This window comes from Trachypithecus francoisi, unplaced genomic scaffold (genome assembly GCF_009764315.1).
Source record: "Trachypithecus francoisi isolate TF-2019V2 unplaced genomic scaffold, Tfra_2.0 Lachesis_group17, whole genome shotgun sequence".
Lineage (NCBI taxonomy): Eukaryota > Metazoa > Chordata > Mammalia > Primates > Cercopithecidae > Trachypithecus > Trachypithecus francoisi.
In genome coordinates, this window is record NW_022681462.1 from 35,432,589 (window position 1) to 35,493,536 (window position 60,948).

A 60,948-nucleotide genomic window follows, 5' to 3' on the forward strand; every position below is an offset into this window, starting at 1 on the left:
ACTGGCAAACCGGATTCAGCAGCACATCAAAAAGCTTATCCACCATGATCAAGTGGGCTTCATCCCTGGGATGCAAGGCTGGTTCAACATTCGCAAATCAATAACGTAATCCAGCATATAAACAGAACCAAAGACAAGAACCACATAATTATCTCAATAGATGCAGAAAAGGCTTTTGACAAAATTCAACAGCCCTTTATGCTAAAAACGCTCAATAAATTTGGTATTAATGGAACGTACCTCAAAATAATAAGAGCTATTTATGACAAACCCACAGCTAATATCATACTGAATGGGCAAAAACTGGAAAAATTCCCTTTGAAAACTGGCACAAGACAGGGATGCCCTCTCTCACCACTCCTATTCAACATAGTGTTGGAAGTTCTGGCTAGGGCAATCAGGCAAGAGAAAGAAATCAAGGGTATCCAGTTAGGAAAAGAAGAAGTCAAATTGTCCCTGTTTGCAGATGACATGATTGTATATTTAGAAAACCCCATCGTCTCAGCCCAAAATCTCCTTAAGCTGATAAGCAACTTCAGCAAAGTCTCAGGATACAAAATTAATGTGCAAAAATCACAAGCATTCTTATACACCAGTAACAGACAAGCAGAGAGCCAAATCAGGAATGAACTTCCATTCACAATTGCTTCAAAGAGAATAAAATACCTAGGAATCCAGCTTACAAGGGATGTAAAGGACCTCTTCAAGGAGAACTACAAACCACTGCTCAGTGAAATCAAAGAGGACACAAACAAATGGAAGAACATACCATGCTCATGGATAGGAAGAATCAATATCGTGAAAATGGCCATACTGCCCAAGGTGATTTATAGATTCAATGCCATCCCCATCAAGCTACCAATGACTTTCTTCACAGAATTGGAAAAAACTGCTTTAAAGTTCATATGGAACCAAAAAAGAGCCCGCATTGCCAAGACAATCCTAAGTCAAAAGGACAAAGCTGGAGGCGTCACGCTACCTGACTTCAAACTATACTACAAGGCTACAGTAACCAAAACAGCATGGTACTGGTACCACAACAGAGATATAGACCAATGGAACAGAACAGAGTCCTCAGAAATAATACCACACATCTACAGCCATCTGATCTTTGACAAACCTGAGAGAAACAAGAAATGGGGAAAGGATTCCCTATTTAATAAATGGTGCTGGGAAAATTGGCTAGCCATAAGTAGAAAGCTGAAACTGGATCCTTTCCTTACCCCTTATACGAAAATTAATTCAAGATGGATTAGAGACTTAAATGTTAGACCTAATACCATAAAAACCCTAGAAGAAAATCTAGGTAGTACCATTCAGGACATAGGCATGGGCAAGGACTTCATGTCTAAAACACCAAAAGCAACGGCAGCAAAAGCAAAAATTGACACACGGGATCTAATTAAACTAAAGAGCTTTTGCACAGCTAAAGAAACTACCATCAGAGTGAACAGGCAACCTACAGAATGGGAGAAAATTTTTGCAACCTACTCATCTGACAAAGGGCTAATATCCAGAATCTACAAAGAACTCAAACAAATATACAAGAAAAAAAAACAACCCCATCAAAAAGTGGGGAAAGGATATGAACAGACATTTCTCAAAAGAAGACATCCATACAGCCAACAGACACATGAAAAAATGCTCATCATCACTCGCCATCAGAGAAATGCAAATCAAAACTACAATGAGATACCATCTCACACCAGTTAGAATGGCAATCATTAAGAAGTCAGGAAACAACAGGTGTTGGAGAGGATGTGGAGAAATAGGAACACTTTTACACTGTTGGTGGGATTGTAAACTAGTTCAACCATTATGGAAAACAGTATGGCGATTCCTCAAGGATCTAGAACTAGATGTACCATATGACCCAGCCATCCCACTACTGGGTATATACCCAAAGGATTATAAATTACTCTACTACAAAGACACATGCACACGTATGTTTATTGCGGCACTATTCACAATAGCAAAGACTTGGAATCAACCCAAATGTCCATCTGTGACAGACTGGATTAAGAAAATGTGGCACATATACACCATGGAATGCTATGCAGCCATAAAAAAGGATGAGTTTGCATCCTTTGTAGGGACATGGATGCAGCTGGAAACCATCATTCTTAGCAAACTATCACAAGAAGAGAAAACCAAACACCGCATGTTCTCACTCATAGGTGGGAACTGAACAATGAGATCACTTGGACTCGGGAAGGGGAACATCACACACTGGGGCCTATCATGGGGAGGGGGGAGGAGGGAGGGATTGCATTGGGGAGTTATACATGATATAAAAGTCATGCACATGTACCCTAGAACTTAAAGTATAATAAAAAAAAAAAAAAAAAAAAAACACCAAGAGCAACATCAAATGCAGGATCTAGGTTAGTATCCAGTAGACAGATGATCTCTTTCCATCAGAGTGTCCAGCGCAGCTTTTTCCCGAAGGGAAAAACAAAAACCACTCCTCACCAGATCCCTTCCTTCACCCACGCCCCAGGATGGTTCTCATTTGGCTCTTTGTCTTATCAAGGGGTCTTAATCCAATGTCCACCTTCATGTGTCTTAAAACAATAAATGTCATGTGTGTACTATTTTCCCAAGAAAGTTGAAAGTCTTAGACTGTTTGTTTTTTCCCCACCATAATCGGAGGCAGCTTGGAAAAATAGAAGTCAATTAGGCTTGAATTCTCATGTTAGTTCTGACATTGAACACTTATGTAACTCTGAGCAAGTAACTTCTCTAGGTCTCAAGTTCTTCACCTGTAAAGGGGGGTATTGTTCCCTGAATTTCAGGGTTACTAGTTAATGTGTGTGTGTGTGTGTGTGTGTGTATCTTGCCAAACTAGTGTCAAAACCTATATACATACAATAATAAATCAAGAGGAATATTATTAACAATTATAAACACTATGCTTTTGAAGGTTGGGGCAATATTCTCCAAATAATAATGATTTCCTTCTTCTGAAAATTTGTTTATAAAAACAGCCCTTCTAACAAATACACACAAACAATTGGTTACTGTTACCTTAATGTAGTGGGACTAAAGTCATATCCTTTTATTAAGTAAACTCCTCTCTAAGAGTGGCATTGCCAAGTACAACCACTCTCCAGGACAGTTTGATGAAATAGTTTGCTGTAATTAGTTTTCCCAGGGGAAAAATGAATTTAAAAATCTCATCAGGTGTTAGGGCTCTGCAGCTTCTTCAGCTGATTAAAATTCCATTATTTATTTTGTACATCTGGATGGTAAATGGAAGCATCCCTAGCATTGGTTTCTCCAAGCTGTCTCCAAACAGGTTTAATAAGAGGATTAGGAGTTTAAATGGGTTTCCAACTGTTAAAAGTAGTTTTCTCATTTTTCATGTTGACATTCTCAAAACCAATTTGTCTTCTTGATGTTCTGGCTTGCCGCTCCCTCTGGAATGGAAGCCTGTCTCCAATAGGAGGAAGAAGAGACTGTACTCTGTGACCTTCTGTGAAGGGACTCAGTGATCTCCAGTACACTGACCCACTGGATACTTAGTAAGTAGCTACTATATGCTCAGAAATGGAATCGGCACTAAAGAGAATCCAAAGACGTGTATTGTCATTTTGTTAGAGAAAGCAGAGTTCAATGTGAAACACTGAGCTTCATTATAAGAAACAAAGTAAGAGAAATTTAAATGTTTTATGTTATACTGTAAGAGATAGAACAACGTTGCAGCAATTCAGAGAAGAAAAAGAAATGTTAAGATATAGAAAAATAGTTCTCAACACCAGTTACCCATTTGAATCGTTCAGGAAGCTCTTAAAACTCCCAATACCCAGGCCATACACCAAACCAATTAAATCAGAAGCTCTGGCAGTGGGATTTGGCTATATATATGTATTTTAAATCTACCAAGGTGATTCCAATGCGCAGGCAAAATTGAAAACCACTAATATAGGCAGAATAGTCTTCCCACTTCATACTTCCACCAACATTCTGTTCATAACCATTTAAGTAATTGCTAAAAATGCGGCTTTCCTTAAAGCTCTTATCTTCTGAGAACTCATAAGAATCATCCTCAATGCCTTTTTCATGGCAATACAGGCTTTTTCCAGCATTTACTTCCAGTCTGTTCCAGTCTCTGCCCATTTTCAAGTTCCAAAGCTGCCTCCACATTGTTAGGTATTTGTTATAATGATGCCCATGGCCGGGCGCGGTGGCTCAAGCCTGTAATCCCAGCACGTTGGGAGGCCGAGACGGGTGGATCACGAGGTCAGGAGATCGAGACCATCCTGGTCTACACGGTGAAACCCCGTCTCTTCTAAAAAATACAAAAAACCAGCCAGGCGAGATGGCGGGCGCCTGTAGTCCCAGCTACTCGGGAGGCTGAGGCAGGAGAATGGCGTAAACCCGGGAGGCGGAGCTTGCAGTGAGCCGAGATCGCGCCACTGCACTCCAGCCTGGGAGACAGAGCCAGACTCCATCTCAAAAAAAACAACAACAACAACAAAATTATGCCCACTTCTCTGGTACCAATTTCTGTTTTAGTCTGCTTGTGCTGTAGTGAAAGTGATAGAATATCACAGACTGGGTAACTTACAAAGAACAGAGATTTATTTCTTGCTGCTCTAGAGGGAGACTGGGAAGTCCAAGGTCAAGGCACGGCAGGTTTTGTGAGGGTCCTATCTCTGCTTCCAAGATGGTGCCCTGAACGCTACATCCTCCTGAAAGGAGCAATGACTCATCCTCACATAGCAGAAGGCAGAAAGACAAAAAAGGAACAAAATCCCTCTATCAAGCCCTTTATTACAGCATTAATCCATTCATGAAACCTAAGCCCTCATGACATAAATGCCTGCCAAAAGTCCCTACCTCTCAACACTGTTGCACTGGGGATTAGATTTCAACATAAATTTTTAGAGGGGACAAAAACATTCACACCGTGAAAGCACATCCCCATCTCCCCATTTTCCATGAGTTCCCTTAACCCTGTGGGCACCTATATAAAAAGTCCTTCCTTTAAACTTTTCAATAAGCCTGGGCCATTGTTTCCCATTAGCATGCTGACTGCTGCAACTGCTAATCTCCATTTCATTTTGGGCCATATAGATTCTACTTTGTCGCTGTATTTCTTGTTCTACTTTCCAGATAATAAAATTCTTCTCTTTATAATACAATTGATTCTTGACATGATACAGTAACCTTTTCATTTAGGATATTAGTTCTACTCTGCTTAGAAAAATTAGTTATGAAAAATGCAGACATCTATAACTAACTTTTCAGCATCTTTAGTGTAGTCTCTTGATCTTCTTTCTAAATACCTAAAGGATCAACTACATAATAAAAACTATTTTTTTTTAAATTAAGCATTTGAAGCTTTTTTCCCCCACCTGAAAATTCTGTTGAATTTCTTAACGCAAGGACTCCCGGTAGAAAGGGGAATAATCATTTGCTTTCTTTTGCCGGGAGGCTGGGAGCCTCCAGGAAGAGTGGAGCTGCAAGAGCTCCCAAGGCCATGATTTTCCCCTGCCCTTACCAAACTTCAGCCGCTCTAGACTGTTTTGACTCCTCAAATGGGCTAATCTTTGTTTCAATTTTGGAATGAACTAGTTCTTCTGCATGAAATCCTCTTCACCCCAACCTCTAATCCCCTCAACTCAGTAACTCCTACTTAATTATTCTTCAGTTCTCAACTAAAAAAATAGAAGGTGAATGGATGAAGGAGCATTAATAATAGCTTCCTTCAATGATAGTCTCTTTTCCCAGCTACAGTATTGTATTTGTTTCAGGATAAAATGCTTGTGTTCGTGTGTCTCACTTTATGCTGAAAATGCTTAAGGTTTATTAATTAAACTTAAATCATGACTTTGAATAATAATTGAAATATATAATTACTTAGTTATAATATCTTTAATTTCTTTGGGTCTGTTATCTCTTTTGGGAACTGAGATCATATCTGGCTTTTTCTTCTCTCTCATAAGGTTGCGATTAAGGTCAAGTGCCATGAAATATGCGTCAGCACTCTGTGAATATAATGGGCTTCAATAATCACTTTTTATTATCTAGACAGTATAGTCTGAGACGTCTCCAAAACCCAGCCTGACATTCCTAGGAGCTCAAAACATGAGCTTCTAAATTAAGTACTTTCAGATTGTAAAAGTGCTTTCCTCCTCATGTATTCATTTATTAATTTACTAAGCAACTACTATAGAATAGTCTCTGTGAGAAATGCTGAAACTATTAAGTTCAGGTATGCTTGTGCTTGACAGCCCACAGTCTGGGAGAGACAGACATAAGCACTGGTAAGTGCTCTAAAGTTCTCCACTAGACAGAGGCATAGAGGGAGGTACGTCGGTGTACTACATGAGGAGAGATGTGAGTAGAGTTTTTAATAATGGAAATATTTATGAAAATGTGGGCAGGATTAAGAACATCTGCAGGGGACGTTGAGGACCAACATGACCATGCTAAGTTTAAAGGGTCAAGGAGACAAAACAATATAACTGGAGACCATCTGAGAGCTAGAGAAAAGAAGCTTCATCTACAACTACGGCCTTTGTCAATTGGTCTTTCTTCCAAGAAGGAAGGATTTAAGATTCACCCTAATCCAGTATGACCTCATCACAATGAATTACATCTACAAAAACGGTTTCCCTATTAGGCCCATGAAGAAAGGCCAATTGACAAAGGCTGTAGTTGTAGAGTGGGCTTCTGGTCCAGGAGCTGCTGGCTGGCCAGAGTTCTTAGTGGAAAAAGGTGAAGAAAACCTGGTATCTCTGGGAGAGTGAGTCTGAGGTGGTCTGAGTGTTCAATTCGAGAGGAACTCAAATAGAAAAGATGTCATGAAGTCATTTTCAAAAGACAGAAAGGGATGGTGTTCCTAGGGGCCAAAGGGGGTCCAGGTATGGATGCCAGTCTAAAGAGGGCTAGTAAAGATTGATTTTTCCCTAAATAGGTTAAATCTAGCCAGAAAAATTATCATCTGTCTGTAAGAAAGTAAGAAATAGGAGAAGCCTCTGCCAGGAACTCCAGTTTTCAGAGGAACTCCGTAGTATCTATTTTCCTGGGCTTAGGAATAAATGTTCTGACTTCAAAATGTTGAACTATAGGCTAATATGCAGCAACCAGAAAAAAAAGAAGAGTCAGAGAGCACAGCGGGAAAACTGTACATCCCAGAGCTCCGATGAGGACAACATCACCAGAGCAGGGTGAAGAGATCTCACCAAGCACAGAGAGAGGTACAGATAGGTCTCCTTGAATTTTTTTCTCCCTTGTAACTAGCCAAACAACCCTATTTGCTACAATAGGAATCAAACAATATTACATTCATTGACTACATTTCTCTAGCAATGCTTAGATGGAAAGTATGAGGTTGCATATAGACCAGAGTACATTTATTAGACTTACACAATAAATTCATTTCCCAATATTTCATGTCTCCATAGCAAGCATGATGTATAAGAATGTCCAAACTGTATTCCTTGGAGCCTAGACCTTGCCCTGGAGGGGTGGGAGGAAGGGGGATAGAGGGCAATATTCAGGTAGGGTCAAAGTGAGGAATGGGTTTATATGCGAGATTTTCTGTTAACAAATGGTTCTGCAGTGACACCTATTTAGAAATGCTAATCACAAAAGATGGTTCTAACACCACCTCTGCCTCTGGCAATTCTGTAACCACAGATGACTCATTTTACTTTTTTGTGAAACTCATATTTCATTTAGAAAAGGGGCAACAATTAAATAATTATGAGAACATCTCATGAAGGTAACAGTATTACCTGAATACCAAGCAGTATCGCTAACATGAGCAGCAGCAGCAGTAGCATGGTCATCATCACCATCACCATTGGCTCACACTGGCCTGCAAGGCTTATCTTTCTTTGGCAGCCCTTCCTAACCTCACTACTTTTATTTTTCCATTACTCCTTTTTCCAGACCTTCAGTTCCAGTTCACATAACTGTAGTCTATTCACACACCCACTTTCACATTTATTTGCTGGTTTACTTACTGTCTGTCACCAGACTGTAGTATCCAGAACTATGTCTGGTTTTCTCCTCTGCTGCATATTCAGTTTAGCTACACCAAAACACAGGAGATGCTAAACAAGAATTTGCTGAATAAATTGATGAATGTATTATGGTCTTGGAGTAGATGCTTTATTGCCAATTTCTAGGTTAGTGATCTTGAAACTCAAACCACAAAAAACTTACTTGAATTTCTGATGCTCTGAATGACACCGTGACATTTTGAAAGACCATCAGTTACCAAAATCAACCACCATAACTGGCTATCAAAAATAAAAATGGTCGACTGAATGGTTTTCCAGTGTTCAAACTCTCCTCTATCCAGTGCATTCTCCTGCCTGCCACTAAAGATAATCCCCTCAATGAAAAGGTTGCCCTTGCCATTCTTAAAATCCTGTGTGCCAGGTACTCATTTATTTATTTATTCATCCATTTATTCCTCAAATATTTATCAGGAAAACACATGAAAAACCCATAAGAAGAAAGAAGGAATGAGGGAGAAGAGGCCACAAAGACAAGCCCCGAAGTACAGTTTCTTAGAGTATTAGAGCTGTATAGACGCAGACTTTCAGACTAACCAGCTTAGACAGGGTGTCACTAAGGTAAGACTTTAAGAAAAAAGCCATGAAATTCAATAAGTACATCCAGACAAGGCCATACGAGGTTACCTCTCCTGACAGTTAGATCAGCCAACTGAGCTATAGTCTGACTGCACAATGAACAGGAGCCCAGAAGGTATTTTTCATGAAGGACCATTACTTTTGGAATTTTCAAACTGTTGATGTAAAGGAATTCAGACTTCTCGCAGTCAGTTGAGACACTAGCCATTATGTTTTACAATGAATGAATAATTAAATACTGGTCCTGGTTTTTAAAAAAAATGCAAACAGAGGATGAAGGGCTAATCAGAAGTGATCAGAGGTCAGGTCTAAAAATGGAAATCAAAAGGACATGAAATAAAAAGTTGTGTAAGGAAAGGGATAAAGTAAAATGTGAAGCCAGCAGTTCTTACTTTTAGATCATTCACTTACTAAAGGAATAACGTTGGATACATGGCTAAACCTGAAACTTGGGTTTCTCCTCTACACGGTGGAGGTGATCCCATGTCCCTAGAATACATCCTCCTGGTTGCTGGAGGAAAGGATGAGATAATGTATGTATAAAAGTCGTTTGTAAACAATAATTTTACCTTTGAGGCATACCTTTTATAACAGGTTTATTGAAATATCATGTACATATTTTACAAATGACCTTTCTAATGTGCACAATGTAATAGTTTTTAGTACAATCAAACAGTTGTGCAGCCATTACCACAATCTATTTTAGAAGATTTCAACACTTAAAAAAGAAATTCCATAACCATTAGCAGACATTCTCCAACTCTTCCTCCAACACATACACACACCACCCCATCTCCAGACCTAGGCAGCATTAATCCGCTTCCTGTTACCAGAGATTAGCCTGATCTGAATATTTTATATAAATGTAGTCATACAATATATGGTCTTTTGTGACTAGCTTCTAGCATAGTTTTCAAAGTTCATTCATGTTTTAACGTGTATCCATACTTCATTCCTTTGGATTATCTAATAGTATTCTCTTGTATGGATATACTATATTTTCTTTAGCCATTCATCAGTGATAGACATTTGCTTTGTTTCCATGCACTCTTGGCTATCATGAATAATGCAGCTATGTTTTTGTGTGGACTTATGTTTTAATTTCCCTTGAGTTTATACTTAGGAGTGAAATTGCTGGGTCATATGCTAAATCTATGTTTAACATTTTGAAGAACTGCCAATCTCTTTTCCAAGCAACTTCTCTAATATAGTTTGGATATTTGTCCCTGCTGAAAACTCATACTGAATTTTAATTCCCAGTGCTGCAGGTGGGTCCCAGTGGGAGGAAACACTTCCCTGGTGGGAGGTGTTTGGGTCACGGGGTGGATCCTTCTTGGCTTGGTGAGGCCTTTGCGATAGTGAGTTCTCTGGAGATCTGGTCATTTAAAAGTGTGTGGCACCTCCCCTCCCATTCTCTCTTGCTTCTGCTCTGGCCATGTGATGTGCCTTCTCCTCCTTCGCCCTCCACCATGATTGTAAGCTTCCTGAGGCTCCCTAGAAGCCAAGCAGATGCCAGCACTGTGCTTTCTGTAAAGCCTGCAAAACTGTGAGCCAATTAAACCTCTTCTGTTAATAAATTACAAAGTCTCAGGGATTTCTTTATAGCAATGTAAAAAGGGACTTATACATACACCATTTTACATTCACACCAGCAATGTAAGAGGGATTCCATTCTTTAACATCCTTACCAACAATTTTTACTACCTTTATTTTTTGTTATGACCATCTTAGTGTGTATGCAGTGTTATGTTATGATGGTTTTTATTCACATTTCAGAACTACTAACTGCCCTTAACATCTTTTCATGTGTCTATTGACCATTTGTAAACCTTCTTTGGAGAAATATCTACTCAAATGTCCTACCCATTTTTTAATTGAGTTATTCATCTTTTAAAAATTCTTCACATAATTTGAGTACTAGACCATATATGATTTGAAAATTTTTTCCCATTTTGTGGATTTTCTTTTAACTTTATTGATGGTGCCCTTTGAAGCATAAAAGTTTCTGATTTTGAGGAAGTCTATCTACTTTTTTTTGTTTGGTCAGTTGTAATTTTGGTGTCATATAAGAAGCCTTTGCCAAACCTGAACATGAAGATATTTTCTTCTAAGATTTTTATAATTTTAGCTCTTACATTTAGGTCTTTGATTCATTTTAAGTTTTGAGTATAGAGTGAAGAAGGGGTCCAACTTCATTCTTTTCCATGTGAATAGTTGGCTGTCCGAGCCTCATTTGTTGAAAAAAAAATTCTCTCTCCAATTAATTGTTTTGGCAACTTTGTCAAAAATTGATACATTGTAATAGCCAAGATTTGGAAAGAACCTAAATATTTATGGATGGGTGAATGGACTTTTTAAAATGTGGCGTATCAATATAATGGAATATTATTCAGCCTTAGAAAAGAAAACCCCACAATATGCAATGACATGGATGAAACTTGAAGACATTATGCTAAATAAAATATGCCAGTTACACAAGGACTAATACTGTATGATTCTACTTATAAGAGACACCTAGAAGACTCAAATTCATAGAAGTAGAGAGTAGAATAGTGGTTTTCAGGGATGTTATTAATAACAAGGAGTTGTGGGTCAATAGTTTGAGTTATATAAGATTAATAAATTCTAGAGATCTCCTGGGCATCATGCCTATAGTTAACAATACTGTATTGTACACATAAAAATCTGTTTAAACTGTAGATTTCATATTAAATGTTGTTACTACAATTTATAAAATTTCATCAGTCACATTTGTAGGAGTTTACTTCTGGATTCTCAGTTTTGCTCTACTGATCTCCCTGTCCATTTTTATGTCAATCCCACACTGTCTTTATTACTATAGCTTTGTTGTAAGTTTCGAAATTGGAAAATGTTAGTCTTTCAACTTCGTATTTGTTTTTCAACATTGCTTTGGGTGCTCTAGGTCCTTTATTCCATATAAATTTTATAATCAGCTCATTAATTTCTGCAAAAAATGATAGCTAGGACTTTGATAGGGATTGCATTGAATCTGTAGATCAATTTAGGAAGGATTGCTATCTTAACAATATTAAGTGTTTTGATCCATGAACATAAGAAGTTGTACCCTTTATGTAGGCTTATTTAATTTTATGTAATGGTGGTTTGTAGTTTTTAGAGTACAAGTCTTACACTTGTTTTATTAAATTTGTTCTTAAGTATTTAATTCTAATGTATGCTATTATAAATTGAATTATTTTTAAAATTTTAAGAGTATTCATTGCAAGTGTGTACAAACACAGTTGATCTTTGTATATTTATCTTGTATGCTACCACATTGTTGAACTTGTTAGATTACTTAGTGGGTTAAGATTACTAGTAGTTTAGATTGCTTAGGATTTTCTGTGTACAAGATTGTGTCATCCTCAAATAGAGATAATTTTCCTTCTTCCATTTCTAGTCTATATGTTTTTCTTTTCTTTTTCTTGCCTAAATGCTCTGTCTAGAAACTCCAGTATAAAGTTAAATAGGAGTGATAAGAAATGGCATTATTATCTTCTTCTTATTTTAAGACAAATGAGTCTAGTCTTTCACAAGAATGGTGTAAGCTATAGGGTTCTTTTTGTAGATGCCTTTTAGCAGGTTGAGGACATTCCCTTCTATTCCTAGCTTTTTGAGTGTCTTATTATAAAAAAGTACTGAACTTTCTCAAAGCTTTTTCTATGGCTTTTGAGATGACTATGTTGGTTTTGCCTTTTATTCTATGAGTAAGGTTTATTACATTAATTTATTTCTAAACGTTAAATACCTTGCATTCTTGGGATAAACTCCACTTGGTCGTGGTGTATAATCCTGTTTATATATTGCTAGATTCTGTTTGCTAGTAATTTGTTGAGCATTTTATTACTATATTTTTAAGAGATATTGGTCTGTAGTTTTATTTTCTTGCAATTTCTTTGTCTGGTTTTTGTATCACAGTACAACGTCTCATAGAATGGGTTGAGAAATTTTGTGACCTCTTCTATTTTTGGGAAGACTATGTGAATAATTGGCATTAATTATTATTCAAGTGTTTGTTAGAATTTGCCAATAAAGCCATTTTGGCCTAGGTCTGTCTTTGTGGAAGATGATTTTTAGGTGAATATTTTTGTCCATCTGTCATTTATTTTGATGTATGCATATTACAGAATAGTTATTCATGCTTGTTCCTAACTAGTTCTCTTAATTCCACTGATTGAAATGAGTCATATGATTCTACTGGCCCTAAATAAGAATTATGCTGCTTTTGATACGTTCTGAATTGATATTTAGAATTTATCTCTTCTAGGATTTTCTCTTTTATTCAGCTTATTGATTTCATGCTCTTTTCATTATTTTATCTTTAAAATAAATTTTAATGTCTTATAGTATGTTTCCCCTCATTACTCATCTAACAAATATTTATTGAGTGTAGACTATTAGCTAAGCACATACACCGAAAATTCAGCAGTAAACAGAACTGACAAAACCCCTTGCCCTCAATGAGTTTACAAAAATAAAATATATAGTATGCTGAAACTATGATAATGACTACAGAGAAAAATAGTGATTGATGTCTGAGGGAAGAGGCTTGAAATATTATATAGGATATAGCTCACTGAAAAGATAATATATGTGGTAAATACAAAAAGATGTGAGAAGGTAAACTACCTAGATATTTGGAGTCAAAGCATTCCAGGAAGCAATAACAGCAAGTGCAAAGGCGCTGAGGCTGGAATGTACAGAGTGCCTGCCGAGAGCGCCCAGGAAAACAGTGTTTCTACGTTAAATGAGCGGTGGAGGAATAGGAGATGAGGAAGTCTCATAACAAGGTTCAGATCATGTAGGTCACTGCAGGCCATCAGGATAATTTTGCTTTTATTTGCTAAAAGGTGGAAAGCCATTGAAAGATTTTGGTTAGGAAGGTGACATTGCATTTTGATAGGAATACATTGGAAGCTGTGCTGAGAACAGATTGAAAGAAGAAAGGATCAAAGTGTAAAGTTTATTACAAGGCTACTGCAATGATCCACATGAGGAACCTGCAGGGCTTGGACCAAAGGAGGTGGGAATAAGTGACTGGATCTTGAGTAAATTTAGAATGTAGTACCTCATTACTCCAAATGAAACTGAGAACTGTTTTAGAACTTCCTATATACCACTTCTAAAATGTGATTGAGATTTTAACTACTAATCTACGAATGTACCAAATTGGAATTAAGCCACTGAGTTTGTAGATTAACTTCCAGGATATCTGTTACAATATGGTTTCTCTTGCATGAGCATTTGTCTCCATCTTCTTTTATGCACCATGGTAAAAGTTTGCTATTTTACTTATGTAGGTCCTATACGCTTTTTTAAGATCATATTTTTGCAGAAGAGTGTATGTGTATATTTGTTAACTGGTTATGGCTTATCCAGAGAAAAACTATTGACTTTTGTGTATTTATTTAATTCAATTCTTTTATCAGTTCTAATGATTTTCCAAAGTTTTTCAGTTTAATCTTCATATACTGAGACATTTATTCACTCATTTCCAATATTTAGTCATCTTACTTCTCTACCTGGGTGGTGAGTTTTGATTGGTAAAAGTGATTTTGAATGAATCTTAACATGGGCAGTGGAGGGTGGATCTCAGTGTTGCATGTCAGTGGGACTCCAGGTGTTGAGCAGCAGCTTGCAAACACCAGGTACTCATGATGTGGGCTTGGGTGTGAGGGCATGTGTGGGGAAGCAGGGAGGGTTGGAATAGAAGTAAGTGATAATGAAGGGTGATGACACGGGAACTTAGAAAGATACTTAAAGCAAGCTTGGGTTCACTTGGGTTGACTTATAAAGGAACTTGGAATTTACCTAGACTGACAGCCGTACTTTGTCTATGAGGAAAATAAGGTCCAAAGAATAGGAGAGAATTTTCCAAGGCCACACGATAAATAACTCAGCCTGGGCTAGAATATAGCCCAGGTCTCTTCACACTCTCACTTCACTGAATGGGGACCAACCTCACAGGTGAGGAGCCGAGTTAGTAAAACGTCAAGAAGCAATAGAAGGTCATTGGCCCCACTTTAGTTGAGGAGGAAATAGAACACTTTATGTTCACCACATCTCCACAGGGTGTTGGATCAGAGAGAGGAAGAGAGTAAGGACAGTATACTAAGCCATCAAGTACTTACCTTTCTCCAAGTAAATCATTGGACTTTGGAGAAATCCACTTATTTCCTGTGCTTCAGCTATTATCACCTTAAAAATATAGGGCCATTTAGATTGTAGGCTATATCCAGCCCACAGATGTGCTTTGATTTTTCTGTGTTTGAAAGCAACTTTAATTATTTGATAGCATTTAAAAGTCACAAAATTTACATAAAATCTGGATTTCTGGCTTTTCTTAAAAACTGTGAAGATCTTGCAACACTGGCCCAACTTACTGCATGGTACCAATTGTGTGTGTAGAGAATTACCACCTACTATCTGCCATTATCCCCACTTACTCACTTATTTAGGTGGCCCACCTTGCCCCTGTGAGATTCTCTAACATGATCTCACAATCTTCCTAGCTCTGATGTTCTGTGAGTCTGTAAGGTTCTGATTCTTGGCATGGTCCTGGCAAACACATCTCAAGCAAAGTTAATCCACATGTCTGTCCCTTCAAATACCTTCTCCTCTAAGTTATCTGATTAGAGGAGACAACTTCTTGGCTGATTCTCCATCTATTGTCTTTGTACACCTCCTTTTATGAAAGCCTGGCTGCTGGGTCTTGGCAGTATAATTCCAGAGCCTATGCCTGTCATGTGGATGTTCTCTATTTCTCTCCTAAGCTAAGTGGCCTGGCTTCTGCCCAGCATGGCTTAGGATGTGACAGACCCAGGTTCCCTGGCTCCCTTCCAGAACAAATGCCTCTGTTCTCTCTTTATACATTCATTTCACAAACTGCAGGGTAATAAATGAATCCACAACAAATGGTGGCCATTGTATATCTAAAGAAAAGAGGCAGGTGTTGACATTGGCTGCTCTGCTAGTTAGTGGCTCTTACAGTGGCAGAGAAAAAATAAGCAAACAGAACCCAGTATAAATTGACAGCACCCCAGGAACAGCCTGTCCAGGGTTCAGCTGGGGGAAAGTGAGATGGCTTAGAAGTAGGAAGGCAGGAAGAAGTCATGCTGAAGCCAATATGAGAGTCCCAAGAGCATTGTCAATTATTACAAACAGTCTGAAAAGGTGTAAGAGTCTTAGAAGCAGCCAGGCCAAAGCAGGAGAGTAGAAAACATATCCATCAGAGCACTTTTCACAGTGAGAGGGAATATGGTTATTGAATACAGTCTACAATGATGTAACAAACCATGAGAAGCAAAGATCAATCATAAAGCTAAGACACAAGAAGTAGGCACAACGTAGGGCCACCTAAAAAACAGGTCGGGCTCTCAACTAAAGCCCCAGAATCACAGGTCCTCTATGGGAAAATGACAAACAGAGGTGCCAAATGGCCTAATCCTCCCCAAAATCTAAATCCAGCTGGAAGAATGGTTGGTTAGGCAGACTCAATGGGACTGGGCACATTGGCAGAGTTAGAGCCTGCTGTCATCAACCCAGAGCTCCTCACCTCCAAGTCTTTGATCATTAGGGACACAGTGTCCAAGACTAGACTTTGTGTGGGCACATCTTGCTGTGGCTGAACAAGGTGTTGCTACCCTCAGAGTCCAAATGGGTTTTCTTTGGTTTGGGAATTTAGTGGGCTTCTCTGTGAGTGATCTTCATGGGCAGCCAGGAGGAGCTGGGGAAAACTGGAATTCACAGCTGGTAGTTTACTAAGTTTCCAAGTCAAAGTTCTACAAGGGGAAACCTACCATCTAAGCTGTAAATCATAGAGACTGCAGCTGTGCTTCCCTAGTCCAGGTTCAGAGAGATGACTTATATGGTACATGTGAGTTCTCTGACTCCCTCTGCTCCTAATGGTTCTGTTGCTTGTGTGTGCCTGGCAAGCATGGAGCACCAGCAAACAGGAAGCAGGGGAATTAATCATGTTGAACTTGAAGAACACTGTTTTCAACCCTAATGTTTGTCTTAGGAACCCTGCCACCCTCTAAGAAACAAGCTTGAGCTGTTCCACTCTGCTTCATTTCCCAGGGGTAGAGCTACAAGGTAGATGAGCAAAATCAAGGTATAATTTCATAACCCCTCACTTGGAAAGCTATGGCCCCATCCTATGTGACAATAGAATGCCAGATAAGAAAAGATTCAAGGAAAGAAGAGAGCGGCCAGAAAGAGAATAAATCCAACAGAATTTATTGAGTGTCCTTTAGTTATCAGGCCCTGTTAGGAGATTAGGTTACAAAGGTGAATAAGACATGGATTTCCCCCGTCCTTGGGGAGCTCTCAAGGTGTCAGGACAGACAGACATGTGCACGTATAATAACAATTTAGTATGATGAGGGCTAAAGGGGAGGTAAGACTTAGCTCTTCCAAGGCAGTGAGGATGGAAGTGAAGTGGAGGCAAAGTGGGAGGTAGAAGCTTTCACAGAGAAAGCTCCATTTGAGATGATCCTTAAAATTGAAGTATAAGCTTCTCTGGGAATGAGGGGAAAAGAGGAGCATTAGGCATCCCAGGTTAGACGCAAATTCATGTCCAAAGGATCAGAAGTCTGAAAATAGCCCTATGCCAGAGTAAAAAATACATTATATCTTGTGTGCTGATTGTTGGCAGTTTGATAGCGTGGCTAAGCCTCAACTTTGCACAAATTCTGTGACTTCTTGTCTTAAATATATTATATTCCTAAACTGATTTGAAACACTTCCCTCCCCAAAACTATTCACATCACTGGACTCTCCTCATGAATGGCATCATAATCTTCCAATTGCCTGAACAGAACCTGGTTTACCCTTACATCTGCACTTATTTACCATCAAACCCTCAAGCTGTACGATTTTTATCTGCTTCTGGTCTATCAAGCCTTCCCCTCCTCCTCACAGTCTCTACTGTTATGAATTAAGCTCTGAGCTGCATCTTTACTTGTGTGAATCCCTCCAATAACTTTCTAACTCAACTACCTGTCCAGAGTCTGTGCCAAACTTAATTTTCCCTCTCTATAGAAGCCTGACTTATGTTCATGAGATGAAAATCTAGTGTGTCTTTCCCAGGCTTAAAACCTTCCTGATCTCACCCTAGTTTTCAGGAGAGATAGACTACAACTCTTCATCACAAAATACAATTCACCATCTGACCTTTCCTCTTTTTCAGCCATCCTCCCCAATTCCTTCTAATGGTAAAAAAAAAAAAAAAAAAAAAAAAATGCTGGAAATGTGATACTCTTTTTATTGTTGTGCCTCCATCTGAAATGCCTTCTATGTTTCATCATTCAGATAACTCCTAACCCTTCTTCAAAAAGCATCTCAGGTTTCTCCATCTCTAAAAAATCATTCCTGAAACTACAGCATGCATTGGATATCTTTAGTGCTTGGCCACATAATGCTGCAGTCGATGACTTCATTACTAGACTGTCTTCCCTGCAAAGATAGAAGTTGCAGGTCAAGTCCGATCACTTATCAAACTGGATGTCTTCTATACTTGACATGATGCCTGGGCACAGAAGAGCCTAATTGTTGAATGAATGAATGAATGAATAAAATGTTTAAATAAACAAATGGCTCAATCACTTCATCATCAGTCAATCTACTGCTGCCCAAGGTCTCTGGCTAAATTCTCTATTAGTGGAAACTTACCCTGGGACATTTATAAGGAACTTGGAGAGCCAGCTGAATCAAATACAATCAAATTACTAATCAATTAATTCACTTCTCTGTTCTCTAAAATTAGGAGCATGTGAATGAATATGTATGAACATGTGTAATTATAGACACTTATGCACATAAATTACTGGCAGGGCTCTTGGTGTTATGCTCACAGAAGCAAGATGTTTATTTTCACCTGTCTTCATTGTAGAGCTGCCTCTGGAGCATCCTACTCAAAAGCAAAGTGGCTAAACACTCCTCCAATGTTATGACTTATTCATTGCCTGTTCTTTGATATTCTACTCTAAAAAGCATCAGAATTCCCCAGTGACATTCCTGGGTGGGATAGACTTATGGGATAAGAGGAGATGAAATGTGATATTGCTGGCTTTGAAAGTTTTTTCATATCCCCAGGAAGTTTGGTGTTCCTCTCGTCGATCTTCTTTTCAAAGGATTAGTTGGTGATACTTACCAAGTTCTCCATTCCTTTGATTTTTAAAAAGAAGAAAGACTTTTTTTCCTTGTGTTATCATGTGGACAGGCTGAAATTAGTCAATTCTATTTCTAAAAATGCTCTCAAGACACTCACATCATGTGTTAAACCTCAATATGGATTGTTCATTGTGGTTCTGCGTTGACATTTGTTGTAGTCCCCTGACCACGAGCGAGATTTCGGGCAAATCTATCAGACTGATGGTAAGAGTCTCTGCAAACTCTGTGTCTTAAATGTTGGGGAAGGACGTGTGTAAAACCTTTGTGGGAAACCATAATGTGAAAAGAACAAGCTTTTGAAACCAAAAAAAAAAAAAATACTGGTTCAAATATCAGCCCCAATGTTTACTAGTTGTATAAACTTGAGCAAATTGATTAATTTTCTGAGCCTCTGCCTTCTAATATATAATAAGTAAAAAGTATTTCATAAACTGGTTAAAAGATTAAACACAATACCATAGGCAAAACATGCTATTGCTTTTAAACATCTAGCAAAATGCCTGATATTTAGTGAGCAACTAGTGACTGTCTCTTCTTCTATCTCAGGTGATGACTACACTAATAGGGAGTTGTTGTTCAATGGGTACAAAGTTCCAGTTATGCTAGATAAATAAATTACAGAAACATTATTCATTATGGTGTCTGTAGTTAATACAGTATTGTGATCATCAAAAATTGTTAGAAAATAGATTTCATATTGTATTTTTAACACACTCAGAAAAAGAAATTCTAGAAGGTGATGGATATGTTTATTGTCTTGATTGCAATTATGGTATCACAGGTATTTGCATATGTTTAAACTCAAAAAAAATTATACACATTAAATATGTGAAGTTGTTTTTATACCAATTATACCTCAATAAAGCTATTTTAAAAAAGATAACATATCTTTAGTGCGTATTTGATTAAGTCCTCAAATTCTCAATTCCTGGATTTAAGTGAACTGTTGAAAGAGAATAAGATCTATTTTATACAAAATGTAGTCTCATACAAATACCAAAACTTCCACATAAAAATCAAGTACTAATAAGCATCAGCCAATTAGTCTACAAGAGAACTTATGACATGCTGTTTCTTGGTTACGAGCTTTCTTCAGTTCACAACGATACAATTTCTTTCATTGTGTAAATGGTAGGCAATCCCATAGTAGACTCATCTCATGTTTGCAAAGGTGAAGGTGACTTACAACTGACTACTGACCTCCTATGTTAGTTAAAGGTCAAAAGAAATTCAAAGGAAAACTATGGTAGTACATGAGTTTATTAGGGACTGTAATTCAGTATTCTGCTAAGTCTTTCTGCTCTGCAATTATTGGCAATTATGTGAAAATCCCTAATGTCAATATATGCTTGGAGATCTTTGATAATACAATAAGACAAGATTGTTGATGCATCATCAATGTTGTCTTCGGTAGGTTATAGATTTCATTTGTTTACATTCTTGCTTTTTAATTTTGAAACACTATGAGCTTTGTTTTATCATTATCAATTATGTTTGTTGGTGGTTATTTCCTAAATATACCTTGTATAGTGATATACATGTTTGTCAAAATATTTTGCTGATTATTCAGATAAATAGGCTTCATATTTATTTTTTAGGTAAAAGATGAGGTATCACTCCTGCTTACCACCATCGCTACAAGATGGATACATAATTTCCCCAAAAATTTTCATCTACAGTAAAATCTCTTTACAATTAAACAAAAAAACTCTTATTTTGAAACTGAGGAAAATTAAAAGGTCATGATTATATTTTGCCTTGTATATAATCCTCTGATGAAAAGTTTAAGAGCAGTTGGCCAATAGGGTGCCCATTATCTTTGGAAATAACTAGGAAATTGGCCAATTTATATTTTCTTCAGCATGAGAATTAATTTCTCATGGGCTCCTAATGAGTTTACTTTACTATTCGGGGAGCAATTATGCCATTCAGTGATTTATAGAATCCTCCCTGAGAACCTGAAAGAGAACAGGCTATCTATGATTATGAACTCATAAAGGATTTTACTCCTGCAGTATCAATCTAGTTATATTTATCGTTCATCAGGTGATCATTTAAACCCCCAGCAAGAGGCAGCAGAACTATTTGATTAGCTACTGTTCCAAAATAAACTTGAAAAATAGTGGTTCTGTCAGTCAACCCCAACAAAGGAAGCTGTAGGGTCAAACACCTGTTCAACTCAAATGTCCTTTAGGATTTTGTGTATGTGTGAACTGAGATGTAACTTTTCAGTAGTAAACTGCTCTCTCAGATACCACAGGATATATTGATTTCCCATTAGTAAACCCCATAGCATAAAAGAGAGACCTAGAGGATACGTTTACAAAGAGTTAAGGCTACTATTTTGTCACAAAATCATAGGCTGTTGTCACAAAATCATAGGCTGTTACAGCTATAAGAAGCCTTGGAGTTTATTTAATCTAAGCTTCATATATATATATATATATGTATGTATATATATATATATATATATATATATAAAACCCTGGAGAACCACAACCTAGAGAAGTAAGGCAACCCAGCTGGCTCATAATATAAATTAGTAAATTGTCCAATCACCTATTCCATTTATTGTTTAATGTACAAAACATTATCCTGCCAGGAGTGTAGCTCATACCTGTAATCCCAGCACTTTGGGAGGCCAAGGCAGAAGGATTGCTTGAGTCCGGGAGTTTTAGACAAGTCCAGGCAACACAGTGAAACCCTCCCTGTCTCTACGAAAAAAAAAAAAAAATTACATATTTGCCAGGTATAGTGGTGCATCCTGTATTCCCAGCTATTTGGGAAGCTGAGGCACTGGAGCCCAGGAGATTGAGACTGCAGTGAACTGTGTCCAGCCTAGGCAACACAATGAGACCATCTCTCGAAGAAAAAAAAATATTATCCTAAGGTCTCTGCTTAACTCTCATGTCCATTGTGTCTTCTTTTTTGATTCCCTTATTATTATATTCTTTAATCAAGGCCCAGAATTTTTCTGCTTTATATTCTTTCATCTGGAATATACTTACATCATTTTTCCTCCTAGTGAATTCCTATTCCTCCTTCAAAATCCAATTTATAAATAAGTTCTTCTAAAATATCATCTTTGAACATCACCCTGTATCAGTCCAACATTGCTGTAGAAAGAAAAATATCTATATCTAACTGGCATACAACAATGACCATTTATTTCTTGCTCATCAATTTGGAACTTGACTGATCTAAACTGAATTTAGAGAGGTAATTTTGCTTCAAGCTACAGATCTGTGGGTCTACATCTTGTGTCTTCAAGTCTCTCATCTTCCTGAGAAACTTGTTGGGAACTGGAGCAAAGGTGACTTGCTATGTTTTAGCAAAGAGACTGGTGGCATTTTGCCCTTGCCCTAGAGATTTGTGGAACTTCAAACTTGAGAGAGATGATTTAGGGTATTTAGAAGAAGAAATTTCTAAGCATCAAAGCATTCAAGATGTGACTTGGACGCTGTTAAAGGTATTTAGTTTTAAAAGGGAAACGGAGCATAAAAGTTTGGGAAATTTGCAGCCTGACAATGTGATAGAAAAGAAAATCCCACTTTCTGAGGAGAAATTCAAGGTGGCTGCAGAAATTTGCATAAGTAACGAGGAGCCAAATGTTAATCCCCAAGACAATGGGGGAAATGTCTCCAGGGCATGTCAGAGGTCTTCACAGCAGCCCCTCCCATCACAGGGTCAGAGGCCTACAAGGAAGAAGTGGTTTTGTGCGCTGGTCCCAGGGTCCCCATGCTGTATACAATCTAGGGACTTAGTGCCCTGTGTCCCAGCCACCACAGCCATGTCTGAAAGGGGCCAACACAGAGTTTGCACCATGGCTTCAGAGGGTGAAAGCCTCAAGCCTTGGCAGCTTCCACGTGGTGTTGAGCTTGCCAGTACAAAGAAGTCAAGAATTGGCATTTGGGAACCTCCACCTAGATTTCAGAGGATGTATGGAAACACCTGGATGTCCAGACAGAAGTCTGCTGCAGGGGCAGGGCTGTCATGGAGAACCTCTGCTAGGGCAGTGCAGAAGGGAAATGTGGGGTCAGAGTTCCCACACAGAGTCTCTACTGGGGCACTGCCTAATGGAGCTGTGAGAAGAGGGTCACTTTCCCCCAGACCCTAGAATGGTAGATCCACTGACAGCTTGCACCGTGTACCTCAAAAGGCTGCAGACACTCAATGCCAGCTCATGAATGCAGCCAGGAGGGAGGCTGTACCCTGCAAAGCCACAGGGACAGAGCTGCCCAAGACCATGGGAACCCACCTCTTGCATCAGCATGACCTGGATGTGAGACATGGAGTAAAGGAAATCATTTTGGAGCTTTAAGATATGACTGCCCCATTGGATTTTGGAATTGCATGGGGCCTGTAGCCCCTTTGTTCTGAACAATTTCTCCCATTTGGAATGGCTGTATTCACCCAATGCCTGTACCCCCATTGTACCTAGGAAGTAACTAACTTGCTTTTGATTTTATAGGCTCATAGGCAGAAGAGACTTGCCTTGTCTCGGGTAAGACTTTAGACTGTGGACTTTTAAGTTAATGCTGAAATGAGTTAAGCCTTTCGGGGACTGTTGGGAAGGCATGATTGGTTTTGGTATGTGAGTATGTGAGATTTGGGAGGGGCCAGGGGCAGAATGATTTGGTTTGGCTGTGTTGCCACCAAAATCTTACCTTGAATTCCCATGTGTTGTAGGAGGGAGCCAGTGGGAGATAATTGAATCATGGGGGCAGGTTTTTCCCAGGCTGTTCTTGTGATAGTGAATAAGTCTCATGAGATCTGATGGTTCTGTAAGGGAGAGTTGCCCTGCACAAGCTCTTCCTTTGTCTGCTACCATCTATGTAAGACATGACTTGTTCCTCCTTGCCTTCCACCATGATTGTCAGGCTTCCCCAGTCATGTGGAACAGTAAGTCCATTTAAATCTCTCTCTTTGTAAATTGCCCCAGTCTCTGGTGTGTCTTTATCAGCAGCATGAAAATAGACTAATACACCAAGCTCACAAAATTAGAGTTGAGACTCAAACCCAAGGCTAATTCCAAAGAATCTTATTTTCTTCACTATACCGTAATCTTTCTTATTTGATTAGGAGCTCAAGCAAGACATTAATCTGATTTGCCTGCCATTAGCCCATAACTAGGGCAGTGCCTGGTACGTAGTAAGAACTAAATACTCATTTACTGAACTGAATTACTCCAAGTCTCATTTGTCTTTCCACCCTTATATCTCACTTCTCTAGATAAACTCTCCACTCAGGAGGACCAACAAGTGCTAAATTATCGTATGCCTCTGCCCTTCTTCATGCCATTTCTAATTCTCAATTATTCAAGCATTAATACCCTATCACTCATCTAAAACGTTCACCCATCTCTATGTTATACAGACAAAACCTAGGAGGCTAGATTGTGAAATACATTGTTATATTTGACTCTGTGTATGGCTGGAGTGAGCTGGACCATGATATCTGTGCTTCCACTGAGTGCCCAGAGGCTTTTATTGAATTCATCTTGTCTATTAAGTGAAAAGGGATGATCTAGGGCGAAAAGCATGTTTTATTTATATCATAATCATTCTTTCCAGGATGGTAGTCATAAGGACTAGAATGACACACCATATTTCATAAATATGGAAGTTTTGCTATAATAGAAAAATTCCTGTATTAAATTAAAAATCTGTATTCTGTGCTAACTCATTCATTATCTCAACATTGCCTCCTCTCACTAATCACCTCCCCTCTCAGTTGTGTCGTCTGTTAAACTGAGGAGTTGCATGCTCCCCAATGGAGAGAATTAAATTCTCTATGTCAAAGAAGCTATTAGTAGTAAGCAAATATATTTGGAAAATGTAAAACTCACTAGTTATTAAAGAAACACAAATTATATGTGTCTTCATATTTACAAATAAAGAGGTTAAATATAATGTATACTGTATTTATATGCTGTATTTTTAAAGTATTATTTAATGTCAAATAAATTTTAAAAGGACAAATAAATTTTTAATTTTAAAACTCATATTCTCATAATGGCAAAGGAGAATGCAAACTGAACATGACTGTAAAAAACAATTTGGTAACATAATTCAAAAGAAATGTGTCCTATGAATGAAGATATTTCCTAAAGAAGAAAGCATAAGAATAATCCATACAATATGTGAAAATTAATTATGTTAACTCAGCATATCATTTAACATAGACCATTACCCAGGCATAAAAAGTATAACTCTATAGCACATGGAAAACTATAGAGTATAGAGCAACTATATCCAGCAATTTCAAATGTAAAACAAGTAAAACAAAAAATTATAACTACTTATACAATTAGATAAAATGTATGCTTTATGGTTGACTAAGTGCTATAAAATTATTCTGAAATTGAAGTGGCTGAAATGAATAAAGGTTAATTTCTCACTCATATCGTAGTCCAATTAAGGTCAGCAAGGAATTCTGGGTGTTGTCTGCTCCACACAGTGATTTAGGAACCCCATATTCTTCCAACTAGTGGCTCTACCACTTCCTAGAACCTCATTTTCTAGATCCTCCTTCTTTGGAAGGCAGACATAGAAAGTGAGAGCGTGAAGAGGCTTACCTGCTCTTAACTGCCCCCACCTATAACGATAAGCATGGCTTCTGCTCATGGACATTCCCGAAAACAAGTCACATGTCCCCCAGCCCCAACCTGATAAAGGGGACTATAAGATATATGTGCGTGCCCAGGAAGAAGTGAAAGTGGGTCTGGTGAGCTTATGGCCAGTCTGTGCCACAATATGTAAATAAATGGATAGGGAAAAAGATGTAAAAATGAAAAAGAGTTTATAAAGAGATAGGTTTACTTGCTAAGTAAAAGGTTAATTTACTTAAAGAATAGACAATTTAGGCCAGGGATGGTGGCTCATACCCGTAATTCCAGTAATTTAGGAGGCTTAAGTGGGTGGACTGTTTGAGGCCAGAAATTCTAGACCAGCCTGGCCAACATAGTGAAACCCCATCACTACTAAAAACATTAGCTAGGTATACTGGTGCATGACTGTAATCCCAGCTACTTGGGAGGCTGAGACAAGAGAATTGCTTAAACCTGGGAGGTGGAAGTTGCAGGGAGCCGAGATCATGCCACTGCACTCCAGCCCGGGAGTATGTAAAAGATATAAGTGTATAAAATAAAAATCAGCTTAAAATACTAGAATTAGGTCAAATAATGTTTAAGGCCAATTCCACCTCTAATGGCCAACAATTGGTAATTGCAGCATATTGAGATTTTATAATACAATCTCATCTTTGTCCATACTTTCTCATGTCTTCTAAAAATCTGGACCTCAAGAAATATGGTCTAAATTTTGCAGAGTATTTCATGGGAGATCTAAAGCCTGGGCACTCTCTAATAGGATAGAAAAAATTAATTAAGCTCCATATGCAATTATAACTTCGCTGGTTATTAAGAATGATGAGAATTATACAGCTATGATCACTGGCAGTGCTATTAATGGGTTTCTTGATGACATAACATTTGTTTAATGGAAGTGTTTCCTTTTATGTACAAGTGCCATCTGAGGGCAATTTGTCATTGTTATTAATTTAAGATCATTTGATCTGTCACTCAATCCTGCATCTAATTTAAAAGGGGAGGATGGCATAAGCTTCCACCTCAGATCCCTGCCAGGCAGAGAAATTTAATAATGAAAATAAAATTGGGACAAACATCAAAGTATTTTTAAAGGGTCAGGCCCCTAAAATAACACAAAAGACCAGAAGCATAGTACAAAGAGAAAACTGATTTTTTTTCCTTCCAGAAAGATGAAATGTATGCAGTTTGGGTCATTAGAGATAAAAATTCTTTGCACGCAAATTAAAGTGATTATTTCTTTCTTATAACGAAATGATGAGAGTTACTGAATGTTTTTCACATGGGCACTGCTGCCAAGCAGTAATGAACACTCTGGAACAATCTCATTTGAATAGGATTTGTAGCACAAAGGTGATTATATCTGTTTTCTGGGGCTGGCATAAGAAAATGACACAGATTGGATAGCTTAAGGCACAGAAGTTTATTTTCTCATAGTTCTGGGGGCTGGAAGTCCAGTATCAAGGTGTTGGCAGTTTTCATTTCTCCTGAGGCCTACCTCCTTGACTTGGCTTCTTACTGTGCCCTCATGTGGCCTTTTCTTTCATCCCTGCTGGCTCTATCTCTTTTTTAGGAACATTGGTCATATCAGATTAGGACTCTATCATTATGACCTCATTTAACTGTAATTACCTCTTTCAAGGTCCTGTATTCCAAATACAGTCACCTTGGGGATTAGGGCTCCAACATAGGAAATGGGAAGTGGAGAGAAACAATTCAGTCCCTAACAGTGATCATATTAACTTTTTAATTCCAAACACAGATGAAATGAAACACATCTCCAAAATCCAGGCTTCCATTTCACACTGAATCTAGAAGGAAAGACAGGCAAAATAAATATGTCCTCTCTCTCCTGCAAAAAAGTGTATCCCCTGTAATAATGACTGCTTTTCTACCACACTTTTTCAGCTTGTGCCTCCCATTTTGCAGATGAAAGGATCTAGGAGAGAGGTTTGTTAACCTCTCCGAAGTCACACAGTCACTACATTTCGATTCAAATTCTTCTTATTCCTGTTACCATAGTCCTATACTATAGTATATATTGTCATGCTTGTACTATAATCCGTAAGATTTAGGACTGTGGTAAGCACAGAGGTACTCAGGAGACAGAGAGGGATTAGGAGAGACAGCGTGGAGGCCAGCTCTATGTACCCTGCAGCCACATCCCTGACTAAGGAGGCAGTAAAACAGTTCCCAGATGAAAAGTGCAAGTCAAGTGCAAGAGCCCCATGGATGCTGATCCAGTTAACCAGACCCCTGACATAGGAGAAGATGCAGATGTAAGGGCAGACAGAGGAGGGCAATTCTGACACATTGATTGAGATACCCATGGTTGAACCAGAAAGAAATGCTGAGGCCGTAAGATTAAATGGGACCCAGTAAACTGTGTGCATTACTGACAGGGATCTAAAAGTAAATGACAAGGTGAAAGAATGAAAGAAGACAGTGGAGAGGGTGAAGAAGACAGGCAGTATACCAAGAAAAAGCTTTTGAGTTCCTCCTCTTACTACCTTACACAAAAGGCAGTATGGCATACATTTGAGAACATAGTATCAGATCCATACCACATGGGCCAAGTTCTGGTTCACCCACTTCCTGGTTGGGTGAGTCTGGGAAAACTAACATCCTGTGACTTTGACTCCTTTTTATCCTGTGCCTTCCTTCTTTATAAAAGAACCAATAATAGTATCTCTTCATAGGATTGTTAAAAGGATTCAGAGAAATAATACAGGGAAATCAGTCAGTAAATGCACAGTAAATGTTTCCTACTTATTACGAGCTTCCTAGCACTGGGCACAGGCTTTCAACTCTGTTTCAAGCTCTTCATCTGTAAAATGGAGAAAACAGTACTTTTTCAAAAGGTTGCTGTGATAAATATTTTTGCTTGTGTAACTTTATTTATATATGTATTTAGTAAAAGTACATACATAAAATTATAAATAATTTACATATAAACATAATGTTAACATTATATTGTATATACTATTTATATATAATTACGGATAATTCTATTTGAATGTTTATATATACACATATACATCAAATTTATCATTTGCTGATATACCTAGAAGTAATAGTAGTAATATACCAAAAGGTAGCTACCAAAGGGGAAAGGATGGGAGTGGTCCTCCCCAGGTGTTCATAATAATGGGATGCATTGTTTGCAGAGAATTCTAACAATAATAAAACCAACCAAGAGTTAATTTATATTCTATTATAACCATGTCCTGTGTATTAGTCTGTTCTCACACTGCTAATAAAGACATACCCAAGACTGGGTAATTTATAAAGGAAAGAGGTTTAATTGACTCACAGTTTCACTTGGCTGGAGAGGCCTCACAATCATGGCAGAACGTGAATGAGGAGCAAAGTCACGTCTTACATGGCAGCAGGCAAAAGAGCTTGTGCAGGGGAACTCCCTTTTATAAAACCATGAGACCTCATGAGACTTATTCATTACCACAAGAACAGTATGGCAGAAACCACCCCCATGATTCCATTATCTCTGCTTGGTTCCATCCTTGACACATGGGGATTATTACAAATCAAGGTGAGATTTGGGTGTGGACACAGCCAAACCATATTACCCTAGCAATTCTAAACAATATCACTGATACAATACTTCTCTCCACTGTAGCAGACCACTTCCAGAACCCCATCATCTCCCCCAGCCTTCCCACCCCTGCCCCTGCTTCAGAGATGCTCTGTATATATCTAATACTCTGGTCAGTGGAATGAACCAAGTAGACCCTAGACAAGTACAAGCTTAACATATATCCAGTGGTAAAAACAGCTACTTGATTGAGAATTTCTTATATGTGTGAAGTACTTACTTCTGGAATGCCCAGAGGAAGAGTCACTAATTTGCTATTGTCAAGGTTGAGTCACCCTGATTGAGATGCGACTCGAGTTCACTGTGTGCCTGCTGTCAATGAGCTATCAGCCCTGGCTGCCATGAGAATCACCCAGGGAGCTACAGAAAGGATCGATATCCATGCCCCACTTAAGGCCTTTTAAAGTGGAATTTCTGAGGGAATGATGCCTGGTCACTGGTACCGTTGAAAATCTGCTCAAGTAATTTTACCAGGTAGCCAGGCATGGGAAGGGCTGAGCCAGGTGATATGGCATGATAATCCTGGCATTAAACTCACAGGTCTAATGGGGTCACCTCTCTGTGTCTCATTTTCTCATCTATAAAAAGAGAATAAGAGAACCCATCTCAGAATGTTATTGTGATGGATAAAAGAGATAAGCTATACAAGGCATTTAGAACAGTGCTTGATGCCCAACAAGAATTTAATAATGCAGGCTGTTATAATCATAACAGCACTTTTGCACATGGCCCTGTCGGGGAGCTCTCACTGTCCATTACATACATGCGCAAACAGGTTCAGAAAACTTCGTTGTTTGTCCAATCACAGATCTTGTAAGTGAAAAAGCAAGAAATTGATTCTAAACTTAGCGCTCAACAGTAATTTGTATGACACCCAGATACTTTGGTCTTTATTGAGCACCTACTTGAATACAGTTTGGTATTTAAGTGCCTAGTGAACACAGAGTTTGACATATGACTGTAAAGTCTTCTCTTAACCATTACTTGCCTATCACATATTTCTAGTCCGCACCACACTTTACACCCAGGCCAATAGGATCCTGCCTGGGCCCCCAACTCAGGGCCCATCATTAAAATATTTTCTAAGACTTCCCTCTGAGAGGGCCAGATCCGGACAGCTAGGTGGGGCACCCCGAGCCCAATTAGCTCCCGAGTGGACTCCTGTTCCAACTTGGAGCCCATCACTTCCACTGTCTTGTTTGGTTTTCCTTCAGTGGAATTGCATAAGATTGGGTTGCCAGATGGAGCCAACATGCTGATAAGGGGTGACTCAAATTGTTTATATAGTTAAGAATCCCACAAAAATATTGGCTTGTTCATATACACTCTAGAGGCATCCCTAAAATGTACTGTACCTAAAATGTACCATGATCAAAAAAGGTACATTTTCAACTGGAACAAGCAAATGTTTTCATGGGACCCATTGATTCGTGCATTTTCCTAAGTCTACGGGTTTTCTATTTACATAAGTCAAAGAAAACAATTCAACAAACATATGGATATTCAGGAAGAGAGTCATAGTGCCAGGTGGAAAGACGAGTAAGAGGTAAACAGTAAATACAAAAAGATATTCGTGAATCTCATTCAAAAGACACATTCCTGCATTCTATGACCTCCTAGGCCAGGGGGTAGACAAGTAGAGAGTATCTGGATTTATACACCATATCTGTGCCCACTTAATATCTGAAACTCAGTTTTCTCAGCTGTAAAATAAGGCTAATAACAGTACCCACTGGATAGAATTGTTGAGGGGAATAAATGAGATTAATAGGTAGTCAATAGCCCAACGCAATGTAACTTAGTAACATAATACTAATTGTACTAATAGTTACATTAGTAACATTGTCAATAATCCTTAAATGTTGGCCTCAAAGCAGTTTATAATCAGTGCCAGGAGAAAGCTACAAACAGTCTATGCAAGGAACAACTAGAAGAGAAAAACAATTCCCTGGGAAAATATGGAATTGAAAGAGTTGCTCCCAACCCGGCCTTAGAAGGAAAAGTGTAGCTTGTCCAAATCATGAATAAGAATTTGGGGGTGGGGATGAGGGACGAGCAAAGAGAAAGTCCACAGGGACTACCAGGAGCCATGAGGGGCAGAGTGGCAGGTGGACAGCTGAGTGAAGGTTTTAAGTGGTAGGCTAGTGATAAGCCTTAAAACCTATCCCAGAAATCCACAGACAAGCCTTTCGATCTTTCCTGATAAGTCTTCAATAACCACTGCTGGCATGATGTTTGGTTAATGAATTTTGACAGCTGCCATGTATGTGAGCAGCAAAGAAATTACATTTGCAACACCAAAAACAGGCATCACTGACCAAAAAGCAGTCCAGCCTCTAGGTGACAGGTGAACCACTTAATAACTAGACAACAGATAAAAGAAGGAAGAAAGGCATCACCTTAGTCCAGGCCTGAGAGCTGATGAAATTCTAGGCTGTATCTGCACTCCACAGCCTCACTTTTGTCACCTTTTGGTGCCTTCTCCAGCTCCTATTGTTGGTCCCACGGGTGCCCCTCAGCAGCAGGCCTGGCCCTGGCCTTGTTTGCAGGCCAGTTCTGTCAGACACAGTGCGCTTAGCAGCAGCAGCGGCAGCAGGATCTGATGGGGCTTAGAGTCAAGTCAAAGCCCTACCGTCAGACGTGGAATGTCAGCTCAGCCCTTGAGGTTCTATGTGGATACCTGGCTTAAAGTATCAGGTACATCCTGGATAGCCTCTTGTGAGGTATCCTCACCTGCCCCCACCTGTCTCACCTTCTGAGTCCACAGCTTCTGTGCAGTTCCCCTTTCCAGTCAGTCAGTTCCCCTCTAAAATGGTGGTGCTCCCCTGATCTCTGTTTGGACTCTGGGTTTGAAGCCCCACCAACTCTGGGCACTGTCCTCCCACCTGGTAAGCGGGGACAATCATATATGGACAGATACCACATACTCATGACTGCATAGCTCCTAACTCTTCTGCTGTCCTCTGGATAAAAGTGGCAAAAGAACTCGAGAGGACCTGTCTATACAACTAAAGAGACCTTCTCTGTTCTAAACTACTCAATCAAACTTGGTCTATGGGTGAGGATTCAACAAGAGTTGTGGGAATCATTTGCCCATTATTACATGATATAGCAACAATATCTGATTCTCTAACATGCTCAGGAGGAGAATTCATTCCAAGTAGAGCTAAAAATCAGGATGCTTCTCAGCCTCTTATTTCCTATTCTAGCTGAGATCTTTATTCAGCAGCTCCTGCCAGGGGATTAAATCAGGATCAATGACTGTCCACCATGGCAGTACATTAGAATCCTCTGGGAACTTTTGAAACCGGTATACTCAGACCAATTACAATAGACTCTGTTGGGGTAGGTGGATAGGGAACTAGGCTCCGTAGCTGAATAAGCTCCCCAGGTGATTTAAGTGCAGCTAAGACTAAAAACCCTTGTCTGAGGTAGAGCAGACAGCAACCTCTGGAAGTGGCATCCTGTTCCATCACCCAATACCCCTGACTGGAGACTGTAAACCTATCCTCCTGTAACTTGGGGGAGTGGTGGAGTGAACCCCTCCCCACATAATTAATAATAATAGATAATAATGCTCTTAAGAAAAGCAATCAAATGAGTACCACTCTGTTCAAGGATGTGAGCAAAGTCTCTGGTAGCAAAGAATGTACCAGGTCCTAGGGCTCTGAAGGGCAGACTCGGGCAGTGAAAAGGGGGAGAGTCATAGGGAGGCAACACAAACTTTACTTGTTTCATACGGAGCCAAACGTTTCTAGAGAAGGCAGCCGAGTTTTCAGAGAATCAGCTCAGTATTGGAGGAAGCTCCTCACTGGGAGTCCATGATCCTAGCTTGTCAATAATTGTCATCTTGTGTATTTCTTAAAAAGCGTATCTATTGACATAGAACACATTCACAGAAAATACACAAATCACAAGTGCTTTGTGTACTCTAGGCGTGCTATATCCCGATATCACCATTCAACATATTAGATGTCAATTGATTATCACAAACTGAGAACACCCATATAACCACAATGCAAATCAAGAAACAGAACATTGGCCAAGTCACTTTTAATATATTCTGAGCATTGCTTTTGTGCTGAGGAGCTGTGAGAGGCTGCACATGCAAAGATAATGATGCAGAAGCTTTCAGCCCTAGAAGAACTCACAGCCTATGGGGGAGACCAATATACAACCATTTAGCCACACAATTTTACAATAAATTCCCCTCAGAAAATAAATAATGTACAGTGGGTTAAAAAAAAAGTTTGATTTGAAGAATTGCCATAAGAGAATTGTCCACGTTTCGGTTTATTCTATATAGTGTCAGAACTGTGCTTAGGGAAGCTCCTCTGAGTGTAGTAGTTGGGGTCATGGTTTAGAAGATGACTTTGGAGCAAACTGATAAATAGTTTTACACGACAAATGAACAGGAATTGGAGGAACTTGGGAAGAAGAAAGAAGGGGAGATGGAAAGAAAAAGGGGATACAGCAAAGAAATAAGGCAGGAGGTTGGTGCTACAGGAAAGTAGCCAGTAATAAATTCTCAGTGACTGAGTAACTGAAGGACATGTAAGAACAGGGATAGCTGGCCGGGCGCGGTGGCTCAAGCCTGTAATCCCAGCACTTTGGGAGGCCGAGGCGGGCGGATCACAAGGTCAGGAGATCGAGACCATCCTGGCTAACACGGTGAAACCCCATCTCTACTAAAAAATACAAAAAACTAGCCGGGCGAGGTGGCGGGCGCCTGTAGTCCCAGCTACTTGGGAGGCTGAGGTAGGAGAATGGCGTGAACCCGGGAGGCGGAGCTTGCAGTGAGCTGAGATCCGGCCACTGCACTCCAGCCTGGGTGACAGAGCGAGACTCCGTCTCAAAAAAAAAAAAAAAGAACAGGGATAGCTAATATCCCAATTAGAATTATTAATGTTGCTATAGATCAGTTTGTCTCCTCCCCAATCCTCCCATAAAACCTGCTATATTTTTAAATGCTTTCTGTAAGTAGTTTGAGGGAAAATAAGGAGAAAGTGCCAATTTCTCCAACCAGATAAGCACAGAGCAGAGGGAAGGGAACAGTCATGGGAAATGAGATTGAATGAGAGACAGGCACTAATCCAAAGCCCCAGGGAATCACACACATTTTGGGGGAGACATAAAATTTCCTATCAGATGTTCAATGTGGGGCTAAGACAATTTTACTCACACCTCAAAGCTCAGAGTGATAACAGCTGAAGACTGCATGAATATTGTATATTGTCATTGGATTATGTATTTGCCCTCCCCTGCAGTCCTGAATATGTCTGAAATGCATGCCATGCACTGTAACTACCATCAGTTTCAAATACCCAAAATGCTATATATGCATCTATTTCAAGGCATGCTTGTGATGTAAATAGGCACTGAAATTTCCTAGATCACTTCAGCCTCTGGTTCATAATTAGCCATTCACCCCATTCTATACAAACATGGAGGTTTGTGCTTGTTCCCTGTGAGGATCCCTGGTTTTCTGCCATCCGAGAATGCCTCTGCATGGGCAGATGTGGGAGTGTTGTGAGGCCCACACTGGTCATATCATCTACATGAATTCCTCACAACCTCCCCTCACACCACAGCATGCTCTAATTTTGAAAGGTGAACAGAAATCCCACTCAACTCTGCTGAATATGTTCTTTCCAGGGCACTGAGGTTTCTGGGTGTTTATGATCTGCATCCACTGTGTTACCACAACACATAGGCTGCAGAGCTCTCCATCAGAAATATGCATTTAGAAGCGGCAAAGGCATATGTGAAGGAAGAAAATGTTTAAGAAGGGCAGCGGTTTTTTTTTTTTTTTTTTTTTTTTTTTGCTTGTTTGAGAGAGAGGTCATGATCTGAAACTCAGCTGACTGAAACATGCTACAGTCTGGGAAAGAAAAAAAATAGCAAAACAGAAAACAGAATAATAAGAAAAAAGAGCTGTTAGAATCACCTATTCTATATAGTGCCACAACTGAGACTAATGGAAAGCAGATTTAGGCTCAATTTGACTAAGATTATTGTAATGGCTGCACCTGACCGTAGTGAAAAGGCTTTCTTTATGGGGTGGTGGAAGCTGGAAATTCAAGAAAAGAGTCTTAACTGCCAGTTGTCAGATACTCTCCAGGGAGGGATTGAGCAGTACCAGATGCAAACCAGAGATGCATGGGAGTCTCTCAAACACACCATGAAGCATCTCCAGCTTCCTCCATACACGACTCCAATCCAAGTCAACAGGATGGGCCCCAGGCACTGAATCACACCGGATAAATCAAGGTGTTCTGTAGCTGTTTTAAAAGAGAAAACTAAATGGACTATGAACTGATTGTTCACAAAGTGAACTGTCAAGAAAACTATGAGACACACAGTTGACTAGATTCTAGAGCTCTATAAGCAGCTGTTCAATTAATTCTTCGTTTCCTTAGTGAATGCAGGCACAAGGTAGAGGTTAGAATGTTGTTTGTTGGACCAAAAAGTGACTAAGAGGAGGGTGGTGGGCAAATTTCTAAAGATGACCTCCCCAAAATTCCTGTTCCCCGATTATTCCATCAAACAGTAACCTAGGCACTGCTGTGAACAGATTTTGCAGTTGTAATTAAATTCCCAATTCAGTTGACACTAAAATTTTAACCTTTTTCTGGATACAGCTAGCCTAATCATATTAGCCTTTCAAAGAATAAAGTTTTCTTCAGCTGCTGAAAGAAAAGAAAGACATAAAGGGGAGTCAGAGAGATCTGAAACATGAGAAGGACTCAATGCACTATTACCACTTTGAGGATGGAAGGAGCCACATGAGAAGGAATGTGCACAAGACCCAAAGAGCCAAAGGCAACCCCAAATGACAGCTAGCAAGGAAACAGGGGCTTCAGGCCTACAATTGGAAAGGACTGACTCTCAGCAACCCGAGGCAACTTGGACAGGGACTCTTCACAGGTCCTCCAGATAAAATCCCAGCCCAGCCAACAACTTGACTTTGATCCCCCATGAGACCTTAAGTAAAGAACCCAGCCAAGCCCAGCAGGACTTCTGACCTACAGAACGGTGGAATAACAAGTGGATGTTGTTTTAAACCACTAAGTTGGAGTCATCTGTGACAAGGCAATAGGAAAGTAATTCAAGGAGCCACTGTTCCCCATCAGAGAAGAGCATGATGGTTCTCCTAGTACGGGCCCTACATGAGCATTCCTAATATCCCTGATGAAATGTTCACCCTGCTCAATATTGCAAGGTGAGTGAGTTTGTCTTTTGTGCCTGAAGATTCCAAATTCTGCACCCCCACCCCCTGACACTTGCCCAGTTTTGGTGTCTCTCATGTGATTCTATTTATTTCCCTTAATCAGAGTTTCAGACAGAATAAAGTATAAATAACTTAGCAAAACCCTGCCAAGGAATTTGTACTTTAACTGAGATGAAAGTTAAGCTAGAAAATTGGAGTTTAAGAGGGGAGAGGAGCCATCATTTTCCTAGAACCCTTGGAAACACAAAACATTGGAAGGCCTTGATTACACGAGTGGCACAGGCAATAACTATATCTCCATGCAAATGATATGTGAAGAAATAAGGCTTAACCTGGCAGCCAATAACAGAGTGACAACAAAAATCTAGGCAGGCCATATTCCAATGTCACCCTTCAACATCTTAGATGTCAAATTTGTCACACGCTCACTTTAAATGTTTTTAAGTTAAATACACAGAAAGAGCCAAACTAGAGGAGGTAATAAGCTGGGGGAAAAATAGCCTCTTAATTAGATTCCTTTCATTCAATAGACATTCCCTATTTTACCCTATTAACTTCACTGATTTTACTTTTAGAAAAGAAACAAAGACCCCCAAATATCTAAAATACTTTTGACTTGATTAAAAAGAAAAGATCAAACTACAGAGAAAAACATATCCAAAAAGAAGATTGATAGTGTTTTCCTTAATCTACATGAAATCTATTAGCATCAACTTGAGGAAAGGTTCCAAGAAGGAGACACTTTCTGAAACCTTCATGACGTCCACTGGATTGTGTTTACCAGTACTCCAGATGAGTGCACATTATCAGCTGTCTCACCTTGAAAGAAAAGTCCCCAGATGTTTGTATACTTTAAGGAAGAAAAAGAATGTGGTATGATACCTATTTATTCATTAATTTACTCATTCATTCAATACATACATGCTAAGCAGCACTGGATGCCTTCCATCAGTCATCTGTGGGGCATCTTTGTTAGATGAGGAAATAAATTTAGAATCAGTCGTGACCCACAACTTTTGGATTTTACAACCAATCGGCCATTGGACTTTACAACCCAAAGTGGAAGGCTTGTGAAGATCACAGGTTTTGTCATCAGAATGACCTATGTTCAAGCTGTGACACATCCTGGTGAGCTGAGACAAGTAACTTGAACACTCTAAGATTCCACATTTATAAAATGGGGCAATAATACTAAGCAGCACATAGAATTCCTGTGCAGATAAATGAGATAATGCATATAATATACTCAGCATAGTGCCAGGTATATATTAATGGCTCAGGCAACATTAACTATTGGGAATATAATAATTATTTTAGTCACGAGAAATGGAGTTCCTCTGGCTGCTGTGGATATGAATGAGGTTTGGTAGCAGCACCTACTGGCATCAGCACAGCTCTCCTGAACTGGAGTATGTCTTCAACCAAGTATTTTCCCACATTTTTACAAAGTTCCTAGCCACTTTCATCAAATGCAAGGATAACATTAGGCAGAAAAGGAAATTAATTTTTTATAATCCAGTTTCAAATGGACTCAACAGGTTAGGGTGATGAACCGAATCTTATATGATGTCATTTCTCTGAAGATAAATGTAAATCCTACACTTGAATCTAAATAGCCAATTGCACAAAGAAGCTGAAGTATGAATATGACTGAGCAGAAATTTTAGGGGGCAAAGAGCTCATTGTGGAATATGTCTGTCACCTTCAATGGCACCAATGGAAACATGATATTGAAAACTGGGAAATAATGTTTCTGTTTTATTTTTAGCTAATATTTATTTGACCACATATGATGTAGAGTTGTCTCTTGGTATCTGTAGGAGATTGGTTCTCGGACCTTTACGTATACCAAAATCCAAGGATGCTCAATCCTCTTATATAAAAGGACATCGTATTTGTATATAACGTATGCACATGCTCCCATATGCTTTAAATCATTGCTAGATTACTTATAATGCATAATACAATGTAAGTGCTATGTAAATATTTGTTATAATATATTGTTTTTATTCCTGAATTATTCTTATTGGTTTTTTTCTGAATATTTTGGATGCACAATTAGTTGAATCCATGGATGTGAAATCCTTAGATACAAAAGGCCCACTGTATTGTATCAAAATTTGAGCATCACACTTCAAGAAGAAAATCAACAAGTTGGAACACATTCAGAAAAAGGCATTTAGGGCTAAAGGAACATCAGGTTATACATTTACAGGAAGAATCAGTAGAGGAGACAGAATGTGAACTGGATTTGTGAGAATGGATAGAAAAACTGGAAAAATGCCTTGGGATCAGGGTGAATAAAGTGTGCTTGCAGACTGTAAGTCTAGTTGGAGTGGATATTTAAAAAGTAATTATATAGATAATACATATTCTTTTCTGTGGATATGCAATTGGTTATGCCTCTAACACTTTCTGCCCTATCCCTAGACCCACTGAGATCACAAAACAACGATTCATGAACCAACACGTGTGGCAACTCACTGAGTGATGAAAAGATAAGAAGGGAATCATTGTTCTGGGAAAGAAAGAATCATTGTGTCATGCAATCCTACCTAAGTTGTTTCATGAAGCGGAACCACCTTCCCTCAGATGGGGTAGTAATGAAAGGAACATTCATAGGTAATCCTAGATCTGCCTCTTTCCCACCAGGTTTCTTCCTAATCACACGAGATGATTGATTGAAGGTTTTGTAGGGCCTCTGTATTAGTCCATTCTCATGCTATTATGAATAAATACCCAAGACTGGATAATTTATAAAGGAAAGAGGTTTAATTGACTCAGTTCTGCATGGCTGGGGAAACCTCAGGAAACTTACAATCATGGCCAAAGGGGAAGCAAACATGTCCTTCTTCACATAGTGGCAGCAAGGAGAAGTGCCGAGCAAAAGGGCGAAAAGCCCCTTATAAAACCATCAGATCCCATGAGAACTCACTATCACAAGAACAGCATGAGAGTAACCAACCCCATGATTAAATTACCTCCGATCTGGTCCCTCCCATGACATGTGGGGATTCTGGGAACTACAATTTAAGATGAAATTTGGGTGGGGACACAGCTAAACCACATCAGCCTCTTATATGGATTTGTGTATGTCCAGGGCAAACCCAAGATAACACTGTGAGATTAAGATTGTCAATCAGGATCTGCAATGCTTTTCTAAGCTCCCTTTATCCTTTTATATTTTCTTCCCTCAACCAGACCACCACCACCTCCAACAGAAACAAGCACAGACTGTGTTGCATGCACTTTCTTTGGGCAGGACATACCCTTCCTTCCTAGGCAGTTCCTGGACCTCTCCTGGCTTCTGTCCCTTTGTCAGAAGTGGCTTGACCTGATAAAATACTTACAATGAAGTGAATGTTATAAACTAATCCATGACTAAGGTGTTCATAGCCAAATAACTGCTTGATGTATTTTGCAACTTATTTTCATCTAAGTTGGAAGGGTCTTTTATCCAAAACCCAGGGTTGGGAAGCACTGCTCCATCCCCCTATTGAAATGCACCCATGAGTTTGGACACTGGTTCTTTCTGGCCCTTCTATCTCTGGGCACATGAAAGGAAAAGCCTTCCAGCCTTTGTCCAAATCCTCACAGGAAACAGGGCTCTCACACAGATTTGACTTTAGACAAATATAAAGTAGTCAGAAACATAGCCGAAGCTATAAACTCTGGGCTTAAATTTGTCAGGAAATGTTTATTTGTTTTCATCAGGCCATACCAAGAAGAAAAGAAAGATCACATGACCAAACAGATAAACAAAAATGTCAAACAAAAGAGCCAAAGGGTACTAAAAATGGAGGCTGAGATTTTTGCAAAGCTCATAAGCTCACCTTATGGAGCAAAGCCTATCAAAACAGATGACACCCACATAAACCCCAACATAAAGGAGCAGAAAACTAAGATTAAGCCAAGACTATGAATGGGCACTTAGGGACCCCTGGGTCTCATGAAAGGCAGAAGTCAGGCTGGTTTCCCCAGCTGCCTACCAGAAAGAGTCGTATTTCGGCTAAGTTCAAAAAGTCAGTCCAGACTTTTCTCCTCTCTCCCAGTAAGAAAGACTCTGCAGCGAGCATTAAATATTTACCCCAAGCCCTGCCTTGCTTATTTTTTGAGAGTTACTTTGTAAATAAAACAACTCTAGTATCAAAAATTTCAAAGTATTAGGAGGATGCTAATTCATGAGATACTCATATAGGGCGCTGAAGCCTTCTTCCAGCAACCCCTGGGGGTATCCTACAATTACTGGGAGGGATTAGAGGACAGTCCTGTACACTTCTGCCTCATTCTTGGTATAACAATAACAAAATACAGACATCATTTCCAACAACAATACAATAACAAAAACTGGAAAAAACATCCCGTCCAGCCACAATACAACTCTACTACCAAAAAAAAAAGAAAAGAAAAGAAAAGTGGCTAATGCTTAATAAGTGCCCAACATCGTTTTACTCCTGTTAAATGTAAGATCTTATTTAAACTCCACAAGAATTCCATTTTGCAGGTGACAAAACTGAGGCACAGAAAGGGAAATATGACTAATAAATGAAGAAACCAGTGCTGTTCTTAGCCGTGGAACTCTACTGCTCCCTAAGAGCCACACAAGTTGAGCCCAGTACAAACTCCTTCTTGTAGCCTTTCTCTAAACCATACTTCCTCCTCTCCAATATTCCATGTTCCCCTAATGTCCCATTTCTCCCCCAGTATTTCAGGACATTTCCTTGAGCCCTCCTGCCATTTATTTGCCCTAAGTGACATCGGGTTTTCCTGCAATGCTTGACATTATTTTCAGACACATCAGGAAAGTGTCTGTAAATCATCTGACTTCTACCCACCCAGTCCCTAATCTGCCTTGCCGGTGATGACCCTTTCCTGCCACCACAAGCCACATCCCACACCTTCCTCTCACTCACTACTCCAACTGGTAGCCTCCCTTCTTCATGACAAATGTGTTTCTGTTCACCATGCCTATTCCTGCACACCAGCTTTACTCACGTCCCACAGCCTATTAACCCCCTGCTATTTACACCACCAACAGCCATGTCAATATGGCCTGCATTAGCCGGGGTGCTCTCTTTTAACCTATTGCTATGCCTCTTTATCAAGCCACAGTCCTTCTTACAACCTCATCTTACCTCAATGTAATCGCAGTCTATGTTTATTCGACCCTGACATTGCTCAGTTAACTAAAATTTCCACCTAATGTATTTTTAATTGAGATATGGTGCCACCATCCTATTCATGGTGAATAAATATTTGTAAAAGATAACACATTATGTTAGGGCAGTTATGGTGAAACAGTGCTTTCACATACTGCTGGTTAGGATTTAAACAATGATATAGCCTTTTGGATTGTACGTGTAAGCCAGGTCCTAGTAAAATCACTGCTATGTAAATTTGTGTCTGTAAATCATGTCCTACTAAAATTTATACCATTTTACTTGATAATTTGATTTTCATGATTCCATACTAAGCAAATAATCAGACAATCCCCTGAAGGGCTGACCCTTCCCCTCTGTACCTATCCAAATCTACACATTTATTAAGGCCCAGATTTTCTCCACCTCTGAGAAACTTTAAGGTCAGAATGAGCTCTCTCTCCTCTGAATTTCTAATATTCTTAATGTCTTTGCATCTTATGCCTGGCATACTGGTAATTAATTTATTCAAATTTAACAAGCTTTGATGATACCCGCAATGAACTAGGAGTTACGTTAACACTGGAGAGACAAAGGAAATGAGACACAACCTGCCATCTCCTATCCTTTCTCCTTAACTGAGCTGGAATCCCCTTGAAAATAAGGACCAAAGCTTATTTATTTTTACATCTGAAGTACCTCACACAAAACATAGACAAAATATAGCAGATACTGAGCTAATTACTAAACATTTTGGTGAGATTCATTTAATGATGCAAGGCTGGGCACACTGGCTCACACCTTTAATCCCAGCACTTTGGGAGGCCAAGGTGAGTGGATCATTTGAGATCAGGAGCTTGAGACCTTACCAACATGATGAAACCTCGTCTCTACTAAAAATACAAAAATTAGCCAGATGTGGTGGCATAAGCCTGTAATCTCAGCTGCTTGGGAGGCTGAGGCAGGAGGATCACTTGAACCTAGGAGGCAGAGGTTGCAGTGAGCCAAGATCACGCCACTAGACTCTAGCCTTGGCGACAGAGCCCGACTCTGTCTCAAAAAACAAACAACAACAAAAAAGTCATTTAATGATACAATGTGGTGTTACCAGTTTCAAAATCCTTAATCCAAAAGGTTTCTTATGGCAGGCTAACATCAACTGAGACTGTCTCAGCCTTGGATAGTTTGACCTTGAGTGATGGATAATTTGGGATGAACTTAATTTCCAGGGTGAATATTAATTAGCCCATACTTCCTCTTATCTCTAAAACAAAGTACCCCTCAACACTTTTTTTGGCTAGGAAAAATGTTCCAATAATATATTTATGTATTTTTGGAAAATACATTTCTATACATTAAACTCCAAATAATGAAATAGGGATACTTATTAAGGGCCTGTGGCAATGTTATCCGTATTTTATAGATGAGGTTACTGAGCCTCCGAGAGGTCAACAGATGCTAAAACTATTAAGTAGTGAATCACCAGTTTATTTCAGGCCTCCTCCACATGCACTGTTTTATTTCCCTAATAAACATATATAAGTGTTTTAGAAATAGATGTTCCTAGGGGGTAATTCTGTGTACCTCAAAATTAAAGTCACTCGGTGAGAAACAGAAAGACGTCTTGTTAGTGGATTCTGCCCATGTTCACCCCTCCTTCATTATTTACGTCACATTTACTTTTTCTAACACACTTTTTGCCTGTGTTTTCTTACTTAGGTCACTGTGTTCACTTTGACTTTGAAAAATGCCTAAAAGTGGTAAGGATAAGCCATGAACCAGGTCCATGCATGGAACATGGGCCTTCCAAGGTACAGGGACTCTTTAAGGATCCCAAGAGAAAATTGGGTCCCAGTAGGAAACAAGGGTCACACTCAGATTAGAATAATTCAAGGAGAATCTAATAAAGAGATTCTTTTCAAATTATGTGTTTCCTTAGTACATCAGATTTTCTTGTTTTGGTAAATAGCTATTACTGCCCTTAGACTTGAAGGGACAAGGAGAAGGAGAAGATGCAGGAAGAAAAGGAAGTTCTCCATAAGAAGGGCAGCAGAGCCAGCCCAAAATGACTGCAAGGAGATGGAGTCTGGGAGTCGACATGCTGACCTCACTCTCTTTCAGCCCTCTGATTCTCTGCCAGGGATTCCCCATGGGTCAAAGCCAGTGGGATGACTCCTCCTGAGGCCACAGGAGCCTGCTGATAGAATTCAGAGAGGACATCCTACCCAGACAGAGAACAGCATAGAAAAATGAAGAATGGATCAGTTGGAGCAAGTCCGAAGTATCTGGCACAGGTAGTGAGAGTCAGTCCAAAGATTGGCCAAGTATCACATCTTTCACGTAGAAAATAGAACTACCAAATAGTCAAATGTTGGTACTATGAAGGAATAGTCTACTCAAAATGAGAAGGGTCTAACATATATAGAATGACCTAGAAAATCTATACGCATTTTGTTAGTAGGATATTAGCATGCATACTAGCACAAAAGCTAAAATGATATTTACCAGTCTTTACATTGATTTCTTCATAATTAAAAAAAGTAAAATATGCTCAACATCATGAAGAAGGCATTGTCAACAATGGTATCTACAAGCGCAGCATTTATTTTGTATTATTAAGATCTTGAAAGAGCTTGTATTTTGTTGGAGGACTTTGTAGTGTGTGTATAGATGCAGGGCCACAAAGTGCAATGAGTACAGCACACCAGACCTTGGAGGTGGAAAACTAGCTGTCACATCATGAACTTCAGAATCCTCACCAATGAAATAATATCTCTACTCACCCAGAGAGTATGGTTATAATGGACACACAAAAGTCCCTAATAAATCATAAAATGTTGCACACCATATGCCTTTATATATATCTCTTTATATATGTATGTCAGAGCTTCCTAGTCAACTGAAAGCTTCTTTGGAATAGATGGTGCTCATTTTCCAGAGAATCTACCACACAGCCTGGCATATAGTAGATGCTGAATCAATTTTTTCATGATACATAGATACAAGTCAGCACTTTCTCAGTATTTAATGAGATTCAGTCAAGCCATCCTCCTTAAGAGTGATTTTAGATGAAGAAACAAGACACAGAGTTGGGGAATTTCCACAAAATATGATTGTTATTAGTGTGTGCCAAAGCATGTCACAAAGCAAGTGCTTTGTGGAAAATTGATCAGAAAGGAAGAGTCAGAGGAGGGGCAAGTGTGTGGACCAGGAAAGAGAATATATATGTCCAGGTCCCAAGAGGAAGTAGCACACTTGCCAGCCCAGGCACTTCTAGCAGAAGCACAGGTACAAGTATAGGTCTGCCCTAAGCCCAGCCTCCCTCCAGAGATCTTTTCTCCCCAACCAGCCATGCCCTTGCAAGATTTCCTGACATTATCCCTCGCAGCCAGGGCTCTTTTGTTGCTGGCTGTTAAAAAGTGAAACCTTTTATGGTGTATATAAGCCAGAGGTGACACAATTAAATGAAACTATTTGTCATATAAAATTTACATCAGCAGGAATTAAATGTCAAATAACTTAGGATTGACAGCCTCCACTGAGTCATAAAGACTCTAAATTAGTCTTGTGAAGGGTATTCTCATACAGTCCCTAATAAACTCCACTCCACCTAAGACTGACTTTCCGAAGTACTCAAAGAAGCATGTCAATGGTGAGATTGCCTTATTCCTCACAAAAAGTTGAATGGAGATTAAAAAGTCTTCTTTTACTGACTGTGCAGCTTTCTTAATGTAGGAAAAAACAGGGCAGAGAATACGACACACAGGAAAGTGTACCCCTAAGAAGCTTTGCATCCTCTCCTTGACCAGATACAGCTGTGTGACTTTGGGCCAATCACATCACTTCTCTGATTTACAGGTAATGCCATCCTCTCCTCTTAACTGCTACATTAAACTACTTTTTTCCTAATTACTAGAATTTATTTTTAGAACAATTTTAAGTTTATGAAAAAAATAGGCAGGACAGAGTTCTTTTATACCCTCCTGCTCCTCCATTCTCCCAGTTTCTCCTAGGATTAACATCTTGCATTAGAGCAGCCCATCTGTCACAAATGAAGAACCACATTGATACATTATTAAAGTCCATAGTATTATATTAGTGCTCACTCCATGTTTATAGTCCTATGGGTTTTGACAAATGTTTAATGTCATATATGTGCCATTACAGTGTCATACACAATAGTTTCACTGTTCTAAAAAATTTGCTTGTGCAAATCCCATTCATTCATCTGTTCAACATAATACTAAGTACTGGAGACACAAAGATAAGTAGGACACTGCTCATACCTTGTAGGCACTGGGAAATGTGCATATTGATGGAGTCATGGATTATGATGATCATCATAGCAGAGATCCGCAAAGCATGAATATAAACAGCTAGCATGCATTAAGTATTAAACAGTACAAGCCAGAGTTAGATATTTTATGTAATTGTATGTGATTACACCCTCCCAGTCACCTATGTGGTAGATGCTATTATCATACCTTTCACATATGAGGGCCTGAGAGAGGTCCAGTGCCTCCTCTATTGAGAACACACATGAATTCCAGAAAAGACAGGATTGAGTCAAGTTTCTAAAACAATTGGGTTCCCTGAGTGCCTAGTGGGGAAAGGGGCATGCAGAACAGGAGGGACGTGGTCACAGTGAAGTCACAGTGCATGCATGTGCTCAGATGCCTGAGTGAGTCAATGTGTTTGTTTAAACAGGGCAAATAGGAGGTTGCAAGAGATGATGCTGAAGAGAACAAAAGCCAATTCCTGCAAAGTCTTATGTGTGCTGCTCAAGAGTTAGTTCTTTATTCTCTAGACAGGGAGTGCAAGGGAGGTTTAATATGATTTAGTTAGCATCTTGGAAAGATTACTCTAGAGAAGGATTTAGAACAGTTTGGAAAGCTGAAGGAAAACTACGAGACTCAGCTGAGTGGATGACACTTGGTGAACACATACTATGTACCCACACTGTGCGGAGGGCTCTGTATGAAGTGTCTCACTTTTTCATCTCCTCATTTGAGGTCAAGCAGGAGATGATGGGAATCTGTATCAGTGGGCATGGGGAGGATGAGATATACTTTAGATGTTAAGCAGACCAAAGGGGTAAGGCTTGGAGACCATTTAGAGGTTTGGTCAGAAAAAATGACAGAAAAATGTTTGTTCTAAGATTTCTGACTTGAGTAGGGAGGTTGCAGATGATCTCATGTATTGAGAATAGTAACAAAGGAAAATTATCAGGTGTATAGCAAAAGTCAGAGCATTCAGATTTAATTGTGTTGCAGTTGACTTGCCTGTTGATTACCCAGGTGGTTGAATGCTCAAGTCTATTGCATGGCAGAGATGACGAGGTTAAACACACACACACACACACACACACACGCACACACTTAGAAATGATCAGCACATAGGAGCTGCATCAAGCTAACCTGGAAGAAGATAAAACCTGTCCAGGGAAAGCATGTAGAATGAGAAAAGAAGTGGGCTAAAAGATAAGTCCTGCCAAGGACAGAACTCACAAGGGAAAGTCATGAGGGATTCTGGGGCATGAGAAGGAATCACAAAAGGTGATAATTAGAGAGGAATAATTAGAGAAATAAGAGGAGAAACAGAAGGGGAAGAGGATCATAGAAATTTAGAAATTAAGAAAGGAGAAAGCTTCACAAATAATGGAGTGGTTGACAGTGTCAAATGCCTCAGGGCGGTCAAATATGATAAGGGCTGAAAGGAGTCAATTAGATTTGGCATTAGGAGGTTACTAATGATCCTGGTAAAACAGCTTCGCTTGAGTGGTAAGTACAGAAGCCAGATGGTCGAGTGACGAAGAGTGAGTGAACGATGTGGAAGTACAGACAGCATGTGTAGATCATGCCTTCAAGGAATTAGACTGTGAAGGAGGGAAGAAGACTGAAAACGACACTAAGATAGACAAAGAGTTTCTTTTTAAGATGGGACATTTGGGTCTGTTTATCAACCATAGGAAAGCAGCCAATAGAAAAGCAGGAGGATTGAAAACTGTAAAGAAAGGAAAAATTTGATAGAGCAAGGTCTTGAGTGAAGGGGTGAATGAGACTAGAAAGGGCATAATTCTTCTTTGAAAATTGAGGAAAGGTAGAAATCTAAGCTCTGCTTATATGAGGAGTGAATCAGATCTATGAGGTGCATCTGTAGGATGCAGGTGGGGGCCACAGAGCTGCTGGGAGTCTCTTTACAGGACCTTCCAACCTCAGAGAAAGAGCTCTTCCTAAACAAAACGGAAGGGTGGGAAAGAAAGTTGATAGGTAGGAAGGAATATTGGGTGTACAATGCACTGTCTGTCATTTGAATTGTATCTAGTGTAGACCACAAGAGTGTATGCCTAAGTTTTAGGATAAAAAAACTAGAAATAGAAGGTGGAACTAAAAGTAAGGCACAGCTCTGCTGAAGTCTTATGAGACATAAAGAACTCAGACCTGGGGCAGCTTTAGTGTTGCCAACAGGTTCAGCGCAAAGGATTTAGCCAGACGTAGTGACCTCAGTCCTGGGCATTAGTCTCTATAATAACCGTAGAATGTGTTGGGGATGCCACATCCTGAGACAGTGAGAGACTGGCTGGAACATCTCAGGCTCCATTCTAGTCTCTCCCAGAAACAAGATGTCCTTCAATGCTTTAACTCAGTGGTCCTCTTGTTTTCAGGATATAAAGCCCAATGTGGGCTGCTTTTCTGCATCTCTCAAATGTGGTGCAATTGGGATATGTACAGTGGAGACTCCATCCACTCCAGGCAGCTTTCCTGAGCCTTTGGGGATCAGCTTGTGATAAATCCCGGGCTTTTGCCTATATTCTGCCTTGCTGCCTATCTGTATGTTATAAATCCAACTTATGTAACATGGTGTGTGTCCAGTGGGTGCTCTGTCTCATTGGATTAAGAAAAGTTGATAACCTTTGCACCGTGAGCCTCTTTCACACTCTTCTCTTTCTCCTCCAGTATTTGAGGAGTTGGGATTTTATGCCATGACCCCCTGTTGTATCAGTCTAACCACAGCCAGAAAAATAAGGATAAGCCCTTAGAAGTCATCATATGGAGAGAAATCCTGTCCAGGGTGTTGGGCAACATGAACTCTAAGATTCCTCCCATCTCTGATTGCATGTCTGCCATTCCCCATCAACTAAGTGTAAAATCCCTGAACTCGCGAAATGCATTCTGTTCCATTACCTACAAGCCTCATTCAGTGTACACAGGGAATGCTCAGTAAATTTATATTTCTGGGGTGATCAAAACTTTTTAGAATCTCCTTGGCTTGCAGAGACTAAAGCCAGCTCACAATCGGAGGGAATCTGCACATCACATAAATTTTCAACCGAAGAATGTTCCCTCCAGCTCCCGCATCTGCCTCAGCCTGCAAAGCCTTGACTTCATCAGGAGATTGAGCTGATGCTGTCCATGTGACTTGCTGTAAAAAAGCACATCACTAATGCCACAAAGGCACTCCCCTTCCCTCCTAGACTGTACAGCATTTTGTAACAATAAATATTGCCAAAAGAACAAAAATCTCATTGACACATCCATAGCTGAGAAGGCTTTAATTTGTGTCTGTTGATGCTGGCCCCCTGACTCCCTTGTCATTAATTACACATCAATGACACATTTGCCTGTATAATGGAGAGAGTGAGGGAAGGGGAAGGGGAGGCTGCATCTTAACAACTTTGGCATGCCTTGGCTCTGGGGGCCCTGGGAGCCTGTTCAGGGGCAATTATAAATACAAACACTGTGACAGGCTTGCCTAGACTAACAGAGAAAATAAGATCTCTTCTCCAAATGAAGGAAATTGCTGATGTTGTGTATTCAGCATGCTTACATGGAGAGTGAGGGGAATAAACAGCTGTCTGAGGATGTAAGAAGTTGCGTTATTAATATCATCATGATAATTTACATGTCTTCTGTGTCTTAAAGTTTATGGGTTTTTCTAATCAAATATTTTATTCGATCCTCTCTATTATGGCAGGAAATATTTTTTGTCATACACAGTGCCTAAGTTAGTGTCATGTACATTGCAAACATTCTATAAATATTTAGTGAATGAATACATAAATGGACTAATACAAGAATGTTAAAGTAAGACCTCCCTTAACATTGTGTTCATATTTCAGGTGAACAAACTAAAGTGCAGAACATTTTAGGAACTTGCTCAGATTCCTGGGATTGATAGGAGGCAGTGTCAGGACTCAGTCCCAGGTTTTATTCTTCCTGGGCCCTGGTACTCTCCCTTACTTTCTCTTGCGAGGTCCTTTTGCATGGCTGTGACCATTAAAAATCTACCTGTCACACAACCCACAAAATATGTACACCTATTATGTAAAAAATAAATACCTGTTATAAAACTCCTTCAGTGACTGTCTCCCCATCCTGTCAGTGGTGCATTCTCTAGAAGGAGGAATACACAGCACTGAGCTCTGCTGACTACCACAAAGAGGAGGGTTTGGGACAGATGCCAGTCTCAGCAAATGAAGTAGTGATTTCCTGCTGGCCATGGCTTATGGGGCCCTGGCTCTTTAGGACTACTTGCAAGGCAGTGTTCTCTCCTGAGGCTTCAAGTGGGAGCAATGGGGCTCCCACAGACTGAGTTCCTGCGATGTTTCAGACACTGGATGTCTATTCTTTCTGTGGGCATGGTGCTGGCTTTGTCTCATCTTTTTGTGCATGAATGCTGTGTGTTCTAATTCATTCTGTGCATTGTTGGCACAGTGTCACTCTTCCATAATGGAACTTTCGCAAAGCTTTTTGGCTGGAAAAACATTGTCCCTTGGAATAGAAAAATAGATACAACGACAATTCCTGGGTAACACCACTAAACATGCCCTAACAGCAGTATCTTCATAGTTCCAACTCTCTAGCACGTCATGGTGGTTCTACATGCATCCTCATACACAGTTTTGATCTACATAGACCTGAAACACACACGGGGAAGGAAATATAAAAGATCGATTTTCTAATCTCCAATGCTATACTAAAAAGCACTATAAAATAAACAGCACTGCCGGAGTCTCTGGTAGGTTCCCACTTACTTGGAGAAAATGACATAAGTCCAGAAAAGCACAACTATGCCTCACAGAAAACTTAACTGTAATAAAAACTTCAACACAATTGCTGAGATTGCTCACCCAACAATCAACAACTTTTGGCAGACACGTTCCTAATACAGTGTGGGAGACAGTTCCAGGCCAAGAATGTGAAGTAACCGTCTATTTTATTAAAGCAAAAAAATAAACAAATTCTGCCATTGCTACACTGAAGTATTTAAACTTTCTCTAGTGAAATAATATGAAACAATGGCCATCTCTACTACCTATTCTAGTTCTACTCTGATAGTCTAGCCCAGTGTTATTTAAACATGGTCTCAGAGCTCTACAAGTTCTAATATACACATTTTCACTTCCTGTTTTTGCAAACAGCTGTCCCAATCAAGTTGGTTTTATGTGATCACCCAATGCAATCACCAAAAGTACGATTATATTTGACGTCTTCATAGACACTTCTGGCTGAATTCAGGTTAGTATGTTCAAATATAAATATAAATATAAATATATACTTATGTTCCACATCTTCCTATTATATTAACTCTGAATTTTCTTACTATTTTATAGGCAAGATTGTTTTACATGTATCATTGAAAGATAATTTCCACAAAATAAGACTTTAGTGTCTTAAGTTATTTACTAAACTAATTGTATTCATTACCTGTTGCTGCACAACGCATTACCCCAAAAGTCAGCAGTTTAAAACAACATACATTTCTTTTTTTTTTTTTTTTTTTTTTTTGAGGCAGAGTCTCGCTCTGTCGCCCGGACTGGAGTGCAGTGGCCGGATCTCAGCTCACTGCAAGCTCCACCTCCCGGGTTTACGCCATTCTCCTGCCTCAGCCTCCGAGCAGCTGGGACTACAGGCGCCCGCCACCTCGCCCGGCTAGTTTTTGTATTTTTAGTAGAGACGGGGTTTCACCGTGTTAGCCAGGATGGTCTCGATCTCCTGACCTCATGATCCGCCCGTCTCGGCCTCCCAAAGTGCTGGGATTACAGGCTTGAGCCACCGCGCCCGGCCTAAAACAACATACATTTCTTATCTCACAGTTTCTGTTGGTTGGGAATCTGGGCCCAGCACAGCTGGGTCTTTTGCTTCATGGTCCCTTTCAGGTCACAATCAATGTATCACTTGGGCTGCAGTCATAGCAAGGCTCAACTGGGGAAGGATCACGTCGCTGTTGGAAAGAGTCAGTTCTTCACACGCTGGACTGAGGATCTGGGTTGCCAGATGGCAGTTGACTGGTGGCTTACCCCCCAGTCCCTTGCCATGTGCACCGCTTCAAAATGGCAGCTTGGTCCACCAAAGTAGACAAACCAGAAAGGCATTAGAGACAGTATGTTAGCAAGATGGAAGTTACAAACTACTGTAACCAACCATAGAAGTGACATCTCATAATCTTTGCTGTATTTTATCAGGTGCAAGCCACCAATCAATAGGAGTGGGTATTAAGGACCCTCTCAGAAGTCTGCCCATCATAGAGATTTTTGTATTAACACTATAAAAATTAAAATATGCTAGGTGTGCAATTTTTAATTGCTGTGGCTAATGAAACACTAACAATTTTAATGTGAAAAGAAGGTGTTTGAACCAAGTGAAGAATTGATGTACTTGACAAACCAAGGTTTAAGTAGCTCAGACACAAGCAAATAGGAGAATTAAATCTTTGCACACCACAGTAGAAACACCTTCCCAAGTGCATAATATCCAACAACCCAAACTACAGCCATCAGTGCCATTTTCACCTTTAAGTCATAGAATAGTTTCAGGCAAACATTATCAGCCATATCCAAATAATGGTATTTTTCTGAATGTTATTAAAATAGCAGTTGAATTGTTTGTATAAAATTGATGCATTGATGCATTTTTTCCATTTAATAGTTCTTTTAGAGTCAAGAGCTACAAGCACAAGAAGTTTGTACTCAGAGTATAATAACACTGTAATAGGAACGTGTGACACATTACTGGAGCTTGAGAAACATGGCATTCAGCTTATGCTTTTTAACTTTTATTTTAGGTTCAGGGGTACATATTCAGGTTTGTTATATAGGTAAGCTATATGTCACAGGAGTTTGGTGTACAGATTATTTTGTCACTCAGGTAATAAACGTAGTACCAGATAGGTAGTTTTTTAAATCCTCTCCCTCCTCCCACCTTCCACCCTCAAGTAGGCCCCAGTGTCTGTTGTTCCCTTCTTACTGTCCACGTGTTCCCCTCTTAGTGTCCACATATAAGTAAGAACCTGTGGTATTTGGTTTTCTGATTCTGCATTAGTTTGCTTAGGATAATGGCCTCCGGCTCCACCCATGTTGCTGCAAAGGACATGATCTTATTCTTTTTTATAGCTGCATAGTATTCCATGGTATATCAGTACCATATTTTCTTTATTGAATCTACTGTTGATGGGCTTTGGGTTGATTCCATGTCTTTGCTATTTTTAATAGTGCTGAGATGAACATACATATGCATGTGTCTTTATGGTAGAACGATTTATATTTGGGGGGTATATACCCAATAATGGGATTGCTGAGCCGAATGGTAATTCTGTTTTAAGTTATTTGAGGAATTGACACACTGATTTCCACAATGTTGAACTAATTTACATTTCCACCAGCAGTGTGTAAGCATTCCCTTTTTTCTGCAACCTCAGCAGCATCTGTTATTTTTTGACGTTTTAATAATAGACATTTTGAATGGTATGAAATGGTATCTCATTGTGGTTTTGATTTGCATTTCTCTAATGGTTAGAGATGTTGAGCATTTTTTCATATACTTGGTGGTGGTATGTATCTCTTCTTTCCAGCTTGTTTAAAAGGCCAGATGCCTTAGCATTCGAAGAGCTTGCAGATTCTCTCAGGAATCTGAAAGGTAACCAATTAGCATTTGAGTATTTCATAAACTTCATTTCAGTAATAATACATTGAGATATTAAACTAAAATGTCCCCCATTTTTTATGAATATCATTGCCCTGCTGTTGTTTAGGGGAGGGAGGAGCCAAATGAAAATAAAGAGGTTCTTACTCGGCACTGAATTTCAGATAGGGTTTTTTAAATCTAGTGTGAAACAATAATCCCAACAGCCTAGCTGTGTTGAGGGAGAAAATGACATTTCAATTCCAAAAGACTCCTTCTCCATATCAAGAGCAATGCTTTTAGTTTAAGGATAGAGCCATGGGATGGAGAGAATGGACAGGAAGCCCGATTACTCAGAAAGGAGGAGACGGTTTCACTGCTGGGAGAAGGTGGAAAAGAGACTCAGAAGGGCAAATACGAGGCTGAAGTTCAGTGGTATTCTCTCTCTCTCTCTCTCTCTCTCTCTGCAACAAAACCACAGGGTGGGGAGAGAAAGATGGCAGGGGAGTACAAACCTCCATGTCAGGAGGGAATCCATAAACCCTGAGGTGGTCCCCCACGACGCCACCTCTCAGCAATGTGCTGCCTCTGGCAACTGGAAGAATGTTTGTGTCCAATCGTGTGGTGGGAGAGGTAGAGCTGCTGTAGCAGGAGACATTTTTAGGGGTGGTCCTGAGAGGAGGGTCTCAGCAGTTCGTAGGTTTATGTCCCAACAGAGGCCCAAGATTGTGGCAAGGAGCCAGCAGACTATGGGGTCCTAGAAATTCTAGACACATTGGCAACCATGTTTTTGTCTAGTGTTGGCAAACCCAGTAACTTCATCAAAAAGTCCACATCCATAAGGGTTTCTTAGAACGCTTATTGGAACTGGCAGAAAAGGGGAGTTTTTATTATCTCTCTCTGGAGAGCTTCATTGGCTGTTTTGCAGACTCTTGGCATCTGGTAATATCCATGTTCTAAGGAGAAAGAGATAGGAAAGGCACCTTGACTCCAGCCACGTGAAGCCCAAAGACATTGCAGCCCCACCCCATGTGACTGCTGGGGGCTCCCCCAGAACACCCAACATTTCCACTGTGTTTTTGTCAGCAATCTATCTTTACTGGAAAACTCTCCAGGCTCCTAAAGCCAATGCAATATGGCAAGGATGCCTCTGGTATGCCACCCAGGCAGAGGGCTTTGCTTGAGAACCCAGGGATTCCTGTTCTGCAGTCCTTGAGGAATCTGACGGAGTTGCTGACACAGATTTCTCTAATTGTGCGCATACTTTCTCTCCGCCGCCCCTTTATTTTCCCCTTTCCCTTTAAAGTTGGATAAACTTGAGAATGAGTTTCACTTTCTTCATTTGACTCTGGAAAATGGGACAGTACCCTAGGCATCTCAGCTGCCTAAAAGCCCCTCTATCCCATGGGAGCCCACAGCACCAAGAGCCTAGCAAGATGAGGCAGGAAGAAACCAGGGAGTCTCTTCATGCTTCTGCTTTTCTACAGTTTGTGGTCTGTGGTATGGAAGTGTCTGTTTTTGTTTTTGTTTTTCAGACTGCTACAATAAAAATATCACACGCTGTGTGGCTTATAGACAACAGAAATTTACTTCTTGCAGTTCTAGAGGATGAGAAGTCCAAGGTCAAAGCACCAGCAGATTCAGTGTCTGGCAAGGGCCTGCTTCCTTATTCATAGATGGCTATTTTTTCACTGTGTCCTCAAATGGCAGAAAGAGAGAAAGTTTTCTGAGATTCTTTGCGTGAAGCTGCTAATCCAATTCATGAGCAAATGGCCTCCTAAAAGCTCACCTCCAAATACTATCACACTGTGGCTTAGGATTTCAACCTAAGACTTTAGGGAGACATAAATATTCTGTCTACAGCAGGAATACATGACAACACAGTTGATCTTTTTATCCATGGCCTCCAAAATATCTAATCTCAGATTTATTATTTTCCAGATTTTTGTTTCATCTGGCAGCTACTCAAGTTCCTAAAGAATATATACAAATGATACTTGGATAAGTGAGGAACACCTCCAGATCTCTTTTCTTCCTAGTGTGCCTGGTACAAAATAGGCATTCATAAATGTTTGTTGAATGAATCAATGACTCGTGAACAGGGAAATCTGTCTGTACTGAGACCCTGATGGCCTTGGGTTTCACCTAAGGCTGCTTTCTGTACAATAATGTTTGATGTTACTGCTCCAGGGCTTTTCTCCTGATAAGGAGCCATGGCCACTCTGAAGCCAATCTGTCCTAGAAATCTTAGGATTTACTTAATTGACCTCATGATGCTCTTGACACACACTGAGAATGGGAAAAACGATGGTACTGACATTGCTCAAAAGCACGATGGATTACACTTCCTTCCATATGACTGCCTCTTTTCAGCCCTGTCTTAGTTCAGCTACCTATTGTCAACAGTATCACCCGGGATCCAAAAGAAAGAATTAGCACTGTTCTCAAAGGAGGCAAAAGGAGAATGCTTTTGATGTTTCTCTCTGTGGGCACTCTGCTTGCATCTTGTAAATTCTTATGAGCTTGCAATAAATAGCACGTGCCAGGGAGCCCTGTTCAAAGTCCCTAGATGTAATATGTCACCCTCAACATCTTGGCATCTAATAAATCACTTACATCCATGTGTGTGCGCCCCATGGCCTGGTAGCCCCATATCCAATCTAGAGGAACCACAGAAAACAATTTTCTTAGCAAATGGGAGTAAATAAAGGACATTATCTTCAAACAACCCAGAAGCTATAAGAAGTTGATAAGATAAAAAGGAATGTATTCCATCATAAAGGCCCTTACCAGGTAGGCAACATGGACAACGTGTTATGGACCTGATTACCAGAGAGTCTAGTCAGTGAAAAATCTCATACAAAAGGCTTCTTTTTCCCTCTGACCAGGAATTAGGACTAAATGCTAAAAGGAATCTCATTGCTGTGGTCAGAAAGAAGAAAACTGGACTCTAAATTTTAGTTCTACTATCATGTAGTAATTTTCTCTTCAATTACTTTCATCTACCTACAATTCAAATGTCTCAGATCCCCAAACAAAACCCATCAAAACTCCCACAGTTGTACGAAGAATTCATAGGAATGCTCCTGGTCTAATATGAAAAAAGAAATGGAGACGGTGTGTGTAAAACCATCTTTCTCCTTCCAAATGTGGGTTCAGGGTGCCATTCTCTGTGACATGCTATCTCTATACACACATGCAATTGTGCATTTTAGTCACATGACCATTTTCTTCTTGTCCATGTTATGGAAATTCTTCTAAACCACAAAATGTTTTATCTGTAGATGAAAAGGGATTTTTGTTTGTGCCCCTGAAGTTGAAGCTTCAGTGATACAGGCCCTAAGGTGGATGCTATAAGAACAGCAGAAAAGACAGAAACCAGGAGAGACAGAAAGAAAATGGAAGTAACTGCAGAGACCACGAAGCAGAATTCAGCTCCTTTTTTTTTTTTTTTTAATTTTTTTTATTATACTTTAAGTTCTAGGGTACATGTGCATAACGTTTATATCATGTATAACTCCCCAATGCAATCCCTCCCTCCTCCCCCCTCCCCCTGATAGGCCCCAGTGTGTGATGTTCCCCTTCCCGAGTCCAAGTGATCTCATTGTTCAGTTCCCACCTATGAGTGAGAACATGCGGTGTTTGGTTTTCTCTTCTTGTGATAGTTTGCTAAGAATGATGGTTTCCAGCTGCATCCATGTCCCTACAAAGGACGCAAACTCATCCTTTTTTTTGGCTGCATAGTATTCCATGGTGTATATGTGCCACATTTTCTTAATCCAGTCTGTCACAGATGGACATTTGGGTTGATTCCAAGTCTTTGCTATTGTGAATAGTGCCGCAATAAACATACGTGTGCATGTGTCTTTGTAGTAGAGTAATTTATAATCCTTTGGGTATATACCCAGTAGTGGGATGGTTGGGTCATATGGTACATCTAGTTCTAGATCCTTGAGGAATCGCCATACTGTTTTCCATAATGGTTGAACTAGTTTACAATCCCACCAACAGTGTAAAAGTGTTCCTATTTCTCCACATCCTCCCCAACATCTATTGTTTTTGAAACTTAACATCTGCTTCCTCCATCCCTCCTAGAGCACCTTGTTTCCCAGGAATGAAGAACCAGGAAAAGCCTCAAGTGCTGTGATTGGAAATGAGTGAGCCAAAGGCAGATTCACCATTAAAATGTGAATCCATTACTGCACAAGGAAAGAAAACAACACCATGTATGTTAGTGGTAAGTAGAAAGGCCATCACATTTGGAGCATGAAAACCGGAGGCAGTACTGGCAGTGAAACAAACTGTCAACTATGGCTGGAAAATCCAAGTGACCTTTCAAATAAGGAATCGGGCCGGGCGCGGTGGCTCAAGCCTGTAATCCCAGCACTTTGGGAGGCCGAGACGGGCGGATCACGAGGTCAGGAGATCGAGACCATCCTGGCTAACACGGTGAAACCCCGTCTCTACCAAAAAATACAAAAAACTAGCCGGGCACGGTGGCGGGCGCCTGTAGTCCCAGCTACTCGGGAGGCTGAGGCAGGAGAATGGCGTAAACCCGGGAGGCGGAGCTTGCAGTGAGCTGAGATCCGGCCACTGCACTCCAGCCCGGGAGACAGAGCGAGACTCCGTCTCAAAAAAAAAAAAAAAAAAAAATCAAATAAGGAATTGTTACCTACCCAGGTGGACAGTAATTTTCGGTGGTTCTTAGTCTCTGCCTCAAGTGAGATTTCTGGCAGCAGACACTGCATCACACGTCTTGTTTCTTTTATCCCAAAGCTTCTCCTTTCAAAATGTGATGAAAAGTTGAAATAATTGGGTTTTTTTTTTTAAAGACAAAAGGCCTATACTCCATATAAGCTTTGTAACTGCTGAATCCTGTGGCCTGGGATGTGGGACTTAACCTCTGATCTTCAGTCTTCTCAGCTACAACATGAGGATAATAACAGCCACCTTCTTGTGTTACTGAAACAATAAAACGGAAAATGTTCACAGCCCACTGTCTTGCCTATCATGAGTAATCAATAGATATTAGTTGCTTTCTTCCTTCTCCTACTCACCAGGACTAAACTCTACTCTGAGTCACTAGCATCCCAGGCAGCTCAGTCCCCTGATTTTAAGGAACTTCTTTCCCAAGGGACTATTGATGGAAAAAAGCACTGAGTTTTTGGGAGCCCCACAAACATGGGGCTAAGCCACTGGTTTGCAAACACTTTTAAAGCACTTAACCCTTTATTAAAAGAAAGCTCATATAAATGCATATAGATCTAAGTTAAAACCTGGCTTTTGGCCTTTCTGCTCCTCTGAGTGCTACCCCACCAAGGAAGTCTCTAAACAGAGTTCCAAAAGCTTGCACTTAATGATCCCTACTTGCTCTCTTTATTCTATGAATACCATTGACCCATTTTGTATGCATGTTAGGTTTTTGTAGATATAAATCTTTCTCTAAGAGCAACTCTCATTTTACTTAGCCTTCAATCCTTAGACAAAACTCAGAAACATCTGCCACAATGTCTGATTTTTATCATTAGAAATTTACTCCTTTGAATCTTGAAGGCTTTTTCATTTTGCAATAGTCATCCAGAAATTATAAACTCCCTGACAGAATCTGTGCCATATTCAGGGTTTTCGACCAGTCTGTAAGGATAAGTGCAGCCTGACTAAATGATAGATGCTCAAGACAGAAAATGGAGAAGCCAAGAACAGATAGAGTAGACAGAAAGCTAGAGCTAGAAAAAAAGACTCCTTGTGCCTCGAAATAAACCCTGTCCTCTAACTCTTAGACTTTTCTATTATTCTCTAAAGAGACACAATTTTATCTGATATATGAAACAAAACCTTTCCCAAAATTTGCACTGTCTTACTATTCAAGGCAAAAGATAGATTTCAGATGTAATTTCAAAACTAAAGAGGGTGATTGTTATTTATTGTCTTCATGCTGTTATTAAGTACCTGTTCTGGACTTTGTTAAAAATATGTAAAGAAATAACTCAATTTCATGTCTTGAAGACATAAATTAACAAGAGTAATCAAGAACTCACCATGGGTCCACAGAGGAATTTGTGGCATGCCTATAGAGTTGAAGAAGGGTCACCTCTCTTCTCTGACACATGAAAAGAAGAAAAAAAAATTCATGAAGATAAGAGTAGACCTAAGAGGGTAATTTCTTAATCATTTAATGTATATTTAATGTATATTTAATGTACAGATGCATAGTATTTTCCCCCAGAGCATCTATATATTGTCCCCTTTTGATAAAGCCCTTTACTACATATTATGCAGTCTGGGGCTTGGGGATAATTAGCGGGATAAAAGTTGTGTCCCCCTTTCTCCCCCTCACAGCAATATTAACCTAACATCCCAAAACTTGAATTGTAAAACTACAGTCAGTTCTGTTATAATGTAATACAGTATTCCTAAACATCACCATGCTATGCAAAATTGTACAAGAAAAATTACAGGGTTTAAGAAGAAAATGGGAGCACAACATTTAAAAATGTTGTCAATGACATGTAAACAAAAGATAGGAACCAAATAAAAATGATAGTTGTACACAAGTTAAATGGCTAGTAAATATTGCAAAAAATGTGACTCCTTATCTTGAAAAAAAAACCTGAAGTTTGCCTATGTATGTGAATTTAGGAAGGCTGCAGCTTGTAAGTTACTGGGAAATGGAGGAAGGAGGGTTAGTTGAAATCAGACAATGTGGAAAGGTCAGGTGTGGAAGGATACAGCTGATAATACACATAGTGAGCTGACAGAGCTGGTAGATATGCACATGCCCATTTTGTGTATTCTTCCATAGCCCAATACAACAGAGTGCAATTTCTGCATTCACCCAGCATTCCCTGTGGACAAAACCGTGCATAAGAAAATGCAAAATCACATTGTGCTCAGATCACCTCCTAATATTTCAATCGCGTTGAAACAAATTTGTTTTCAAAACAAGCGTGATAGCAGAACTGACTATATCTGGAATTTTCAGGTTCTTATCTCTAACTGCCACCCTTCATTCCACTTGCAGAATAAATTTTCCCAATACAAATCTCATCTTTTGTTTAAGATCTCTTAGAAGAAGCAGACAGTTCAGATGAATGTTTCAGGTGATAAACGAGGCAGGATTTTAAAAGACAGAGAGATTGCGGTTTGCTCAGTTCTCCATCAAAGTTTCCTTGCTGAAGTATAATTGAGCCTGATATTGAAGAGCAGTAGAGTTGAGAGAGAAGGCACGGCATAGACAAGCAGACCTAGGACCCAGACCCAGGGCCAGGCTCTGTGCCTACAGGAAAGAGTCTTGTTTCTAACAGGGCTCAAGGTATTAGTAGCTGCTCTTGATGTTGACTTGAAAAGTTTTACATTTACTAGATGTTCCTATCTACCCTTTTTAACTTGCTAAGAATACCATCTGTGAATTTACCTAAATCTCCCTTTAAGCCTCTAGCTATCTTAAGGAATATTGTCATGCAAGAGCTGGGCAAGAGCCAGGAGCATAGTAATTGGGGCATTCGCTCACCATGTATTGAATTGAGCAATCACTGTTTGCAATGCCAGCTACGTGGAAAAGGAAAGCTAAAATCACATTCTTTTTTTTTTTTTTTTGAGACGGAGTCTGGCTCTGTCGCCCAGGCTGGAGTGCAGTGGCCGGATCTCAGCTCA

At 39.7% G+C, this 60,948-nt stretch overlaps 1 long non-coding RNA gene across 2 annotated transcripts; it reads right to left on the bottom strand.

The window, feature by feature from the left end:
• Positions 1 to 34,994: 34,994 nt before the first annotated feature.
• Positions 34,995 to 59,397, bottom strand: LOC117062106. Of its 2 annotated transcripts, none has more exons than XR_004428220.1 (3): positions 59,334 to 59,397; positions 57,972 to 58,257; positions 34,995 to 35,307 (listed from the first exon to the last, which is right to left on the bottom strand). It is a non-coding gene; the product is annotated as an uncharacterized LOC117062106 (long non-coding RNA). The 2 variants fall into 2 exon arrangements; XR_004428221.1 differs by lacking the exon at positions 34,995 to 35,307 and adding an exon at positions 55,911 to 55,955.
• Positions 59,398 to 60,948: the final 1,551 nt, after the last annotated feature.